Source organism: Tamandua tetradactyla, chromosome 2, assembly GCF_023851605.1.
Source record: "Tamandua tetradactyla isolate mTamTet1 chromosome 2, mTamTet1.pri, whole genome shotgun sequence".
In the NCBI taxonomy this organism is placed as follows: domain Eukaryota; kingdom Metazoa; phylum Chordata; class Mammalia; order Pilosa; family Myrmecophagidae; genus Tamandua; species Tamandua tetradactyla.
The window spans coordinates 222511867-222578619 of NC_135328.1; the positions used below are offsets into that span (position 1 = coordinate 222511867).

The 66753-nt window shown below is 65.7% G+C and overlaps 3 protein-coding genes across 5 annotated transcripts; 2 read left to right on the forward strand and 1 right to left on the reverse strand.

Annotated features, from left to right (window-relative positions):
- Positions 1-373: 373 nt before the first annotated feature.
- On the forward strand, positions 374-1099 carry HES5 (hes family bHLH transcription factor 5). The gene is made up of 3 exons (XM_077138265.1): positions 374-458; positions 564-729; positions 822-1099. The coding sequence occupies exons 1-3, from the start codon at positions 405-407 to the stop codon at positions 1097-1099; spliced, it is 498 nt and encodes a 165-aa protein (XP_076994380.1). The 5' UTR covers positions 374-404.
- A 2827-nt stretch (positions 1100-3926) lies between these two features.
- Positions 3927-24062, forward strand: PANK4 (pantothenate kinase 4 (inactive)). Of its 3 annotated transcripts, none has more exons than XM_077151542.1 (19): positions 3927-4071; positions 8614-8696; positions 9171-9385; positions 10179-10362; positions 10651-10743; positions 11179-11332; positions 11995-12176; positions 12839-12920; positions 13633-13733; positions 15735-15890; positions 16653-16765; positions 16880-16967; positions 17625-17776; positions 19047-19102; positions 19307-19356; positions 19691-19795; positions 20418-20518; positions 20747-20815; positions 21578-24037. In XM_077151542.1, exons 1-19 carry the CDS (start codon positions 3948-3950, stop codon positions 21789-21791), a joined length of 2322 nt encoding a protein of 773 aa, XP_077007657.1. In that variant the 5' UTR covers positions 3927-3947; the 3' UTR covers positions 21792-24037. The 3 variants fall into 3 exon arrangements, 2 of the variants coding, with proteins under 2 accessions (XP_077007657.1, XP_077007656.1); XM_077151541.1 differs by lacking the exon at positions 3927-4071 and adding an exon at positions 4611-5211 and having other exon boundaries at positions 21578-24062; XR_013171335.1 differs by lacking the exons at positions 3927-4071; positions 20747-20815; positions 21578-24037 and adding an exon at positions 4611-5211 and having other exon boundaries at positions 19725-19795.
- On the reverse strand, positions 23799-52390 carry PLCH2 (phospholipase C eta 2). Its single transcript, XM_077151540.1, has 22 exons — positions 52348-52390; positions 44336-44482; positions 42511-42754; positions 42269-42398; positions 39986-40156; positions 38278-38371; positions 37978-38181; positions 37786-37906; positions 36380-36551; positions 36026-36133; positions 34445-34603; positions 32866-32958; positions 32509-32591; positions 31987-32084; positions 31541-31723; positions 31309-31416; positions 30735-30859; positions 30558-30642; positions 30278-30424; positions 29911-29990; positions 26662-27343; positions 23799-25285 (listed from the first exon to the last, which is right to left on the reverse strand). The coding sequence occupies exons 1-22, from the start codon at positions 52388-52390 to the stop codon at positions 24024-24026; spliced, it is 4539 nt and encodes a 1512-aa protein (XP_077007655.1). The 3' UTR covers positions 23799-24023.
- Positions 52391-66753: the final 14363 nt, after the last annotated feature.

Below are 66753 nucleotides of genomic sequence, written 5' to 3' on the forward strand. Positions count from 1 at the left end.
AGAGGGAGGGGACGCTCCTTCCTGCCCCCGCCCCCACCCCGCGGCCCCGCGGCCTGGGAAAAGGCAGCATATTGAGCCGGGGGCTCTCAGCCTCAGGCCCGGGATGCTAATGGGGGCGAGCGCGTTCCCACAGCCCGGACATTGTGCCGCGCGGCCCACCTGCCCCTCGGGGGGCGCCCATTGTGCCCGCGCCAATTCACAGGCAATTTAGCGTGCGCTAATGGGCCGGCGCCTTTGTGCGGCCCGCGCCGCCATTGGCCGCCGAGTGTGGGAACGGCCGCGGCGCCCCGGCCCCAGGCGCCAGGCCGCCGCCGCGCCTATATCTAGGGCGCCCGCGCCGCCCCGGCGTCCGCCCAGCCCCGGGAAGCCACGGCCTCCGCGATCGCCTCGCGCCGCCGCCCGCCATGGCCCCCAGCACCGCGGCCGTGGAGCTGCTCAGCCCCAAAGAGAAAAACCGAGTAAGTGCGCCGCCCTGCCCGGCGCGCGGTCCCCGCGCCGCCCCCCGCGCCGCCCGGCCGGTCCCCGCGGCCCGCTGCGCTCCTGACGCCCCCGCCTCCCCGCAGCTGCGGAAGCCGGTGGTGGAGAAGATGCGCCGCGACCGCATCAACAGCAGCATCGAGCAGCTCAAGTTGCTGCTGGAGCAGGAGTTCGCGCGGCACCAGCCCAACTCCAAGCTGGAGAAGGCCGACATCCTGGAGATGGCCGTCAGCTACCTGAAGCACAGCAAAGGTGAGGCCGGCCGCGCGCTCACCCCCTCGCCCCGCGCGCTCCCCCCCCCCGCCCCGCGCGCTCCCGGCGCTCACCGCCCGGTCTCCCCGCAGCCTTCGCCGCCGCCGCCGCCGGCCCCAAGAGCCTGCACCAGGACTACAGCGAGGGCTACTCCTGGTGTCTGCAGGAGGCCGTGCAGTTCCTGACGCTGCACGCGGCCGGCGACACGCAGATGAAGCTGCTCTACCACTTCCAGCGGCCCGCGGCCGCGCCCGCCGCGCCCCACGAGCCCCAAGCGTCCGGCGCCGCGCCCGCATCCGCCCTCTCGTCGGCCAAGGCCGCCGCCGCCGCCGCGCGCCAGGCCCCCTGCGGCCTCTGGCGGCCCTGGTGACCCGGCGGGCGGCCGCACCTCTCCCGTGTCCCCTCCCCAAGGCTGGCGGGCCAGCAGGAGGGCCGTTCTCAGAGAACGCCTCGTCGTCGCTTTAGGACAATCAGGGCCCCTCTCCTGCCCAGAGAGCCGCCGCCGAGGGTCTGACCCCCTGGGGTCGTTCTGCGCCCGCGCTGCGGCCGGTGACTTCTGCGAAGTGCCGGGCCCGCCCGGGGTCCTGGGAGATTCGGAGGCGGCTGGGGGCCGGCGGGACCGCCCGCGCTGTCGAGGACTTTCTTCGGGGCCGCCGCGGCCGGGCAGCGCCCCTGGAGGGCGCGCGTGCAGCGGGCACATTTGCCTTTTGTGAAGGCCGAACTCGGTGCATCCTCATAGGAGCGGGAGCAGCGCCGGGGCGAGCGCGCGGCCTCGCGGAGCCTCCCCTGCCCGGCGCCGCGCGCTGCCCCCCGGCCGGGCTCATAGTGGGCTGTGGGCGGAGCGCAGGGTCTCCACTATAATCCTTACAGGATTCCTGGGGTGTGGGTGCGTGTGGGCACGACCTTTGTACTCAGTATTTGAACTCCGTCACGTGGGAGCCCACGGGACTGCTCTGCAGACTTTCAATAAAATCTGACTGTTCAGTCCTGGCGGTGTCTCCCTGTGCCTCCGACGCGTCCTTGGCCAGACACCCGGTGGGTGGTCTAAGGGGGGAGTGGGGGTGGGTGGGACACAGGGGTCCTTGCTGATAATCTGCAGGCTGCACCAGGGAGGGGAGTGAGAACACAGGGAGTTACAGGAACAGGACAAGGAGGGAGGGAGAGGAAAATGGGAAGAAGAGGAGAGGTAGGGGGTACTCAGGCCGGGAGGAGAGAGGCCTCCTAGCACACGCGGGCTCTTGTGACTGAAGGGGTGGCAGGTGGGACCTGCGTTCCTGCTCCAGCACTTCTCGAGCTCCCTGCAGGTGGGCTGGGGCAAGGTGGCAGCTACGGGACCTTGCAGTCAGGCTGAGCAGGACCCAAAGCCATAGCCTACAGTGGGCCCCTTGTGACACAAACCAACCGGAGAGAATGTTTGCCCCAGCCCCACCCTCCCCCCACAGCTTGCAGCCCCTGTCCCTGGAGGAGCTCCCCAAGGAATCTGTTTGGCAGAGCCACAGGTGGCTGCCCTGCCTCCGCCCTGCTGCAAGCTGGCCGGCCACCTGCCAGGGCTGAAATAGGCTGACCCCTTGCCTCCAAAAGGGCACCTATTTTTAGGTAGGTGTAGGATGTTGGTTGAGTGCAAGAACCTAGGTCCAGAGTTCGCAGTTTACCTCCATGGGGCAAACTTCACCCAGCAAGGAGGAGCTGGCCATGGGGCTGGATATAGAGGGCATACAAAGGTCTCTGGATGATGAGTGTTGGGGGCTGTAGATCCAGCTTTGCCCTCCTTCCTTCCCTCCCAGCTCCTTCCTTTCCCCCTCTGCCTTCAATCCCTCTCTGTCCATTTCATAGGGGATGTTTTAGGCCCCTTTTCCAGGCTGGCTCTGTGCCTGCCAGTAGCCCTCTAGGGGTCCCCAGTGTGGGGAGCAGGACACTGAGGTGGGAGCCTGGCTCCCATTCATTCCACCCTTGGTTGGTGCACAGCTCCCAGGCACCGCGGCAGCACGGGCGGCACATCAGTGAAAAACGGACCAGGCATTCACTGGTGTCCTCCCAGGCTGGCCCATGTATGACCCTGCCTGCTGCCTGGGGTCTCTGCCCCACTTGGGAGCAGCCCTGCTGTGCTCTTCCATCCAGGGTCTCCCTATAGCAGAGCCCCCCACCCCCACCCCAACCTGGACCAGTATATCCAGCCCCTCAGGAGAGACCATGCAATGCTGCCTCCAACTTGAAGGCACATGGGCTTGTCCTGAGTAGGGCTGGGTCTCTGAATTCCTGCTGTTTTAGCTCCTTCAACCCCCCTCAGGAGCCCTGACAGACAGCCGATGGCAGGCTCAGGTTACAGACGAGGCTGAGGTCCAGAGACAGGCGGTACCCTGGCCCATGGGCACCCAGGAGGCAGGTGTGGAGCGACCACAGGGGTTCAACTGCCTGCCTCCAAGGTGAGGGCTCTTTCCCACAACCTCTTGGAATGAGACCCGAATCCATCAAGGGTCTGCACGCCAGCAGTGCTGGAAGGGGGGTTTCCCGATCACTCATCCTGGAACCCTACCCTGCTGACTCCTGCATCTCTGCTCTGGCTTTCAGCTTCTTCCTCAGCTTGTACCCACAAGCTCCCCTAGGTTTCCCCTGTCTTCCTAGATGACACCTCCTCCAGGCAGGCTCCGGGGACTTTGAGTGCCCTTGCTTCCCGAGTGCACTGGGCCGGCTGCCATGCAAGCCTGCAAGTGGATGGCCCGAGTCTGCCTCCACCCTGGGCGGGGTCTGCATGGGACTTTCGGCACTGAAAGCCCCTCCCGGTGAACCAGGATGGGGAGTTCACGTAGCAGACCGCAGCGCATCCACCTTTGCGTGCTGGTGCCAAGCTGACAGCCGGTCCTCACTGAACAAAGCACAGAACCCCACTCCTCCACCCCGCCTCCTGTCGAAGTCAAGCATCTGGCCAGCTCAGTGGAAACAAACAAACAAGAAAACACAACCATGCCAGATGTCTAATGTTGATGCTCAGTCTTGGGAGAACAATCGGGGGCCCCTTGGCAGCCCCCCGCCTGCTCGGCCCCTGGCCCCTGCCACCCAGACCCGGCCCGAGCCGCCCCCCAGTGGCCGAGACGGCGGAGGCGGGCGGGTGGGCGGGGTCGAGAGCTTAATTAGCATAATCTATGCGCAGAAGGCGTTTAGTAGGCAAATATATGCGCATATATCTCCATGGCTGATGAGGCTGGCCAGGCACATTCAAAATGGCGGACTGTGGGGCGAGCGGCGGCGGGAGCAGCGGGGACAGCCTGGACAAGAGCATCACGCTCCCTCCCGACGAAATCTTCCGCAACCTGGAGAACGCCAAGCGCTTCGCCATAGACATAGGTAGCCGCGGGCCGGGCCCCGGGGGCAGGGCGGCTCCGAGCCGGCGATGGCGCCCGCGACCATACCGGCGAGCCGGGGGCGGCGGGAAGGACGAAGGGCGGGGGTGGACCGTGGGGGGGGGGCGCACGGCCTGACGGGCCCGGGGGGTCCTCCGGCCGCCTGCGCGCGCGGCCTTACGGGCCTTGGAGTCCGCGTGGCCCTGTCGCGCCGGCTCGGGGCGCCCGCCGCACTACAGCTCCCGGCAGGCGCCGCGCGGGCCGGAGCGGGGCATGCCGGGACTCGTAGTCCCTGCGCCCCCCCCACCCGGGCGGGTGCTCCGCTACCCTGAGGCCCCCAGAGGCCGCGGGCAGTCGGCCGCGCCGAGGGAGCTGCCCTGGGCGCTGACCCCGCCGAGCGCCCGAGTCTGGGCCGTCGAGCTCCTGCCCGCCAAGGCCCTGCCCTGGGGATCCCACCGACCGCGCGCCGCGGAGGAGGGGTCGGCAGCCTGGGCGGGGGCCTCGGACCGGGCCGTGGTTGAGCTCTCCTCCTGCACTGGTGGGTGAAGGCCGCGGCCTGGCCGCGCGGTCACGGCCGGCCTCGGATGTGGATGGAGACGAGAACGCGACCGGCAGCCTTAGTGCGAGCCCTGCAGAAAGGCCTTGGGAGAGTGGCCAGAAAAGGGGGCGCAGCCGCGGGCCGGGCGCCCTGCCTAGAGTCGGTGCCGTTGACACCTGAGCATGCTGCGCCGAGCCCCCCTTTGCGGTGGCCGAGCCGGAAGCCCGGGCTCCCCGGCGGGCTTTGCGTTTGGGGGCGTCGACCTGTGGCGTGACTGGGACTTGGTGTCATCCTCCAGCTTCACATCCTCTGGGAGCGGCCCAGCCATTGCCAGCCTCGCAGCTCCAGACCCTCGGACTCCTGTCCAGTTCCCTCCCAATCCCCGGCCTCTGGACGTGTGGCTGCGTCTCCGTGCCCCTCGTCCACCTGTTTGCCGGCACTCATTCCTCAGCTCCCATCAGGACAGCTTAGTTCTGATCAGGCACCAGCCCGGTCCTAGGTCCTTCAGCCGAATGGCTGAACCTCACAGAACCCCTGGGACAGGTACTCGTGTCTTTTCAACAAATGAGAGACTTAAAGTGCAGAAAATCACAGGGTCACCCACTAGTAAGTACAGAGCTGTGTTGGAACCGTCTGATTCTGCTGCTGCCCTGCCCCGCCCTGCCCAGGGTCCAGGGCTGTCGGCTTCCTGGAGGCACCCAGCTGCTGGGGAAGCCCCCCTTCGAGTAGGCCTTGTAGCTTAGCAGCCAGATGTTGGACAGATGTTGGCTGCAACCTGTGTGCTCAGTGCTGCTGGCTGCTGCCGGCGTGTGTAGACCGTGAAACAACTCGACAGGAGCGTCCGGTAGCCCCCTCACCCACACAAGCCTGGCCCATCCCCTCAGAGGTGTTTGCTGCTGCAGTATTTAAGGCCTTTGCAGCTCTTGCATCCTGGGAGTCACTTCGTTAGGTCCTTGGCCCTTCACTGTACGTCTGTGGTGCCCTTCAGGAGGGCCCCCAAGGGAGTGGGGAACAGTGAGACTGGACACGTGGCTTGGGTCTGAGCTGCCTGCTTGTAGCATGGCCGTTTCCTGCAGCAGCTGGTAAACTGGAGTGGGCAGAAAGGGTGCCAGGAGGTGCATGCTCTGAGTGATTGGCCTGGTGGCTGGTGTGAGGTGGCCACCACCAGGAGTGTGGGGGGAGGCCAGCGCAGAAGTGGGGCAGGGCCTGATGTGGGAGAGAGGAGAGGAGGTTGAGGCATCCTGAGGGACTCTGACGCTGTGGGGCTCCAGCCTGGGAACCTGGAGGCTGAACTGAGGGATCATCGGAGGCGCCCACTCAGGCTTGGCTCCAGAAGCTTGCCCGTTTGGTCTGAGACCCACTGCCTTACTGGACTGTGGGTCCTGAAAGCTTCCGAGTTTTGTTTAGCTGCAGTAGGCACTGTTGGGATTCTGTTTGGTGGGGGTAAATCCAGAGCGACTGAAGTGCTGTGAAATATTGTCATCATCCCTTGGCTGTTCTTTGTGGTCCCCCAGAGACCAACGGGTGTCCCCTGGCATGAGAGCTGGGAGTGGGGTAGTCCTGGAAGGGTCTGGGAGCCCAGCCTGCCTAGGTGGGCTTTCTTGGCAGAGGACCAAGCCTTAAAGGGCTATATTTAGTGCTGATGTTTATTTCTTCTCTTTGATAGGTGCTCCCCCCCACCCCGGGTCCCATATCTCTCTTTTTTAAAAGGATGTAGCCATTTATTATTGAGGACAAACCCTTTGTTTCTTATGGCTGGTGGGAGGAGCCAGTTCACCTGGGATCCACAACCTAGGGGTCCATAAAGCTGTGTGCTTGGGACAGTCAAGCCTAAAATCCAGCCTTTTCCCATCCCCTCCCTCGCCCCAGTCTCTCTGTGGGTCCAGGAAACCTCAGCGGCCCCAAGGTTCTTAAGGAACTTCTACCCCTCTCAGATGGGGCACTGTGCCAGCTGGTTGATTCACCTGTTTGAAAGCATCAGGGATATTTTGTTTTTCAATGTTCTTGAGGCTTTACTCTGACTGCATTGTCAGGCAAGAAGGCTGGGCTTCAGCCGACAGCAGGGAGGCTCTGCAGTAGAAGGGTGCCGCGTGGGCCAGGAAAGGGAGCAGCATCCTGAGAGGTGCTGGGTTCCTACCCCTCCTTGCCCAGTTGGTGCCCAGAGAAGAAAGTGAGGCAGGATCAGGGGCGGGCTCTGGCCAGGATGGGAGGACACCATGTGCTGGACCCCACGCTGTGTCTTGGGTGCTGATTCAGTTACAGACTGGGAGGCCCAGGTGCTGAAGGCCCCAGGTGGTTGCCCCCTCTTGGAGGGGTCTAGCTCTCCTCCTGCCAGTGGGAAGGTGCTGCCAGCCTCCGGGGGCTAGGGTGCAGCACCCACCAGCATGCCAGGCTGTGTGCAGGCCAGCCTCATTGCCATGGGCCAGGGCAGGCAACTGGGACACCTGGGTTGGCACAGCCCTGATTCCAAGGGGTCCCTGAGAATAGGCCACATGCTCCCGGTTTCTGCAGGCACCCGCTGTTCTGTTCTACTTCCAGTTCAGAGCGTGCACCCTCTGCCCCTGATGCCAGGCCCCTCTGGGCCCCTACTGGCTGGGGGAATGGGGAGACTCAGGGCAACAGTGGCAGAGCCCTGCCCTAGGGGCCAGCGCTCAGAAGGGCATGCTGCCCGCAGGCCTCACGTTTGGGTCGCGGCATAACGCTGAAGCAAAGGGGGCTCTCGTTCTGAAATTGGATTTCTGTTAACGGGGGGTGGGGGGGCGGGGGGGGCGGGGTTGTAGTGGCTTTTGACATACCTTTTGAAACATATCTCCATCTCTTTGCATTGACTGTGTTTTTAGAAAACGGTTTATTTGCATGGAGGTGAATCAGGCCGCAAGCATTTCAGTGAAAGACTCTGGGCCAGGTGGGGGTGGAGCAGGGAGGGAGACAAGGGACCTAGTCCTACCGCCCGAGCTCACTGTCCAGGGGAGGAGACGGAAGCCATGACAGCCATGTGGTCCAGGCGAGGCACGGAGCTCGGAGGAAAATGCTGCGCTTGATCCCGAGGGGATGGCCCTGGCCAGTGGGCCCCCAGTCCTTCCACTCCCGCCCCCCACGTGCTGTTTGTTCCGTGCACTCCTTTGGTGTTTGACAGAGAACAAGCATTGGGAAGCAGTTTTTGCCTTTCCATCTTCTAGAATCAACATTTGTGTTTGACTCAGACAAGCCTCATAGAAAAGGCAGTCTGTGTAGAGGGTGCTCGTTGAGCTGAGCATTTTGGGTCTCCTTCTCTGTCACATGTGGCTCTTTGTCCAGGAATGGAGCTCTCTAGTCTCAGACCCATCTTCTCTATGACTCAGGAAAGGAACACGCTGGGGTTTGTCCTTGACAGCGGCTCTGGGGGCTGTCCTGCTTCAGGGAGTGGCTGCTCCGGTTTCCTTGTCTCACGGTGACCCTTGGTCTGCATTGGGTGACTGGCTGCGTGCCAGGACAGTGGGACTTCTCTAAGACATTGGCCCACTGGGAGAAGAGACCTCAGCGTCTTCTCTAAGGTTAAATTTGGGGGCAGGGGTGCACTCTTGGGAGAGGCCTGTTTATTGCCTGCCTCTCTGGGTAAGGTGGAAACAGTGGACCTGTCAGCCTTGTTTCTTTGGAAAAGAACATTATCAAGACCAGAGCTTGAATCTGAATTTTCCTTAAACCAGTGACGGCGACGGAAGTGGCCCAGGAACAGGACAGTTTCCTTTCTTCTCAAGGACACTTGTGCCTGCAGGGGAAGCACACACGCTAAGCTCTGCTTGTCAGGGGTCCAAGGAGGGACTGAAATTTTGAAAGAAAAAGATGAATTCAGAAGTGATCGTCCATGGGTTCCCCGAGCCCTGCACAGAGGCTGTCTGGTGGCCGGCCTGGCCTGCTGGCCAGTGGCCTTCCATTTGCTGTGGGGCGTTTCTTGGAAGCATCCCTGAAGGCGGGGGGGGGCCGGTTCCCGCAGGGCCCCTGAACTCGCCCTGTGCATGTGCCCTGCAGGTGGCTCACTGACCAAGCTGGCCTACTACTCCACAGTGCAGCACAAAGTCGCCAGAGTGAGGTCTTTCGACCACTCGGGAGAGGTGAGAGACCCCCACCCCCACCCCGGCTCCTTTGCAGGTAGAGGGGCTAGCCCGGGGTGCCATTAAGCAGGGGGCCAGACCAGAGACCCATGTCACTGTCGTCCTTCTCAGTTTTGTCTGCTCCTTGCTCTGCTGCTGAGCGTCCACCTAGCTGTCTTGGGAGTTGCTGGCGTTTGTCCCCACCCTGTCCCCCAGCTCAGTTGCTTCCACCCGAGGCCCTTTGCCATAGGCACCTGCACCTGCCTGAGCTCCTTGGGGAGGTTTCCATTCCCAGCTGGGGCTGCCCCTAGAGCTCTGGGCCTGGGCCTCTGCTAACCTCCGAGGTGGAGTCCTCAGCCCTGCAGTTGGAGTCCAGCGTTGTGCCTCTCTTGAGGTTGATGTGGAAGTCAGCACTGCTGGGGGCCTGGCTGGGGTGGCTGCGTAGAGGCCATGCCAACACCCTCCTCTAGCAGGTTTCCCAATTTTATTTCCCAGGATGCCAAGCAGGACCACGAGCCCCCCTATGAGGTTTCAGTCCAGGAGGAGGTTACCGCCCGATTGCACTTCATCAAGTTTGAGAACACCTACATCGAGGCCTGCCTGGACTTCATCAAAGACCACCTCGTCAACACAGAGACCACCGTCATCCAGGCCACGGGCGGCGGGGCCTACAAGTTCAAGGACCTCATCGAGGAGAAGCTGCGGCTCAAGTGAGTGTGCCAGCGCAGGTGGAGGAGCCAGGCAAGAAGGAGCACATCCCGCCTGCTGGGAATCAGCGGGGGCCGGGGGGCTCGCAGGCTGAGGGGACCTGGGGACTTGAGGGGCTCTGGGGAGTCAGAGAGCTGGGAGGGTTCAGGGAACCAAGGGGTGGAGGCTCTGGAGCCCAGGGTGGCTCTGCAGGGTTTGGGGGTTGGGGGCTCTGAAGTTAGGGCAGTGCTTAGAATCTGCTCTTTTGGCCCTGTGGCTTGCTAAGACCCCAAGACCACAGTGTGGCTTTGGGTGGCAGTGGGGAGAGATCAGACGGGGTCTCAGGTTGCAGGCCAAGCTTGACGAGGCTTCTGGTGTCTGAGCTCCAGGAAGGCATGCAAGGAGCTGAGGACGGGTCGGTGGGTACATGGGTGGGTCAGAGCAGGAAGAAGGAGGCCTCCCTGGGGAGGCACCTGTGCCATGCTTGGCAGGCTGACCCTTCTCTGTGTGCCATGAGGCCCGTCTCTGGCTCGCCAGGACATCTGGCCACAGCCCACTGTGGAACCCACCAAAGCCCAGAATAGAAGTGAATGACCCATACTGAATCAGAGGGACTGGACCCAGCTCCATCGAGAGATGGGCAGCCCAGCTCATTATCTGAGCAGGAACCCTCCAGGTGGCCATGCCCAGGGACAATGTCTCCAAGAGCACCTTCCAGGGTGGACTCACCTCCTGTGTTGGCTTAGCTCTCAGCCAGCTGGCGGTTGTGGCATCTGTGGCTGTGATGTCTGAGGGGCTGGGCTGCCTCCTTTGCAGAGTGGACAAGGAGGATGTGATGACCTGTCTTATAAAGGGGTGCAACTTCGTCTTGAAGAACATCCCTCAGGAAGCTTTTGTCTACCAGAAGGATTCTGACCCTGAGTTCCGGTTCCAGACCAATCACCCTGACATCTTCCCATATCTTCTGGTCAACATCGGCTCTGGAGTCTCCATCGTGAAGGTGAGGCTTTATGTTGAAACGAACGAGGGAACAAGTGGCTCAGCAAGCAGTGGAGTGCCGGGTATGTCGGAGCCACGGTGGGTGCAAGGACCAGAGAATCCAGGGCTCACCATGGAGACCAGCCCTACCCTCGCAGAGCTGCAGCCCAGCACCCACACTCGCTGTCGAACAGCACTGGCGCCTTCTAAGCCTACCCTTTGAGGGTACCTCATGGAGGCCCTGCTCGTGGGGGTCACTGCTGAGTCACTCACTCCCTGGGTGGCAACCCCCCCATTCCCGACTTCCCAGGTGGAGACCGAGGACACGTTTGAGTGGGTCGGTGGCAGCTCCATTGGTGGCGGCACCTTCTGGGGACTCGGAGCCCTGCTGACCAAAACCAAGGTACCCGACGGCCCATGGGGGGCATGACAGCACCTTTCATGGGCTTGGTGCCCTGTTGACCAAAGCCAAGGTATCCCGCAGCCCGCTGGGTACTGGCTCTGTGCCGCCCTTCTCCCCAGTCCCTTTCGGAAAAGAGGGGCCCTGCCCTCTGAGACATGCCACTGGCTGGGGTTGATGTAAAGGCAGCTCCTTTGTAGGCCTTTCATCTGGCAATTTTCTCACCCCTGGACCCAGCAGATTCCAGGTTGTTTGTGTGAGGTTGGGGTGCGGTGGTCTGTCCAGACAGACAGACAACTGCTCCGCGTGCCTCTTCCTGCCTTCGGCCCCAGGTGACCGAGGCCCCAAGCACGGGGACTCTTCTCAAGTCCTCAAATGGATGGGCTTGGGCTCCAGGGCTCAGGGTCACCTCACCTACTCTCCCCTGCTCATCCTCAGAGGTTTGATGAGCTGCTGCAGCTGGCGTCCCGGGGCCAGCATGCCGCCGTGGACATGCTGGTGCAGGACATCTACGGTGGCGCCCACCACACCCTCGGGCTGGGCGGCAACCTCATCGCCAGCAGCTTCGGCAAGTCCGCCACGGCCGACAGAGGTGCCCCAACCTGTCCCCACCCCTGCGCTGCTTTCGGGAGGGTCACAGGGCTGGGCTCTGCCCTGAGGGCCCCCTGCCCCCTTGGCCCCTCTCTCTTGCAGGCCTCTGTGGGCGCTCTGCACCCTGCCTTCCCAGGAGGCAGGCTCACACAGCGTAAACCCCACCTTCACACGTGATATAAATCCAGTTAGCTTTTGTTTGGGTGGAAGTCTGTGCAAAAAGGGATTTTTTTTTAAATTTCTTTTTCCCCCAAAAAACAAAGTCTGCCCCATGCAGGAATGATACAAATTGCATGCTCACACGCGTAGTTCACACTCACATGCACACCTCACGCACACACATACATACGTCTCATACTTATACACCTCACACAGTCAAGCACACCTCACACACACATATGCTCACCTCATGCACTCACAGATGCACACATCACACACCTCACACAGAGAACTCTCCCATGCTCACACACATCTCATGCACACACACCGCATACCCACTCGCTCTGGGCCCTGCACTCTCTTGAGCACATGTCTTCTCACCTTCCTCAGTCTCGCCCTCCCTCGCTCCTCTGCCCTCTCCCCCTTGCCCTGCCCGCCCCCCACCCCCGTGCCTCCCGGCACCCACCTGCTCTGCGTACCAGGTGACCCTCCCCCATCTCTCAGAGTTCTCCAAGGAGGACATGGCCAAGAGCCTGCTGCACATGATCAGCAATGACATCGGGCAGCTCGCATGCCTCTACGCCAAGCTCCACCACCTGGACAGGGTCTACTTTGGGGGCTTCTTCATTCGGGGCCACCCTGTCACCATGCGCACCATCACCTACAGCATCAACTTCTTCTCCAAGGTACTGCCAGCCGCCTCTGCTCCCTCTGCCGCCACCCCGGGCTCGGTTTTCCCGGGCCCTCACGTGGGCCCTCAGCATCTGCAGAGACAGCCACGTGCCCACAGGATCAGACAAGGGGCCTGGCACATGTGGAGCCAGGCATGAGGGCCGCACGCAGTGCCCGGGCAGCCCCCAGCCAGCCTTCCCTTCCTCCTGCCCCTTCCTTCTGCCATTCCAACGTCCTGCATTTGGGGCACCCGGGCCTCCACCGGGTTTGAGCTTGTTCCTGGTGATTAGCGTTCTAGGGGCTCTTTCACCACCCACAAGCCTCAGACCAAGCTTGGAGTTGTCTGCACCAGTGCCGGTGCCCACTGATGGGGGTTAACAGCTGAGACGACGTGTGGACAGGCCAGCCTGATGGCAGGAAAGCTGGGTTTACAGACTGGATAAATTAGGCGGTTATTAATTTTTCAGAAGAAGTAATTTTCTCACGAAAACGTTCACCCTTGGGTTTCTTTGAACTGCAGGCCTTGTGTCTGCACTTAGTACAGTCCTGATGCCAAGTCTGTGTGGGCACCTTCTCCGGAAGTTCCCACCCTGGAGAGTGGTGTCCACCCGTGCTCCTTGATCTAAACCTACCCTGCGTTAGAGGCCAGCTACATGGGGGCTTTTGGCCATGGCAGGGAGAAGTCCAGGCGCTGTTCCTGAGACACGAAGGCTACCTGGGGGCCATCGGAGCATTTCTGAAAGGAGCTGAGCAAGACAGTGAGTGGAACGAGCCGTGGCTGCTGAGCACGCTACACCCTGGGTGTCAGGCGAGGGTGGGAGAGCAAGGCCACGGGACGCCTTCAGGGTGGTGTGTGGGCCCTTCCCACTTCCCCTCCCCCTTTGAGTCCTATGTGGGCTCTCCTGGGGCCCAGGCCCCTCCTGGCCAAGAAAGGGGACATACCAGCCCTTGACGTTGCTTCTCCTAAGGGGCTGGAGGGGAGCGGGGACCAGGGCTTTGCGCACAGCTGCAGTGTGATACTGCTGCCACCCCATTCACCTCAGCCACCTTAACCCCTCCCTTGTGGTCGTGCTTCCTGGGGTTTGTCTTGTGAGGGCCACTGGAGGGCATTGTAATGACACTGCCCCACGAGGCTCAGGGCAGTCTGCTGGGGCTCCACGACAACGTACTAAAAAATTAAGAAATGAAATGACAGGATAAAACAACCATGAAAAAACAGAATCCTAGCTCATGGCATTGCAGAGACCTGCAGGTGGCTTGTCCCCTTTTTCAAGTGTGGTCAGGCTGTCACCAGGCTGACCCTGGGGTGCCCTAGGGGTGTCCTGGGAATAGGGGTGCGCTGTTCCCAGGCTGACTGCCACGGGCCTCCTGGGGCATGGGGGCATGCTGTCCCCAGACTGAATGCTGAGGGGTATCTGGACATGCTGCAGTCCTTGGGCTGACCCAGGTGACCTGGTCCTGCTTTTCCAGATCCCAACCAGTATAGCTGGGGAGAAAACTACGCGGGCAGCTCTGGCCTGATGAGCCCAGCCCCTGAGCTGTACCCGGCGCAGAGGGCAAGGAGTGGCACCGTGAGTGTGGGCTTTGGCTTGCTCGGGGTCCTGTGGGGGCAGTGCTGAGCCTTCTCTGGGGCCTCTTTCCTGTGTTCTGAAGACAGCTGTGATGCTGTGGCCAGGTTTAAAGGCGCCTTCTGACGCTAGAGACTTAAAAAACCTAACCCCAGACTCGGCCTCACGTGAGAGCAGAGGAAAGCTCCTGTAGCCTACTTTCCTCCGCCCCTCATTTAGGGTTTTCTTAACGTTTCAAACTGCAAAGACCCTGCTGCCCAGCCCCCTCTTTGCAGGGAGGACGCTGAAGTTCAAGGAGACAGGGGCCTGGGGCAAGGTCACAGCAGCTGCCGGTCTAGAGCCTGGAGCCACTGGCCCCGACCTGGGTCCCACCCCCCGCCTCAGCTTCCCTGGCTGTGGGTTTCCTGGTGGCCACAAAACACGTGCAAAGTCTGCTCTCCAAAAGGTTCCGGCTCCTTCCTCAAATCTCTACCTGTGGTGGTGGGCCCACCTTCATGAGAGAGGCACCCTGCCCGAGGCATGGAGGGCGAGGGGTGCCATGTGCCCTCACACCTGTCTGGCACAGCCAGATGCTGTGGGTGACCTGTGTCTGCACAGGGGGCACTCCCAGCCGGGGCCTGTGTCCCTGGACACCCTCACAGCTATTGCCAGTAACATGTCCTACTGGCACGTTGCATTTGTGACTCAGTAAGAAAGTCCTAGAAGTTCTGCACATGTATCAGACAGATTGACTAGTTAAGGCAGCTGTTTCGGGGTAGAGAGTGGAAGACAGCGCTGGTGGGAGCAGGTAGTAGCCAGGGCCAGGACAGGCCACACCCTGTCGGGACAGGCCACACCCCTCAGGGCAGATCCCACTCACGGGATGGTCACACCCCTCGGGAGCCACCTGCTCCAGGCACCTGTGCGCCGAGCCAGGTGCTCCTGGCCACCTGGCTGAGAGGGCAGGGTCCAGGTCTGGTGGTGGTTCGTTCCCGCCAGGGCAGGGGACTAGGAAGGGGCTCCCTCTTGGGCTCCACTCTCTCCGCTTGGTATAGTTAACACTTTGTGCCCAGTACCAAGTGCTGGTTCATCCCTTTCCAACATGAAATAAAAACTTGCCATTGGGCTGAGTCCCCACCTACCTGAAAGACACTCCCACACCGTGCATCACTCGGTACTGCTGCCATCAGACACATATCCCTGTACAAGATGCAACTGCTACTACTGGCACATTCCCCTACCACTCCTCTCAGCTCCCTGCCCTTCCCCCTCCAGAGAACAAGCAACCATTTGTAATCAGACTGTTTCTAGAACCCCATCCTTCTCTACGGGGGGCTATGAGGGCTTTGCTGGGGAACTGATGCGGTCAGCTGGGCAGTTAGCAGGAGCTGCATGCGCCAATCCCTGAGCTGAGCTGGGGGCCAGGTCAGGTAGTCAAGTCCGCACTGGTGGGCACTGGGTAAGGGAGAGGCCAGCCCAAACATGGAGTGAAGCTGGCCAGTGTGGAAGACAGTGAGTTGTTAGGCTAGGGCAGAGGTGGGGCAAGCGTGTTTGAGAAGTTGTTCTGGCTTTGCAGACATAGGCTTGGCAGGGGCTGGCCAGGGAGGTCGCTGTGGGGTGGGCAGCAGGTCTTGGTAGTTTGGCCTAAGGTGATGGCAGGGCCACAGGGTGAGTGAGCAGACGTGATCTCTGCGGAGACACCAAACCCTAAGCTCAAGGTTTTTGACTTTAGCAGCTGGGCCAAAAAGAGAAGTTTAGAGAAGATAGTTGATTCAGCTTTTGGCATCTCAGCTTTAGGTGTGGGTGAGCCCTCTAAGCAAGGACCTTTAGGTGTGGTGGGGGTGTGGTGGGGGTGTGGTGGCCTGAGGTGCTGAGGGCAGAGGCTGTTGATCCGCTTGGCGTGGCATCAGCTCAAACCTTGCTGACGTCACGGAGAAGAGCTGTCCCTGAAACTTGCAGAAGGGTTTGGTCTTTCCAAAAATGAAGCAGTTGGCCCTTCTAGCGCTCTTTTTTTTGTGTGCCCAGTTTGACTTGCTGGAGATGGACAGGCTGGAGCGGCCACTGGTGAACCTGCCCCTCCTCCTGGACCCAATCTCCTATGTCCCTGACACTGTGGACCTGACAGATGACGCCATGGCCCGCAAGTACTGGCTGACCTGCTTCGAGGAGGCGCTCGATGGGGTGAGGGTCTGGGGGAGGGCCCGTGGGAAAGAACCCATCCAGGAGAAAAGAGTGCAGTGGAGCTGTCTAGGGGAGTTGCCTTTTTTGTTCCAGTTTGTGGCTTTGATTTCCCTGATGCGTTCCCAGGCTGCAGGCATTGCTTAGGGGTCCCGAGTGGTAGAGCCAAGGGGACGAGACCACCTGCTCTGAAAGCCAGCTGCTATGCCTTTGTGCATGAGAAGGGCAGTTTCTGTTTCTCGGGTGAAACCACAACTCCAAGTAGCTGTTGCATTAGTGGGAGGTGATGCTGTGTTAGGAAGGCACTCTTTTATGAGTACCCCAGATCACTTGGCTGGCTATCCTGTTTCTTCAGAACTGGGCAGCTCGCTAGGCTGTGTCATAGGCTGGTGGAGGTGTGTGTGACGGTGCGCTTGGCCTGTGGGAGCCCGGGCTCCTCGGAGGCCTTGGCTCCCTGCCTGGGGCTGGGCCTGGCAGGAAGGGCTGTCCTGCCTGCAGCCCCGGGGACCTGCCGCCGTGGGCTCTGCTTGTCCCACCTTTTCTGGGGTCTGGGCACAGCGTGTGCCCTTTGGCAGCACAAGTGCCAGGTCCTTGATGGCAGGTGCACTGTGAGAGGTGCTGGGGCCAGAGCTGCTGTGACATCCCTGTGAGCGCTGGCGCTTCTGGCTCCTCCGGATCGGAGCCGCTGGGCAGGGACCGCAGGTCCACCCACCACGTACCTGGGTGCTGGGTGCTCACTACCCCGCTGACTTCCCGCTGTTGTAGGTCGTGAAGCGCGCTGTGGCCAGCCAGCCAGATGCCATCGATGCAGCCGAGCGGGCGGAGAAATTCCGCCAGAAGTACTGGAGCAAGCTGCAGACGCTGAGGCAGCAGCCCTTGTGAGTGTCCCGCAGCCCCGGCCACCCCCAATTCGGGCCGCCATCTAGCTCTGCTCTGGGACGCGCCTGCCAGGGCCTCAGCTGGGGCGGCCTGACCCACACTTCTTCCCGCAGTGCCTATGGTGCCCTGACCGTGCGCAGCCTGCTGGACACCAGGGAGCACTGCCTGAACGAGTTCAGCTTCCCGGACCCCTACTCCAAAGTAAGTCCACTCAGCCAGGTGGGCGGGGCCTGTGTGCGAGTGACATGCTCGCTAGAGTAACGATGGGGCAACAACAGGCCAAGCCAGGAGGCAGCCAAGCAAGGGTCTGCACCCAGGAGCCACTGCACTGGCTTTCTTGAGTGGCAGCATCTCCACCAGGTCCCCTGGGGGTACTATGTAGGGTCCCCTTTCTGAAGATTGCCTTCAGAAAGATAGGTGGGGGTGTGGCAAGGGGTGCCAGGCAGAGATAGGGCCTTCTTGGGGCCTCAGGGACTCCAGTGGTCCTCCTGGGAGCAGGACAGGCTATCTGAGGGAATGCCATGGTCTCAGGTCATGGGGAGCAGGCAGGGAGGGGTGGGCTGGGGATGTTTGGGCAGGACATTTCTGGAGCCCACCTCCTTACCTGGCAACATCCTGGCCCCCTGAGTCACTTGAGGGCGGGAAGAGGGAGTGGCTTTGCGTACTGGCTTGCCATGGGGTGGGTCGTGGCCAAGGATGGGGTTTCAGGACTACTTGGGCTGTAGCAAGGGGTGTCAGAGCCACGGGGTCTGCCAGGGCTGTGGGGAACAGCTCGGGGCTGCAGGGGCAGGGGCAGGGATTGGGCCTCGGGTGAGGACACGTCTTCCCTCGTGATCGAGTTCCTGTCTCTTCCCACAGGTCAAGCAGAAGGAGAACGGCGTGGCGTTGAAGTGTTTCCTGAGCGTCGTCCGCTCCCTGGACTCGCTGTGCTGGGAGGACAGGCAACTGGCCCTGGTGAAAGGGCTCCTGGCCGGGAACGTCTTTGACTGGGGGGCGAAAGCCGTCTCTGAGTAGGTGCTGGCTGCGTCCCCAGCACTGTTTTGCTGACTCAGCCCTTTGCCCCGTAACTTCCGTTCTCGAGTTGTCTGACTCGGGTGTCTCTGCCCCTCGCCCCTCCCATCGCTTGGCCCAGGCCAGTTGCTGCTGAGTGGCCAGCCCTGCGCATCGTGCCCTGCTCCTCCACAGCCCCACTCCACAGCCCTGCTTTGCAGTGAGCAGGGGCAGGGGGCACCCAGGGCGAGGGCTCCTCAGCTCACCATGCCCCCCCAGCTGCTGTGGGCTCTACCTGGATGTCAGGGAGGTGTGAGCTTAGCAGGAGCCACCGGTGGTGGTGGTGGCCAACCCCTCGGGCCTCATGGAGCACCTGAGGAGCTGGGACCCAGCTCCTTCCGATTGTTCTCTGTGCAGGCGCGTGGCAGGGCTCTGGGTGCAGACTCGGAATTTAGGGCTGAAGTCTTTCTTCAGTGGCAAAAATCCAAATTCATGTTTACCCCATGTAGTAGAGACAAAATGTTACTTAATATTGTGGGGGACAAAAGGTCCTTTACCAAAAGTTCTCCAGACCTCATAGGGAAGCGGTGCATGTGTTTCTGAGGTCCAAGGAGTGGTGTTCCTGACTCGGTGTGAGGGTTGTGGAAGGAAGCTTGAGTGGTTGTTGGGGACCCCCTTGTCCTCTCAGTGGCCCCAGCCTCCTGCTGGCCAGCACTGGCACACTGTGGGCCCTTCTGGGTGGGGGAGCAGCCCATGCAGGCTTCCTGCTGCTTCCCCGAAACTGAGTCCCTCCTCAGGCTCGCCCAGGGTCGGCAGGTTTGCAGAACGAAGCATTGACTTCAGGGCCCTGGCCCCTCCACCCTAAATTGGCCTGACCTCCTGGGAAGAGGGCCCGTTGGGGCAGGTTCAAGTTGTGCTCTCCCACCCTGCCACGCCGTGCCGCGTCTCCCACATGTCCATCTGCCCGTCTGCTGTCCTGTGGCTGGCGGCACCTGGACCTCACTGGGCTGACCCAGGGCTACCATTGGCCACCTCCACGTCCAGGACTCCTAGTGGGCGGAGCTTCCTGGGGACCTTCTTGAGACGTGATAACCGAATTCGAGGAGCGCAGTGTAGTGTTTTTTCAAAACCCTCACTCAGTGCCCTGTGCTCTTTCCTGGAGTCACGGTATGAGCAGCGTGCCAAGGGCTTGCCGGTTCAACTTTGGAGAGTGCTTCACGTGGTGCTACCATGCTAAGCAGAGTGGTCGGAAGTCTTGTTTCTTTGACTCCTTTCTCCCCTTCCATGCAGTGTTCTAGAATCAGACCCCCAGTTTGGATTTGAGGAAGCAAAGAGGAAATTACAAGGTATGGGTCCCCACGGCCCTGAGCTGTCTCTGAGTGTCTGCTGGGTGGGGGCAGTGCCTTAGTGGCGTCCAGGGCCTGGGCTGCCTGGTCCTCTGAATATGGGGGCGGGGGTGGCTCCTTCACAAAATAGATGAGAACAACGCACTCTGCACCCGCCCCGGCTGGCACAGCCAGACTCACCGGGCCCATTTCTACCTCTCACAGAGCGCCCCTGGCTCGTGGACTCCTACAACGAGTGGCTCCAGAGGCTAAAGGTACGCGGGGGCCTCTCCCGCCTCTGCCCTTGGGGACCCCAACAAACCGGTAGCTGTAGGAATTGAGAGGTGTGGGGAGACGGGCAGCCGCCCGGGGGTGGCAAGAGGCAGGGCCTTCTCTGGGAGCCAGTCTGCTCCTTTCTCAGTCACAGAAGCTTAGCACGTCCCACTGGCCCTCTGGCGCACTCAGGTGTGGGGTCGGGGGCCCGGGATGAGGGTTGTCTGGGCCAGCAGCTCCCAGGCCTGGCGGGCCCGACTGAGTAGGGGAAGAGCGTGTGGCCGAGACGCTTGGACTCGCCTGTTCCCGACTGAACATCCTGGTTTTGTCTTTCAGGGGCCCCCTCATAAATGTGCCTTAATTTTCGCAGATAACAGTGGAATAGACGTCATTTTGGGAGTCTTCCCCTTTGTCAGGGAGCTACTCTTTAGAGGGACCGAGGTGAGTGATGAGGGTCGTGTGCGTGGGAGCCCCGGGTGTCCCCGGGTTCAGTGGGGTCTCCTGCTCCTGGCAGCGGAGAGTGGAGCCCCCGTCCCCCACAGGTAGGTGAGGTGAGCAAGAGGGAAGGGTCAAGGAGGGGCAAACTGCAGCCAAGGAGACACCCCTGGGCCCGCCATGGCCTGGAGTTGGCAGCCCCCAGCCTCCCTGAGCCTGGCACTGTCTCCCGACCCCCACCCAGCCTCCCTGAACCTGGCGCTGTCTCCCGACCCTAACCCAGCCTCCCTTGGCTTCCCCAGCCCTAATCCAGGTGCCCCCAGCTGTGCCGCCCTGCCCTTTGGGGGCTGTAGAATCTAATGCTTAGCACTTGACTCCATGTCAGGAAAAGGTTTACAGTCAGGGTGACGTCTTAGGGGGTGCCTTACCACATGGCAGGGGACCCCAAGGGCAGAGTGAGGCAGGTGGGTCCTGCGCCAGCCTAGGGTGGTCAGCACTGGCCCCAGCAACTGGGCCCTTGCGAGCATGGACTGGGCACGAGTCTGCCCATCTCTGTGGCTCAGGCCCAGGGCTTGGCCCCGCAGAGCCCCTGACGAGCGCCCCTCCTGCCGCTCTGCCCCTGCTGCAGGTGATCCTGGCATGCAACTCGGGCCCCGCCCTGAATGACGTGACCCACAGCGAGTCTCTCATCGTGGCAGAGCGGATTGCTGGCATGGACCCCCTCATCCAGTGAGCCTTGGGGGCATGGGGCGGGCAGACCCCATCATCCAGTGCACGCCCTCTGGCCTGGCAGGTGGGGGGCAGCAAGGGGAGGCGGGAGGGTTAGCGCCTGGCTGTTCTGGGAGAAGGCATGGGGTTAGCAGAGACGGGCAGAGATGGTATCCTGGCGTGGGATGGGCAGGATGGCAGAACCTGTGACCCTTGCCTTTGCGGGCACTGCCCACTTTGTCCCCCCAGCTCATCGCTCCGAGAAGGGAGGCTGCTGCTGGTGCAGACGGGCTCCAGCTCCCCGTGCCTGGACCTCAGGTAACTGTGCGTCCGGTGCTCTCTCGGCTGCACAGGCTGGCGGCTCCCTGCCCCATGCTGCCTTTTGAACCTGGAGCTCGCTGGCCTTGCCCGGGCCTTCCCCAGCTAAGCCCAGGGCCCGCCCATCCTCAGGGCCCTATGGCAGGTGGACTCAGGAGCCGGGTGGTTGGACCGGCCACAGACCCCCACGGGGCTCTGGTGGCAGGCCTACCTAGGGGTCTGGGTGCCACTGGCCACTGGCCACGGTGCCCCCTGAAGCCACAGCTGACACCCTGTCATGAGGGCTTGAGATGAGCACCCTGCCCTGTGGCATTGGTGGGTAGACGAGTGCCTCGTGCTCCTGATGGTTCTGGCACACAGAGAGCCCGGCAGCCTGGGAACAGCTTGTCTCCAAGTCTGTTCTGGGGACCATTAGTCTCTGAGCTGGCTTTGGAGGGTCCCCCAGTACTTCCCTGTCTCACTAGTAACCAACGAGGAGTGAAAGTGAGAAGGAAAGGGAAGGAGACCTTTAAAAAGGCAAGAGTATTGGTTAAGCATCTTTCAAAGGGGCTGCTTCCCACTCTCCTTCAAAGGAAGTGGCTGTTGCTGATTCTCCCGAGGCCCCCGTGTGGCCAGGAGAGGGGGCTCATTGCTGTGGGGCAAAGCGGGCTGGGTCCACCCGGGTCCACCCGTGCTGAGAGGGAGGCTCCCTGCCACGCGGTCACCTTGCCACCCCCTCCCCACTGCCCCCGCGTTCCCTCCTCATGGCCCCTTCCCCCAAAGCCGCCTGGACCAGGGGCTGGCCGTGCTGGTGCGGGAGCGTGGCGCCGACCTGGTGGTCATCGAGGGCATGGGCCGTGCTGTCCACACCAACTACCATGCCGCCCTGCGCTGCGAGAGCCTCAAGCTGGCCGTCGTCAAGAACCCCTGGCTGGCCGACCGGCTTGGCGGCCGCCTCTTCAGCGTCATCTTCAAGTACGAGGTCCCAGTCGAGTGACAGTGCTGGCCCCAGCATGCCGCCCGGGCAGAGCGTGTCCCCTGCAGGGACGACTCCATCACCCCGAGCCCAGCTCCCACCGTGCTTCCATGCTGCGGCCCCGGCCCGGGCACCCGCCCCGCTTGGTGCAGAGGCCCCGTTTGCCGAGGCGCCTGCCTGAGCACCGCCACCCGCGGCACTCGTGCTGGAATGTACCTGACTGCTAATAGTCTTTTATATATATATATATATATAAATACGTGCTTATCTATCTTGGACAGAGGACGCCAGCAGGCTTGGGGCTCACACCAAATAGAGTTTTTAAGGTGACACGAGTCGCCTTGGCGTTTGCTGCTTTGTCTGGGGGCAGGGCTACGCATGTTCAGGAGAGGTCTGCCAACCCCTGCCCTGGGGTAAGGTCCTTCTCTCCAGTCCCTTCTGGAACTTTCTTAGCTGCCAGGCGCTCAGCTTTCCCTCGCCCCCACCATCAGCTCCCAGCCCCTGGTGTGGTGGTCCCCAGGTGGGGGTCTTGGGGTATAGCCCCCATTCTTCTCCGTGGCTCAGCTCCCGCACCCCTGCCTGGCCGGCTGTCTGTGACCCCGCGCTGAAGCTGCACTCAGCGCCAGGTGTGGGGCCTGCAGTAGGAGCAGCCCCTTGGCTAAAGAGCTGCCAGGAGCAGGTGCCATTGATTGCTTGTCCAGGGTCCCTGTAGGCCTCGTGCTCCAGGGGCCTCTTGCTGTAGCCCCACGGCCTGCCCTGAGGCGGGCGGGGAGAGTCCTACCCGGGCCTGGGATCCCCACTCTTCCTCAGCCCAGGCAGGCTGTGGGGTCCTCCTGCTGCTGGACTGACATCCCCAGGCTACAGACACGAGACCAAAAAGGCCACGTCAGGTGGAGAGAGCTCAGCTGGGTGGGGTGGCAGGTGGGACCGGGCAGGCGCTCAAGCAGACAGGGTGGGGGCAGTGCCCCTGTGGGCTCTGGCCTGCCGCCTGGGAAAGGGGTTTGCAGGCTGCAGGAGCTGTGCCTGTCCCCAAGCTGCTCAATACGGTGGGCTCCCTGGGGAGGCTGTTCTTTCCCCCAGGGCAGAGGAACCTGGGAAAGGGTGAACCTGAGTCAGCCAGAGTTGCCACCCCCAGGGCCCAGCATCCCGCAGGGCGCCTGTGCCCCTCGTTGGAGACCCCTAGGTTGTCATCCTCTGGTCAGGCTGAGTTGGGCTGGGACTGGGTTCCCCAGGTGGCTTTGTTCGGTAGTCCAGGCCTCTACATTAGCCCTGCCCGTGGCACCATTGGGTGCCAGCCATGACTGATCCTCATGGTGCCCTGTGGAGGTGGCGCCTTCGTCCCACATCCTGGACAGTGTCACGGAGACACCCAGGGGCAGAGGCCGGGCTTGGCTGTGAAGTGTTGGTTGGCAGGGACCCCACTCTGTCTACAGCTCCAGCTGGAGGGCAGCCAATGCAGCAGGCCTGCCATGATGCCTGAGTGTGCTGGGAGAGTTGGCCCCCAGCACCCCCACTTGCAGGACTTGCCTAGGGCCCGGCTTCATGCCCCCACTGACCGCTGGGACCCCCTTGGCTGAGAAAGGCCCCTGCCTTGGCTCCAGCTTCCTCCTGCCGTGCTGCTCCAGGGGGTTTAGCCCCCTGCCCTGCCCTTGTCCACCTGCCCCTGGCCTGGCTCCTGGCCCCACTCCCTGCTCCTGGGGAGCCCATCCGGCCAAGCCCTTGGGGGACAGGGGTCATGCCCTCAGGCCTTGCCAAGGTTTCTGGCCCAGGGATGGTGGGTAAGTGGCGGAGGGGGAGGGGGAGCAGTGCGTGCCCCACCGGGCACCCCAAGAGGAGACTCCATGCGAGGGGAGGGCAGTTAGTGGGCTCAAGTCTGCAGGGGCTTTACAGTGCCCCAAGCATGGGAGGTGGTTTGCTCAGCCTGCACGGAGTGGGGGCACGCACCACCTGGGAACTCTTGTGCATGTCCACCCACAGGGCTAAAGGCCCAGGAAAAAAATGTTTTAACCTCACGTAAGTTTTGTCTGTCAAAATTTAAACATCTCCTTAGGTGTGATCTGAAAGTGCAGTTAAAACTTTAGGGGGTGCTGGCCTCAGGGACTGAGTCCAGGTCCCCAGACGGCCAGCAGCATTGACCCGTCTCCCCAGGAGGAGGGGGTGGGGCGTGGGACCCGTCCATGCAGCATGTAACAAGCTGCCCTCAGCAGAGCGGCCGTCCAGCATTGGGGGCCCAGGCCGCTGCTGTGTCCCATGTCAGATCCGGAGCAGGAGGAGGTCCTCAGTGCCGGCCGCCGCCTCACAGCTCTCACAGCCCACGAAGCAGGCGCCCTCGGGGGTGCCCCGCTCCTCCTCGGGGGGCCCCTGCATGCCCCGTCCCTGCTGCCGCTGCTGCTGCCGCTCCTGGGCCTGACGGGCGCGGCTGGCGATGGCACGCACTCGGCTCTGGCTGCGGGACGAGGAGCGCCGCAGGAAGCCGGGCGCCACCACTCCCTCCCCGGCCGGGCCCAGGCTGGTGGGTGATGTGATGTCCCCCGCCTGCTGGAAGCCCGTGAGCCAGCGCAGCTGCTCCGTCAGAGTGTCCTGCCGTGCTCTGGGCTCCACTGCCCGCTGAGTCCTCCCCGGGGGTCCCAGGCCATGGCTGAGGCTGTGTAACCTGCTCTCGAAGCTGGGCGCAAAGTCATCAGCTGTCAGGTCCCCCAGACTCTTGGACTTGGCAGCTGCAGGGCAGTCCAGGAGGCCCACCAGGGAGAGGCGGCCCCAGGGCTGCCGGGAGCAGAGGCCAGGTGGACACAGGGCCAGGGGCCGGGGCCGCAGCTCGTCAGGCGCCGAGGGCAGCCGCAGGTTGGGATTGGACTTGCTCTTGGCCGTGGGGGGTGGGTCCGGGCGGGCGGCCAAGCGGGGCCGTGGGGGCAGGCGTCCAGCCAGGGCCCCTGGGAGGCTCTCACGGCTGCGGCCCAGGCCCAGGCTGGACAGGGAGAGGTCGATGACGGTGTCGCTGGAGGACATGCTAGAGGATGAGGACACGCTGTCGCGGTGGCTGCCTGGTTCCAGTCGCTGCCATAGCCGGTCGCCGCCTGTGGCATCCGAGTACACGGTGGGGGTGGGGGAGGGCCTGGCTGCAGGGTGCCGCCCACCAGGGGGCTGCAAGGTCCCCTGGCCCTCACTCCTGACATTCTTGGCCCGCGGCGGGGGTGCCCTGCCATCCGTCTGGCTGCTGGTGGCTCCCTCGCAGGTCCCTCCAGGGTCCCCACCACCCCACGCCCGCTGCTGGCTGTGGGGGATTGCCCCGGGCTCCCCAAGGGCACAGGTCCTGTGCTGGGAGGGCGCAGAGGCTCCCAGAGCATTCCCTGGAGGGCTCGCTGGGAGGACACAGGCTCCTGCAGAGTGCTGGGGGTCCCCTAGGTCAGGGCTGGTGGGGACGGCCGGCGGCGGGGGGCCCAGGGCCGGCTCTTCGGCAATCGTCTCCAGGCTACACAGGGAGGAGCTGGGCCTTTGCATGGAGAAGGGACGGGCATCTGGGCGAGAGAGAGCGGAGCACATGTCAAAGTGGGCACCTGGGCCTCAGGGTTCCTCTGGGCCAGGGCCCCCCGCGGGCACCCACAACACGGGTTTGCTTGGGGCTTCCCGGCTGCCTGCCTCCAGGCCCCACCCTCTGCAGGTTTTCGGGGAGCCGAGGGCCACAGTGCCTCTGGCCGCCCGTCCACAGGCATGGTCTGCGGGTCCCTGGGGCGGGGGACAAGGTGCATGGTGGGCCACCCCGTTACCTGGCACTTGGCTGTCAGTTCCTAACTACAGAGGCAGCATGGGGGCACAGGACAGAAAGGAGAGGAGGGTCAGCGGTGGGGGGCTGGCGAGGGTCAGACTGACAGATGGACAGCAGGTGCAGGATGGGGTGCCGGGCGGGCTCAGCCTCCCCTCCCTCCCTGCCCCCGGGACCCCTGGGCACCCCTCTTCCTGTGGGCATGCACGCCTGCGCCCAGGAATGGGCCTCAGCAGGGCCCAGGCAGCCCCTGGCATCTGCTCCTCATAGCACCTCGTGAACCTGGAGGCCCCAACTTCAGCTCAGGGCTCTGTCACCCCCGGGTCTCGGGGGGAGAAGCAGGGAGGTGTGCCCCATCTCAGGCTCCCTGCAGGGGCTATGGCCAGGTGGTCAGAGAACCAGGGGCCCCAAGGAACAAGGGGGTTGGGGGCCGAAGCCAGGGGCCAGGGTGGGCAGGGCTGGGGGGCTGCAAGCTGCCTGCAGGGTGGGAAGGGGTCCCGAGGAAGGGAGCGTGGGCTAGCAGAGGGAGTGCTTCCTGTCAGGGCCCCGGGAGGGCCGGGACACCAGGCAGGGGCCAGCAGCCACATTCCAGCTCCGTCTCTTGCTAGGCCTATCCCCGCCGCTCAGGGTTGAGGCCCCAAGGTGAGGTCTGCTGGGTGACGCAGGCGGGGGGTCACTGGGGGCATAGTGGAGACCCACTTTCCCTTCCCAGTTCCCTTCTCGCCCCTTGGGTTACAAGGCCTCAGAGGCCAGACGCCCGGGCTCCAGCCCCCAGCACTGAGGGTTTAGCCCCAAACCACCCTCAAGTGGATCCAGGCCCCACGAGGGGCGGGAGCGCTGGGGCCAGATGGGGGCTGGGGGCGGGTGGGAACTGACAGGGCTGGGAGCTGACAGGTCAGTGGTAAGGGTGGGGGGCTGTCGGGGGGCTGGTGGGTGCTGGGTCCAAAGGCTGTCGGAGGGCCGGTAGGGGCTGGGTCCGAAGGGGGCCGGGGGCCGGGGTCTGTCAGGGGCAGCGGGACCAGCCAGCAGGGCAGACTCTGGCGCAGGCGTGACGAGACACACGGGGAGCGGCACCAAGCTCAGGCCATGCCGGGGCGGGGGCACGCGGACGAGAGGCCAGCCGGGCCTTACCCGCGGGGAGCAGGGAGGGTTTGCTCCTGGCCTCCTCCAGCTCGTGAACGAACAAGGCGTTCATCTCCCTCTGCAGGGCCCCCGGGGGCCTGTGGGCACCCTCGGGCCGGGCCAGGGCCTCCTCGGGGCTGCTGGAGTCGGGTGACCCGTGGCCCTGGGCGGCCTCGGAGCTGCTCGCCAGCACGGTGGCTGAGGCCCGGGGCTGCCAGCGGATGGCCGCGGGCTGGGCTGCCGGAGCCGGGCTGGGGGGCCGCGCCGCGAGCAGGCCCTCGGGGTCCGCGCCCGCACAGGCGCCCACCACGCACTTCATGCACGTGGCGGCCACCCCGGCGGGCCCAGGGCCCTCAGGGGCCCGTGGGGGAGCGCCGGGGCCCGAGCTGCTCACCAGCGCCTTACCTCGGGGGCTGCCGCTGCCGGGGCCCTCCCGGGGCGGGGGCGGGGGCGGGGTGGGGGCCGCCACGTCGTCAGCCGCCCCCGGGGAGCCCGCGTCCCGCACGCCAGCCAGCTCGGGGAAGCCGGGGCCGCTGGGCTTCAGGGTCTTGGTGGGGGCGCTGGCCGTGCGCCGCAGGAGCCGCTGGCTAACGGAGGGCCGGGTGGGGGGCCGCCCAGCAGCATGACTGTCCAGCGAGCCGGGCTTTGGGCCTCGGAGGAACAGGCCTTTTAGGCCCAGAGCCTGCTTGACCTGCAAAGAGAGAGCCCAGCGCGGCGGGCGGCAACGTCACGGGTCAGCCCCGTGGCATTGGCCAGCTGGGGAGGGGCAGACACTCGGCAGACCCTGCACTGGGACTCTGTCCCTGCCCTGTCCTGGCTGAGGCAGGGGTGGACGGCTTCTGCACACGTCTGCAGGGGCCGGGGCCGGCGGCCTGAACCCAGAGTTCCCCCAGGCAGCGCCCTCGTATCCTCCAGCCCACACCCACCTGCCCTGCACCACCTCTGAGGCTTGGAGGCTGACCCCTGGGGGCAGCAGATGCCAGCCTGGGTGCCACAGGCCATGGAGGCGAGCACTGCCTGAAGTCGCCCCACCCTGTGTCTCTCTTCCTGGGGAAACTCTTGCTCCCTGAGGAGCTGCCTCCTCCAGGAAGCCTTCCCGGACTCCTCTCAGCAACCTTTCACTGCCTCCCCTGGCTGTCCGCAGAGACCACCCCCCTCAGGCCAGTCCTAGCTGGACTGGACATGGCCCTGGGGTCTTGGGCTTCTGCCATCTCCAGCTGCCAGTGCCAGGCCACAGCAGTCTTCCTGGACACAGGCCCGGGAGGTGGGCCTCCAGCCAGAGGCAAGTCACTTGGGGCCGGGGGGGCGGCAAGGTCCCCCACTGCTGGAGAGGCCCAGCGCCGTATCTCATGTCCCATGCCAGGCACAGCCGCCCCCCAGCAGCTGCTGCCCTGAGACCCCAACCATCCCCACCCATGCTGGGCCGTGCAGGCAGCAGAGCTGCCCGGGCCCTGGTGGGCAGGCAGCTTCTCGGTGGAGATGCTAGAGTGACCAGCACTTGAATCCACTGTCCGATTCAAGATCCCAAATCCAGTGCAATTTGGTCCAAGTTTGCCTGGAAAGCCGTTTAGAAGAAGATCCAGAACTCACTGGGGGCTCCTGGTCTCTGGGACATGCCCACCAGATGGGGCGAGGTTGGGGGGGAGACAGAGCCAGAGAGGGAGGGGGATGCAAGGGGGGCACCAGAAAGGGGGCATGTAGGGGGAAGGGAGGAGGAGAGGAGGTTGGCAGACGGGTGACAAAAAGTGGGGGTACAGAGTGGGGGAAAGAGAGAGGGAGGAGGGGGAGAGCATGGGGGGCACAAACAGGGAAGTGGTAGGAAGAGGGGGGAGGCAGGAGGGAGGTGGTACAGAGAGGGAGTAGCACAGATTGGGAGGGGGGAGGGAGGGAAGGAGGGGGAGGCAGGGGGAGGGAGGGGGTGGAAGGAGAGAGGTCACAGAGAAGGAAGGGGAGGGTTACAGGAGCGGGGAGCATGGGGCGGGTGCAGCGAGGAAGTGGGTTCCGAGAGCTCACAGAGAAAAAAATGTGGGGGGCTGGGGTGCAAGGCAGGTCATAGCAGCTGGAGGGCCTGAGTGCTGATGGGTGGGGTGGGGGAAGGGACGGGCCTGGAGTCCTGGATCTGCTTCCTAAATGCTGCTCTGGCTGCGCATGGCCCCGCGGCACCCAGGACCCCAGAACGAGCCATGGCACATGAGCTGACAGTTTCCAAAATGCTACCAGGAGCCACAGATGCTAATGAGGGGCCGCCTCGGCATGCAGGTGGGGGCGGCCGCCTGCCCTGGGGTACCTGCGAGGGCTGCTAACAGGGCTCTGCTTCTAGGGGTGGAGTTGGGACCTAGAGAGGCCACTGCAAGACCAAAGAGACAGAGGGAGGTGGGTAAGACAGCGATGATGGCAGGGCGGGGCCGGGGTTAGGGGCCAGGTGGATGCACGGCCCACACATGGCACACACATGGCACGCACGGCCCACACATGGCACACACATGGCACGCACGGCACACACGTGGCACGCATGGCACACACGTGGAACACACACAGCACATGCACAGCGAGCTGGTCCAGCTGGCACCTCTGGCCCCATGGAGTGCGGCAGGAGAGGTGGTCAGTGCTGGCCCCTCGCGCACCCACACGCAGTACCTATCAGCCCCTGAGGGTCATCCTGACCTGGGCAGGGCCCACAGGAGCAGCAGAGGGGTTAGGGGGCAGGAGCAGGGGTGGCAGAGGGGCTCCTTGTTTTGGGAAGGTCAGACCCGAGGCCCCTTGGAGGCCAGCCTGTCCTGCCCGGGGCAGGGGCAAATGTGCCGGGAGGGGGTGGGGCAAGTCCAGGAAGACGCTGCCAAAGAGGGGACAGGGGACAGGGAACAGGGGACAAGGAACCAGGCCCACTGAGGAGCTGAGAGGTGGGGTGGGGAGAGGGGGCTGGGTGCCCAGGAAGGGCCAATGCACTCCATGTCCTGCCGGAGAAAGTGGGGAGGTGGGTGCTCTGACCTGGGGTAGGGGCTGCCACGGGAGGGCAGCACGAGAGCTGGTGACAAGGCCCTGAGCACAGGAGGCATGGGCAGGGCACTATGGGGGCACCTGGGGTCCACAGCCATGCCTGGGTCCGAGGTCAGGCTGGCAGGTGTGGGTTGCATCCCCCCACCCATCTCTGGGAGCCGGGGAGGTCACCACCAGGCCTCACCTCCTAGCAAACGGTGGCACTGGGGTGTGGTTGGGGGTGGGGCCAAGGCCGCAGGTGTTCCTGCAGGTGGCACTCACCTTACCACTGATGTCACTGACAGCCACGTGGACAAAGATGGAGGCTTCCTCCATGCCCTCCAGGTACACGTGCCGGTAGCCTGAAACAGCTGGGGTCATGGGGCCCCACCTGCCCCCAGCCCCCCACCTGCCTCCCACCCCAGCCAGCCCCTGAAGACAACCTGTGCGCCCGGCCCAGCTCCCCACCACCCCAGCAAGCCTGCAGGGGCCTCTTCCTAGGTGGGGGGCCTCTCCTGAGCTGCCTCCCCAGGCCCCACCCTCCCCCAGACCCCAGACACCCTCCAGCTGGCCTCCTGCTTCCCGCAGCTGGCCTCTTGCCCCACTCGCTGGCCTGCCCCGTGCACCCTGGCCCGGGCTGCCTGCCCACCTGGCATCAGGCTGCTGAAGGCCAGTGTCCTCTGGCCGATGAAGTCCCGCCCGATGGGGTCGTGGTCCCACACAAGGAAGCGGACGAGCGCCATCTCGGGCATGTGCACGACGAACACCAGCGTCTCCTCCCACATGGGGTTGAACCCTGGGGGCCCGGGGGCGGCGTCACCAAGGGGCGGCACTCAGCCCTCCATGGAGGAGCTTCTGGGCATGCAGGGGGCCCGGGCCATGGGACGGCTGCTCGGGAGCTGGGGGGAGCCGCAGGGGGCCACCCTCACCGTTGTCGTCCACCACCCCCGTCTGCTCCTTGCTGCAGTCCACGGGGAGCCCGATGACCTCCACCTCCACAAAGGGGTCGATGATCTGCAGATAAGCAGCACAGGTGGCCCTGGGAGCAGGACGAGCCCCACCCCTGGCTGCAGGTCCCACCCACTCGGCTGCCCGGGGCCTCCTACCTCGCCCCGGTCCCCCAGCACTGAGTCTGGTGGCTTGGGGAGCTGCTGGCCGCTGATGATCCGCAGGACCAGCTGCTTCCGGAGCTGCCCGGGCAGGGGGTCCGCGGAGTTGGGGTTGAAGACGCCTGGGGGGCGGGGGGCGCTGAGCGGGGCATGCTGGCAACAGGCTCCCGTCCAGTCCCCGGGCGGGCACCGTGTCACAATGGCTACCTCCTCCCAATGACCCATGGGGGGTCCAGGGCCAGGGTTTGGGGTCAGTGTGGAGGAAAGGGCCGCGGGGCGGGGGGCGTAACACTCAGCGAGGGGGGGGGCAAGTGGTGGAGCCTGTGGTTTGGCCAGGAAGCTTTGGCCCTCAAGTCTGCCCTGGGACATGGGGGACCCTAGCCCACCCCTCATACTGATGAGCCGTGGGGCTCAGCGATCTGTTTGCGGCCGGCCGCCTGGGGCAGGTGGGCTGGCGCCGGGACCTTCCCTGGGACGCCCCTGCCCACGCCAGACCCTGGGTCTCCAGCTCCCCATGTCCACCTCCAGTGCCTGGGGGACCCCCACGCCCCCAGCCCTTGCAGCCCCTCACCCTGGCACATGCATGGGGGCTTGAGCACGTAGCCGCAGTTGCCGTTGGCGCTGAACTTGGCCCGGTTCAGCTGCAGCATGCGCCCCTCCGACTGGTAGTTCAGGGCCACTGCAGGGAGGAGGTGGTGCTGCCCCTCTGCCCAGGACCCCCGCGCCCAGCCCGCCCCTGCGCCTGCCCCACCACGAGGGGCCCGCGGCGGCGCGGGGGTCTCGGCCCCGGCCCCGGCACCCACCCATCTGGCAGCCGGCGTTCCAGAAGGGCTGTGGGTTGTAGTTGCTGGAGTCGACGCGGTAGGATGAGGGGTAGATGCGGGACAGCTGGCGCTGGTTGAAGCGCAGGTACCGGGCCGCCTTCTGCTGTAGGATCTGCTGCGCCCGTGCCTCGCTGAACGACGACACCTGCCAGCTGGAGGCCGCTGCGCAACCCGCCGGGCCTCAGAGGCTGCCGCGCCGGTGGGACCCCCACGCCCTGCCCCTGCGACACAACCTCGGCCCCAAGCCCGCCCTCCGCTGGGGACCCCCGAAGCCCCGCCCCTGCCCCGCCCCCCGCCTGGGCCCCTGACGCCCCGCCCCTGCCCCGCCCCGCCCGGGACCCCCGAAGCCCCGCCCCTGCCCCGCCCCCCGCCTGGGACCCTGACGCCCCGCCCGGGACCCCCGGCACCACCCCCCTGCCCCTCACCCTCGGTCTCCACGTCGTGGGCGCCCACTGATTTGGTGTACTTCACCAGGTCCGACAGGGCCCGAGACAGCTGCATGGTCTTCTTCTGGCGCGTCACCCTGGTGGGGGGTGTGAGGAGCCCTGAGGTCAGCACCCCCTGCCCCAGAGCCAGCACGGACACCCGCGCCGCAGGATGGGCTCAGGGCTGGGGCCAGCAGATTTCCTGACTGGACCACGCAGCATGGCAGGTTCTAGAACATTCTGCCAGATCCAGGGCTGCAGGGCCGGGGAGCTGGGGGAGCTGGGGGCTCCTGCGGCCCCTACAACCCGCACTGTAGCCCCTCCTGCCTCTGTCGCTGCCGGGCAGCGGCTCCAGCAGCTCCTCAGAGGATCTGGATGGGGCTGGGCCCCAGGACACGGATGGCCGCTCCCACCACCCTGCACTCAGGGCCGCCTCCCTCGGATGCTGCCCCCTGGGAAGAGACGTCAAGGGCGGCCATGCCCTTGGGGTCCACCAACCTCCCTCCCGATCTGGGGACTGACCCTCGGCTCTGAGCTCCCTGGGGGCCTGGGTCTTCGGCCCCCTCCTCCACGCTGGCCGCCTTCTTTAACCTGCTGCCTTTCTTCTGTGCAGACGGAGAGAGGAGCCTGTGACTGTGGCAGCCCCAGCCGGTCACGGGAGGGCAGAGGGTGGAGGGAGGGGGTCTGTGCGGGGTGGCGGGGGTTCTCGGGGCAACAGTGGTGAGCATGGGCTGGGCTGGTGCTCCCCAAAGCAGGGAGCACCTGAGGGGCTTCTGGGAGCTGGGCCTGGTGGGGCAGGGGCCCTGGGGGCCAGAGACGCCCCCCTGTCCCCCTCTGGCCAGCCCCAGGCTGGACGGGGCACACGGGCAGGGACCCGACCTTGCGTTTGGAGAAGCTGCTCATGAGTAGCGGGCTGTCCCTTCGGCTGGCCCCGGCGTCCTCGCCCGAGTCGACATCCTCTTCAGCTTTGCTCTGCCCCTGGGAAAGGGCGAGACCACAGGCCTGTGAGCCCGGCCCAGGGCCAGCAGCAAGGGCAGGGGCAGCCCAGGCAGCCTTCCTGGAGGAGACAGGATTGCCTGTGCCTGGGAAGGATAGGGGAGGGGAGGAGGGAGGACGGGGGAGGGCGGAGGAGGGAGAAGAGGGGAGGAGGAGACAAGGGGCGGTGGACCCCACATGTATCCCGCACACCTAAAACCAGCATCCCCCCTGTGTCCAGGCCCCTGTGGGGAGTCCAGGGCAGGCAGCCCCTTCCAGCTCCTCTGTGGCCTCCTGATGGCTGGGGGAGAGGGGCCCAGAGTCCTCGGGCCCCTGGGAAGGTGGACCCTTACTGTCCACACCTCAGCAGCAACCTGGAGCACACTGGTACCAAGGGACCTCCAGGGGGTTGCCCCCAGGGTCAAAGGTTAGGGGAATAAGAGCCTTGCTCCTCGCCTCCCGGAACCCAACTGTTGAACTCCCACCCAGGTGAGCGAGGGCCCTCGCAGGGGGTTCACCCTATGGTTGCTGGACTGGGGGCAGGAGGGCAGCTGGCATGGGGTCCGCCTGCAGAGTGACCCCCAGAGTCCAGGCTCTCCAGCAGCTCCAAAGGCCACCATGTCCCCCACATCGCTGCTGAACAGTTCACAGGACTGACTCCATCCTGAGACCCTGCTGGCCTCCAGCCTGTCACTCCTGTGCCACCTTGGGCTGCCCACCCTCTCTGGTCCGCAGACGGGTGGAGGATGTGGTCTCAGGGAGCAGCCCCAAGGCCTCTGAGGTTGACATACTGCGGCTGTCCGAGGCAAGCCAGAAGGACATGACAGCAGACACTCAGAGTGCGGCCAGCCCAGGCCCGAGGCTCTGGGACAGGGTGACACACCCACTCTTCATCAAAATGGAAAATCAAAGCTGAGCCGACACTGAGCTCCAGAGAAAGAGGCCAGCAGGGCTAGCAGACCTTGGGCAGAGGTGGGAGTGTGTGCACATTTACAGGCGTGCACTCACATGCAAGCGTGCATGTCATGCAGTTGTAGGCCCACACATGTCTACAGGTACATGCATATGTGCAGGTGTATGCAGATGTGTGCAGATTTCGGGGTGCACAGGTGCGTGGACGCACACGTGCAGGTATGAATATATGGATGTTTGCAGTCGTGTTTGTGTGCAGCTATGGATGTTGATGTGTGTGGATGCAGGTGAGCATGTACATGTGCAGGTTTGTGTGCAGGTGTATGTGCAGGCGTGTATGTACAGGTATGTGTGCAGGTGTGTATGCACGTTTGTGCATGTAGGTGTACATGCAGGTATGTATGCGGGTTTGTGCATAGGAGCGTTGCGTGCAGGTGTGTGTGCAGGTATATGTGCATGCAGTTGCATCTGTGCACAGGTTGTGTGTGTGTGCACATGCATGGACCCCGACTGCATACTCCAGGGCCCCTGACGTCTGTGGGGGCGCAGGCTGCGGGTGCTGGACCCTCACCTTCCTGCCCTCTGCTCTGCGCCTGGGCCTACTGGGGGTGCGCAGCGTGGCGATGGCAAAACCGTTGGGGTCTTCGCAGTCCCGGATCTTGGATTCCTTGACGAGCGAGTCCAGCTTCCTCTTGGCCATGCTTTCCACGCGCTTCCGGTTGCTGGAGACCTGTGGGGGGCAGACGGCGACCCTCGGCACCGGCCCAGCCAGCAGCAGTGGTGGCCCTGGGCGCCCATCTCCTCCACGATGTTCTGCACATTGGGCCACTTGTCCTCGAACCCACGCCACCCACCCGGGCTCAGGGACAGCACCTGACACCAGGACGGGCGGGCAGTGGCCAGCAGGGCTGCACGGGCCTGCCCGCGAGAACCCAGCAGCCAGCTCCCAGGGGCCAACCTCTCGGGCCGCATGCCCGAGTCTGCTCCCAGCTCCCCGAGACGCTTGGCAGCACAGGAGCCGGCTTCCCACCCGTGGGCACCCATGTGCCCTGCAGCTGCCAGTGGAGAGATGCCTGGGCTGGGACAGCCCTGTGCACGTGGTCCTGCAGACCCCGGCGCCCCCAGGGCAGGACCTGGCCTTGGGCATCTGCATGACCCAGTGCCCGGTGTGAGCACGCAGTGACATCAGAAGAGTTTCTACCATCGCCTGGGGCTGGACAGAGGAGGGCGCAGCCACCTGCAGGCCAGAAGGACCTGCTGCCCCAGCGCTGCTGACAATTAGCCAGCTTGGCCTGATCGCTCCTGCAGCATTCCCATCCGATGGCCCGCAGGGAGAGAGAGCTGCCACCTCAGCCGAGCAGCTCAGCGCTGCGCCCAGAAGAGGGAGATGCTAATTACGGAGTCCCCAGCCCTGACACGCAGCCCCAGCCCCCTCAGCCGCCCCCAGACCCCCTTGGCAATCCCCAGCCCCCACTGAGCAGCCCCCTAGCCCCCTCAGCAGCCCCCCGCCCCCCTCTGCAGCCCTCAGTCCCCCCTCAGCAGCCCCCCGCCCCCCTCTGCAGCCCCCAGTCCCCCCTCAGTAGCCCCCTGCCCCCCTCAGCAGCCCCCAGTCCCCCTCAGCAGCCCTCCGCCCCCCTCTGCAGCCCTCAGGCCCCCTCGACAGTCTCCTACCCAGACCACACCTGGAGGAGGCAGACACCTGCTCCACGCCCCCCAGGGCCCAGGCAGTGCAGAGCCGGTTCTTCCTGGACCTTCTCCCTATCAGAGTGGGCAACCCCTCTGAGATGGGGCCAGCACTGGATGTGGGTGGCTGCAGGCCCTTCCCACGTCCAGCTGGGTTTCGCCAGAAAAAGCCCAGCCAGGTAGGGGCCAGGGCCCGGGAAAGTGGGGTTCTGAGTCAGAGCACATCAGACCAGGCCTTCAAAGTGGAGTGGACGGTGCCTGGGAGTCCACTCCAAGAGAGGAATGGAAAGTGGCCACTGACAGGCGTGTGGCCAGCCATCGGGAGGGTCAGCCCGCCGCTGAGAATGAGGGCGTCCGCTACGTGTCAGAGGCCCAGGGCAAGCACGTGCCTGGCAGCTGGGCAGCTCCGGAAGGCAGCCTTGGGGGTCCCCCTGACCCCCGGCCACCCAGACCCCCAGCTCCCGCTCACCTCCCCATTGAGGAACTTGCAGTCATCGTCGATCTCGTCGGCGCTGTCCTCATCAGACACCTCCCCCTCCTCGGCGTCCTCACTGAGGTTTGCGGGGAGCTTTTTCCCCTGGAGGAGGAGGCAGCTGGGGGGCCCCGTGGTCCCAGGGCCCCGGAGGCCGTCGGGGACGGGGTCCTTCTCACACCCATGGGGTCTCAGGCCAGGGGCCAGGGCAGAAGCAGCAGCACATGGAAGGGAAATGACTCGGGCTGCATGTGTGCAGTTTACCCATGGGGAAACTGAGGCAGGCCGGTGGGGGGCACCAGGAACAGCCCGGAGGCCCAGCTGGATGCTGGCCCTGGAGACGCGTCTCACCTTCACCAGGACCTTGCCCACAAGCATCTGAGGAGAGGGCAGCATGGTGGCATCCTCGCTGCTCACCGCCGACAGGTCCAGCTTGTCCCCGAGGATGTCAGTCAGGTACTGAGCCATCTTCTTCTGCTGGGCAACGCTGCAGTGGTTCTCGATGGACAGGATCACGGGGTACCTGCGGCCCCGAGGCGGGAGCTGCTGGGCAAGCCTAGGGCCCCGCACCCCTGAGCCAGACGGGTCTGCCGGCCACTCCCGGGCCCCCGGGGCTCTCCAGGGCAGCTGAGCGGCAGGAAGGGGCTGGGAGGATGGCTGGGGACTGGTGAGAGGGCATGTGCTGCCACATAAGTGGGAAAGAAAGGCGACTAGAGACTCCAGGAAAACCGAAGGGCACACTCGCGAGTGCCGTGGGTCAAAGCTGGGGCCCCGTGGGGAAAGCAGACAGGGAAAGATCATCCTGTTGACCTAGGCGCAGGGCTGCCCCTGTGCACAGCCCTGGGGCCCCAGCACCCACCCCCAGAAAAGGGACGGAGCCTGGCACATGCCGTCTGGCGGACATGGCTGTGGCCTGCAGGCGCAGAACAGGTGGAGCGTGGGATTTTCCGCCACAACACTCGGCTGTTTGTTTTGTTTCCACAGCTTCTGCATAGTTTACTTGGGTTTTTACCAAAAGCCAAGTGTGGATCCTTTAGAGCCTGGAGGTGACCCAGATGGAGGTGCCCTGGGCCAGAGTGGGAGACGGGCAAGGCCTGTGGCGCGGAGAGGGCAAGTGGAGCTCAGGGCAGAGGGCTCTGCGCGTGCAAGACACGGAGGCCCGACCCAGCGGGGGGTTCCCTGTGCATGGCCCGGGAGGGCGGGACCTCTGCAGTGGCAGGTGACCTGTGTATCCCAGACCGTTGCCCAGGGACATGCTCCCTGCCGGCGACCCCAGGGATCCCTCCCCCCACTCTCCTGGCAGCCCGTGCCGGGGCGGGGGTCAGCACTCCCAGGAGGCCCCCCTTTTCTTATAGCTCCATCGGCCTCTGCCCAGCCAGGAGCCTCACTGAGCCCGGCCTGGTGACCATCCTCACGGTGAGAGGGGTGGCCTCATGGCCCAAAAGGAAATTGGATTCTCTTCCACTGAGTGACAGACAGCAAACTGAGTGCGGACCCAGTGGCTCACTAGGGGCAGGTAGCGCCACTGCTGCCGGGAGAGGGGTGTCACTGGGCGTCCAGTGTGTGCTGGGAGGGAGCTGATGCCCACCCACTACCCGCCCGGCACCGCCTTGGCCAGCCATGCCCACAGAGCTGGGCGTCACTCCCTCCACATGGGACCCCAGAACCAGCCCCTCGCCCAGAAAGGACACATGGGAGGGGTGGGAAGAGCGAGAGCCTGGGAAGCCCCTCCCCGCCGTGCCCCCACGGCCCCTCACTCGTTCTTGACGAAGGCGTATCTGTTGATGGTTTCAATGACATCTTTGAAGAGGATCTTGGAGGTCAGAGTGTAGCCATGGTGCACGATGGGCTCCCCATCAGGCCCGTCCCAGCAGTCCACTGCGGACAGAGGGCCCCGGTCAGCCGCGGCCCGGCGTCCTGGTGCGGCGCCAGCCCCCGCACCCGCTCACCTTCCACACAGCGGCAGCCGGCCTGCAGCACCCGGGCGTACATGTCCACCCGCGACTGGGACATGAGCTGGTCGCCCACGAGGTAGGTGTTGTGGGAGGAGGCCACAAAGTAGTGGCTGAGCGGGCGCGTCATGTCCTGGTGGACGCTGCGGTGCTCGGGGTTGAAGATGTCGCCCGCCGGGCTCCGCGTGTAGTTGGTGAAGCCTGGGGGGTGCACGGGGCGGGTGGGGGGCTCACCTCACACCTCCACCCCACCCCCGCCTCCTGGGACAACCGGGCAGAGGGCGGCACCCAACTCACCGTCGATGCCCAGCACGCCCCTCCTCCTGTTCTCTGGGCAGGGCTCAAACTGCTCAACGATATCCCGGCAGCTCTCGAGCGTCACGCCCGTCATCTAGGCCGCAGCAGGTGCAGGAGCCCAGGCTAGTCCACGGCGCCCCCAGCCAGCCTCGGGCAGCCCCCACCCTGCCCCCTCTGCCTCTGAGTACCACGTCGGGCCGGCCACAGCGAGAGGCGGGCCCTGTGGTCAGTGCCCCGCCCTGGGGGGCTTGCTGGCCACCCAACCCCACCCAGAGTCATGTGGCTTGCAACTCAGTGGTCAGCGGGCCTGCAGGTGGCCCCAGGGCTTTAGAACGGCTGGTGGCAGGTCCTAGTGGGGACGCTGGAGGTGGGAGGGTACCAGGGTCCTCAGCTGCTGCCTTAGGACTCCTAAAGCTGTGCCCCAGGGCGGGAAGGGGCAGGTTCTGGCAGGTTCCAGAGAGCCAGGCCTGTGTCCCAAGCCCGGGCTGGGGATGGGGGGGGCCCGGGAGCTCCCTCCTGCCATCAGCCCCAAGCCCTGCATGTTCCCTGCACCCCACTGCTCACCAGGGCCACGCATGGCCAGTTCCCAGGGGAGGCCAGGATTGCCCAGGTGTCCCTGGGAACATGTGCATGGGGTGGGGGTGCTGGCAAAGACGGGTCGGAACTTGGAGCCAGCCACGGCCCTCGGTGACGCCCACAGCCAGGAGGCCCCGCAAGGTCTCAAGCCACCTGCCCGAGGTAACCAGTTAGGGGGAGGTGCTGCTAGAGGCAAAGATCAAGGAAGAAGGGCCAGTTCTGCTCATCCTGGACTGGGAAGCCCCATCTGTCCCTCCCTCGCCCAAGCCTCTCTGCTGCCCTCCATGCGGGCTGGAGCCTGGGCATAGGACGCCCGGTCGGGGGCTGGGCCACCTGCAAGCTCGTGTCCATGCTACCATGCGGCCCGGGCTGGGGTGTCACCCAGGGCAGCGGGGAGCCAGCTGGGCCGGACAGGAGGTGGGTGTGGTCGCCACAAGGATCAGTGCCCGACACAGGTGTGGTGGTGGCAGGGAGCTCCCAGAGTGTGGTGATGGGTTTGGGGCAGCTCGAGGGTGGCAAGTGGGATGCCAGCCATGGTGCCCATGGTGGGTGTCCACGGTGGGTGCCCCTGGGCAAGACCACACGGAGTCCCCCGGGAACCCCCGCAGCTGCTGTTCCCACTGCTCCTTCTGCAGGGACGTCCAGGGGATGGCCAGGGATGGCCAGCACCCCCGCATCCAGGGTGGGCAGGTGGGCACCAGGAGACCCAGAACATTTGCTGGGTGGATTGGGCTGGCAGGGAACCCCAAGCTTTGGGGGCCGGTGGGCCACTTAAAGGGTTATTCTCAAAACCGGCACTGTGGAATCCTATCCCCACAGGGCGTTTGGATGGCTGGGGCCACGCAGGGGGCCCCTCTGGAGATGGGGTGTCCATGGCAGGCCAGGCGCTGCCTCGAAGGCCCGCAGGGCAGAAGCCGCACACCCTCCAGCCCCCTGGGCTGAGCACTGGCTGCTGCGCCGCAGAACATCCTGGAATACCTCGCCATATGGACTGATGCTCATGGTGCCCAAGGCAGACATGGGGACCCCAAGTGCCAGGTACAGCCTGCCCGTGCGCAGGTCCCAGCCACCCTGTGAAAGGCCCCTGGGAAAGGGGCGGGGTCCTGAAGGGGAGCCCCCGCGGCGCCCCCACCTTCTGCTCCACCTGCAGGAAGCGCTGCAGGTCGGCCGCGTTCAGGTGCTCCTTGCGGCCGCTGTAGGCGAGCAGGAGCAGGTACAGGTCCCGGCGCGTGGACATCGCCTTGTAGAAGGCGCAGAACTCCTCGAAGCCCAGTGCGCCCTGGCGGTCATCGGTGTCGGCCTCCTGCAACCCAAGGCCTCCAGGTCCCTCCGTGTCCAGCCCGTGGTGCAGTCCCAAGGGTGCTTGGGCCATGCCCCTCTTCTCAGCCACCCCAGAAGCACCAACCCATCCCTGCCTCGCCGCTCCCCCCCGCCCCCCGGATGTGCGTCACGGGTCCCCACCAAGAGGCCACTGGAGTGAGCCCTTGAAAGCACACACGGACCCCCCACCTGCCCCAGCCTTCCAAGGTCAGTCTGCCCTCGGAGCTGGACTGGTGACCCCACGCCAGGTGCCTCCACCCGTCCGGGGACCTGGGCCCCTAACAAGTTGGCTGCTTGCCAGCGAGAGACACACACAGCCCCAGGGGCTCGGGAGTGCAGGGGCCAGACGCCGAGGGAGGGGGCCGAGCTGGTAGGAGACGGGCACACAGTGTGGGGGAGGGGTGGGGCCGGAGGAAGCTGGAGGTGCCAAAGGGCCATGGGTACCTGGGAACGGGCAAGGACTGGAAGGCACCTGGGACGTGCGGCCCTTAAGGCCAGGCTCAGCAGAAGTGGGGGCACCCCGGCCCGGCAAGGGGAGCTGAGGGCACTACCTGCCTGCAGGGGATGAGGCTCCAGGGGGAGCTCAGCCACCTCCACGGCACAGGGCACCAGTGCCCCCCAGCATGGGGTGCCAGCCTCCACCCGGCACAGGCCTCACCAGCCTCCACTGGCACGGGGCAGCAGCCTCCACCCAGCACTGAATGCCAGCAGCCCCTGCCCAGCACGGAGCATTCCTAGTGGCCCACCCAGTCTCCAGCAGGGCTGGAGGACGAGGGCAGAGACCCCCAGGGCCGTCGTTGAGCCAGCCACACCTCTCAGCCCAGCCCAGCATCTGCCACTGCTTTGGGCTCCACGGAGCAGGACAAACCCTCCTGTCAGCACCTCGGACAGCGGCACATGCCCCGCACACCGGCCCCGCCCCAGCCCCTGTCCCCGGCCCTTCCTTGGACACCATCCATCCTGGCTCCTACAGAGGGCAGTGACCCGATGGGCAGGGACGCCCGGGCTGCTCTGGACACCAGCACCATGTCCGGCTGGCCTGACCATGTGGGTGAGGCTGCTTGGGTCAGAGCTGTGCAGGGTCTGGAATCTGGGGCCCCAGGACAACAAAACTGCAGAGCCAGCCCCCAAACTTGACCCCTGGTCTCTGGCTGCAGAGCAGGGTCTCCCAGCTGTCCCCCGCTGCCTGGGGCTTTCCTCATTGATCTGGGGGAGCACCCAGCCGGGCCTGGGCTTGAGAGGACCCCATTCCTGGATCCCTGCTCCTCCCCAGCCTTGGGGAAGATGCCATGGGGCCAGCAGGCAGAGTGTGGGCTTTCCAGGGCCCCCCATTTGTGGAGACCTTCAGACCCGGAGCCACGCCTGCTCACAGTCAAGCTGGCAGGCAGTTTTCGGGAGGATGCGCCTGCACCTGCCTTCCAGAGCCCGCCTTGGGGAGGGCCTGACCCTGAGTGGCCCTGGGGGTCAGCCAGGGCCACCTTTGGCTGCCGATCTGGGGAGTGGGGCCCCGGGGTGCGGGGCCTAGGTCGCAGAGCCCTCCTTCCAGGCTGTCCCAGGTCAGGAGCCCCTGACTAGGCTTGACCCTCTGCCCATCCCCACACCCCCAGCCCCGGACCTGCCCAGGGGCTGCTCTCCCCCAGCGGGAAGAGAAGTTCATTAGACAATAAAGGCCGCTGCTCTGGCTTAACTGCATTTCATAACATCTCACAGCAGGAGGCCGGGAGGCGGCAGGAAGCAGGTAATGAGCTCTGCGGCCAGCGGGCTTGCCTGGGGGTCTCCCGGGACCCCATCGAGGCTGGAGCAGGGGCAGCCTCCCCCCGCTTCCCCAGGAAGTGGCAGAGCAGCTGTGCCGGCACCTCCGGAAGCCCAGCCACCTGCCACGGGCTCCAGGCTGGCCAAGCCGCCCCGTCCAGCCCTACGCCAGCCCCTCGGGGCCACCTCACTTTGACCGTCCTCCCCGCCCTCCGCCAGGCAGACTCACCTTGACCATCCGCCCCGCCCTCCGCCTGGCAGGCTTACCTTGACCGTCTGCCCCGCCCTCCGCCGGGCAGCCTCACCTTGACTGTCCACCCCGCCTTCCGCCGGGCAGCCTCACCTTGAACATCTGCTCCACCCTCCGCCGGGGTAGGCTCACGTTCAGCTTGTGCAGCAGCCGCGCCACCTCGCCGAGACTCAGGCTGCCGTCCCCGTTCTTGTCGGCCTCGTCGAACGTCTGCTTCAGCCACGTTGGGGCCGAGTTAGGGCCAAGGTGGGTCCAGCGTGCCGGCCGCGGGCCCCGGCAGGAGGGGGCCAGCCCCTCCCTCCCCCGACCGGCCGCCCCGCCCCCGCCAAGGATATTGGTCCCGGGTGCGCTGGCGGCGGGCCAGGCTGTCCTCGTCGCGGATGCCGGCCAGCAGGTAGCGCAGGCCTGTGACCCAGGTACGCGCCTCGGCGCTGCTGGCTGACACCAGGTCCAGGCACACGCGATGCTCGCCGTGGTAGATGCTGAAGCAGCAGTTGGGGTCGAAGCTGCTGCCCGGGTAGCGCTGGAAGATCTCCGATTGCCGGCCCTCGCTCACCTCCTGGATGGAGTCGATGGAGACTGGGGGGCACAGAGGAAGGGTCACAGAGGGAGGGTCACGGAGGGAGGGTCACAGAGGGAGGGTCACAGAGGGAGGGTCAAGGAGGGAGGGTCACAGAGGGAGGATCACCGAGGGAGGGTCACGGAGGGAGGGGCACTGAGGGAGGGTCATGGAGGGAGGGGCAAAGAGGGAGGGTCACGGAGGGAGGGTCCCGGTGGGAGGGGCACCGAGGGAGGGGCACAGCCATGCCTAGCCGCAGGCTGCAGGAAGGGGTCCTGCCTGCAGGCAACACCCAGCGCAGGGTCCTGGAGCTGCGGCCACGAGCCAGCCCGATGTGCCTGCCCTGGGCCCTCAGCCCCCCATACCGGGGGTCCTGCCCAGGGCCTTTGGGGTTTCCCGCCAGGGGCTGGGCAGTGGGGGGCCACCCAGGGGCTCCCCGCGGGCCCCCATGGCCCCGTTGGCTCCCAGGGCCTCTGCCCCATACATGGTGGAGAAAGGGTGTGCTGGGGAGGGAAGGACAGGTGCCACTGCTGCGCTCTGCCCAGCTGTCCCTTCCCTTTGGGTGTGAACAGACATGCACCCTGGAAAAGGGAAAGGGGCTCCCCTTCTCACGTAGTGCTCCAGAGTGAGGTGGTGTCTGCCCCTCCCCAGGCCTCAGTTTCCCCATATGCAGCAATGGGCACCCTCGCTGTTCTCTCGGCCACCCCACTCCTCCCTGAAGCCCCTACTTGGTCAGGCCCCCAACACAGGGCCCAGTCTGCCCGCTCCCGCCATCCTCCCCTGGCGCCATGGGTGGGGGTGGGGAGGGACACCTCCAAGGCCAGGGTGGGCTCCCTGCACCAAGCTCCGCTCCCCAAGGGCTGGGTGGGGGTGGGAGGGGCTGGAACGGCCCCCACCCCGTGTCCCGAGTCCCAGCCTCAGGCCCCTCCCTCCTGCCTCGCTGTGCTTCCTGCGACCTCAGCAGACATGCAGCGTTGCTGTCACCATGTAGTGGTGCGGTCCGTCTTGCCACTAGGACATCAGCTCCACCTACGCTGTGTTCCCCAGCCTCAGCGCCCTGCGCGGGGCCACCTCCCCATACAGCTCACCTGCGCTCAGCCCCCAGGCGCTCCCCAGCTGTCTCCCGGGATCCTGCCCTCGTGGCGGTGGTGGCGCTGCCCTTGGCAACGCTGGGCCAAGGCCCTGCCCTGGAGACGCCTGGGTCCCACCCAGGTTGGCAGTGCTGGAGGTTCTAGAAGGTGAACTCTTCCAGACCCTGGGACCCCACCCTGGCCCACGCCTCCTCTGCTGCACAGATCGCCCCCCCACCTTCTCACGCTGGTGGCCCCTGCAGCCTCCATGGCCCCCCCAGATCAACACTTGGCACAGAGCCCTGCCTTCAGTGTCCTGGGTGGGGTCCCTTCTGTTTTCCCTGCCCCAGGGCTGGACACAGGGGCTGCTCTGTGTCCTCGAGGTCAGAAGTCACTGCCAAAGGCCAGGGCCCGTGGAGCCTGTGTCCAAGCCCAGAGCGGTCAGGGACCCACCCCCCTCGGCCCCTTAGCTGTCCAGCGGCTGCACTGGGAGGGGCTCCATCCCTGCCCGCCCCCTGGGGCCCCGCTCACTCTTGGCCTTGTCGCTCTTACGGGACGGCCTCCAGCGGACGCAGGAGCGGTGCTCGTCGAGGTAGTAGAAGCGGGCCAGCCCCTTGGCTGTGCCGCGCAGCTTCACCATCTGCGTCCCGGCCTGCATGGCGGCCATGCACTGTTCCACTGGATGCCGCAGAGCCCGGGCAGATACACAGACAGACAAACAGACAGGCCACAGGAGAGAGGGCAGTGAGGGCTGTGACACGGCTGCCCACGCTGCAGCCGCAGCCACCCCGCCACCCGTGTGACCTGCCGACCCACCCAGCACCACTCCCCACCCCCCCAGGGGGTCCCGGCCCAGCCCCAGGCCAGCCTGTCACCCCAAGGAGCTGTCCAGGCCGTGCTGCGGCCACCACCCGAGGACCCTGCCCCAAAGTCGGGGCCACCCAGAGACACCTGGCCAGAGCCCACCCAGCTCGCCCGTGCCCATCTCCCCTAGTGACCCAGGGGACTGAGGGCCAGGCTGGGTCTCAGAGAGGACCCTGCCCCTCCCCCACCCCACCACCCCACCCTCTGTTTCCTGCCCGGACCAACCTCAGCGCCCCCTGCCCCCGCCCCAGCCGAGAGGGGCGGCCCAGTGTGAACGGCAATGTCCACAGCACGACGGCCACAAAAGGTGGCAGGGGTGGTGGGGTCTCTCTGCCTGGGCCCCCCCCCATGCCAGCCCCCTGCCCACCCACAGACCCACAGGCCATACAGAGGGAAGGCGGTCTCGGCCCTCTATGCCCAATGTCCCTGCCCGGTGGCATCTTCAGAAAGCTCCTCCCCTGCCTCTCCGTCCTCTGACCCCTTGTCCTCACCCAGGGACAGGCCAGGCCCAGCCTGCACGCCCACAGAGAGCCCAGCACATGGCAGGCTCATCTCGCTGAAGCCTGGATGGCACAGCCACGAGCCACGAGACCAGGCCATGGGCGCCCCAGGCGGGCACTGCCAAAGGTGTGGGCATTCCCCACCTGGGGGATGGGTGGTGCCGGGTCCTGGGGCTCTGCTGGGGTGGGGGAGCGGGCAGGGGCAGAGCTCCAGCAGTGAGGCCGTGTCCTCCCCAGGTCACAGCCGCAGGGTGACCAGAGCCCCACCGTCTGGCCCTGTACGGGGGAGGGGGAGGCCAGGGCCTCCTGCCCTCACGGCGCCCGGCAAGGACCCCCAGCCCCTGCGTTGAGCCCAGGCCGTGGCCAGCAGCCATGGGCACCTGCCGGCCAGGTGCTGCTGCCTGGTGGCCCGAGAGTGGCCAGGCCTGTCCCTGCTTACCTAGCGGGCCAAGCTGCCACCGTGGACACAGGACTACACTCCCGCCCTCATGCAGCAGTGTCTCTGCCAGGTGGGCCACCGTGCCCTCGGCCCGGCCACCAGCAGCCCTGGCCAAAGCCATACTGGACGCTGCCGCAGGGACACGCACCCCTCCCCCACCCGGTCCTGGGCGGCAGGCCAGCAGAGCTGGGCCTGGGGTCCCACCCAGCCCCGCTTCTCTCTGCTTTCTCCTCCTCCGCTGTCCCGTCCTGTGCCCCCGAGCCCCTCAGGGCTGCGCCAGGCCTCTCTGGCAGTTGGCCCCGCTTATAACCCCGGGCCCGTCCCCGCCAGGCCTGAGGTGGCCCCGAAGGAGCCATGTCCATGCCAGGGCCCTGCCCCCGCCTGCCCGCAGCCAATCCGGTGCTAAGCCAAGCTTGGAGCCATCCCAGCTGGCCAGGGGATTTAGGCCAAGGGACTCCCGGCTGGGGACCCAGGAGGGACCGGGAGGCAGCCACGCCGCTGGAGCTGCGCTCAGGCCAGGCGAGGGGCCATTCTCAGCCCACCCTGTCCCCCAGCCCTGCCCACCCCCCTCCCATCCCCCACACCTACAGGACCCCCAGTGGATTCCCACAGTCTGGCGATGGGCGGGCCCCAAGGTGGGACAGAGGCGGCACAGCACGTCCCCCAGCCATCTGTGGCCGGGGAGTGGACTGAGCTGGGGAACGGGTGGCGCCCAGCCCAGCCAACGGCCGGCCCCCTGCACTGCCCGGGGCCTGGGGCCTGCTCTCACCTCCCTCAGCCCCTGGGACTAGGCTGAGCGCCTGCCGTCCCCACAGTCTCCCAGCACCGCCTCTCCCCACAACGCCTGAGGCAGAGGCGCCCTGGGGCCCCCAGCACATTCTACATCCTGCTCCTGGGGTGCCCGGCTCCCTTAGCAGGGCCCCCCGGGCCTCAGGGAGGGGCCCGGCCCAAGGAGAGCCACCCACCTGCCAGCCAGAACCCCGGCTGTGGACGAGGTCCCTAAAGCCGGGCAGCCCTTGGAGCACATGGGCCCAGGAGGCAGAGGCCCCTGGGCGTGAGGAGGAGGCAGGGGGCTCACACCATGGCTCATGAGGCCACTCCTACCCCCAGCACCCACCCTCACCCCTGTCACTGCGGGACCCCAGCTCACACCAGTACGCTGCCCGGCCAGCAGGGGCAGTGCTGAGGCCCGGGGCAGAAGGGCTCTGGGACCCTCTGCAGCTGACCCCACCCACACACGGTCACAGCAGCCAGGTCAGAGGACTCAGCCAGGGCCCAAGGACCCCTGGGGTCCCCCCTGTACTGGGACTCCTCTGGGCACCAGGCTGGGGCCCCAGTGGCAGCCTGAGGCAGTGTGGTACAGCGGGCAGCAGCACTGCCCTGGAGGGAGGCAGACCTTGGCTTGAACACAGCACCCACTTCCCAGCTGTGCCCAGGGCGAGTGACCCCCGCCTGCCCCAAGCTCGGTGCCCAGTGAGAGACTCCCACCAGCGCTGGGCCGCCCTGGGCTCCCAGTACCTTACCCCCCCCCCCCAGGCCCGACCACCCATTCAGCCACGAGTTGGGGGACCAAGGTCACTGGGAAGGTGGGTGCAGCATGTGGTGGGGCAGGACAGGGGGCGAGCTGACCAGGAGAACCCAGAGCCACCCCCGGCCAGACCCCAGGCACTGCCCCCAGCTCCAGGAGACACCTGGGGGGAAACCCCTCCCCTGCCGTCACTGGGCCTCAAGCTCGGGCCCCCTCACCCCCAGGCGTGCCCCCGTCCTGCAGGCTGAGCGCTTACCCTGCTCGGCCTGGGCCCCTGCCATGGCCACACGGCCCTTCCCAGCTCCTTCCGCAAGGTCCACGGCCTGGAACCTGGACACCTGAGGCCCACTGAGTTCAGGTGGGATGGAGCAGCCGCACCTGCTCACCTGGCCACGTGAGAGGCTGCCTCACACCTGGCAGGTGGAGGCCCTGAGTGGGGAAGGCTGTGCCCTGGCACCCCAGAGACGGACTGGCGGCCACCCCAGGAGGACAGCGCACCGTCAGAAGCCGCGGCAGCGTGGGTTTAATTTTGTTTTCATGCCCGAGACGGATCTTGTCCTAACACCGTCAGCAACACGGGCCCTCGCCGCTGTCCCCAGCGAGAGGCCGGTAATAGCTCAGCACTCGCGCCTGCCCCAGGAAGGCCAGAAAATCAATTTAATCTCCCAGCTAAACCCACAGACGACACCCCAGGGCTTCCCGGCACGGGTACAATGACCGGGCAGAGCCCTGGGCCCAGACCCCCAGCAGGTACCCAGGTGTGTGCCCCCCTTGCTCACGTGCCTGTCCTTTAGCGAACGTGGGGGGACGGGGCATGGGGGGCATGCAGGTCCCTCCTCCTTGCCGGGACCCCCAACCCGGGCCAGCTGCTCGCCCCCTGCAGCTGCTTCCCTCTCCTGGTTCTTGTGTCTCCGAAGGAGCCCAGGGAGCGGTCAGCAGCAGCCCTGCCGGCCCTCCCCCGCCACCCTCCCCTGGGGTGTCACCAGCTGGCCTCCTGCCCGGCACCCCGGGACGCCCCGCAGGGCCCAGCACAGCCAGTAGCGGACGCACATAGGGTAGGAGGAGAAAGGGGTTGCGGCCCCTGCCCCCCACCCCAGTGGAGCCATCACCGCGCCCCTCAGCCCCCCAGCACCCCAGGCCACTGCTCCTTGTGTGCAGAGGGAGGGAGGGGCCCACCCGCATACTGCGGCAGGGAGGGGCCCATTCGCATACTGCGGCAGTGCTCCACCGTCTGGGGGAAGCAGCTTGCTCCCCGCACGTCTGGGCACCTGCTCCCCGACTATTTTTGTTCCCTCAGGCAGTGGGCATCGGCTCCCACAGACCTCCCCAGGCCGGACCCCAGGCCGCCTGTGGCCCAGGGCAGGGGGCTGGTCCGCAGGCCTGTGCGAGGCGCTGGCAGCCGAGGGAGGGCACCGCCAGGGTGTCTGTTCCTCGCCCTGCCCCCCACGGGGCTGACATGGTGCGATTTCGGCAGGATGGGTCAGCACTCGGTGGCCAGGAGAACCTGTCCCCCAGCACCCCCCGCTCGGCAGCCACTCAGGGAAGTGGGGCGGCTGTGTGTCCTGGAACAGGGCGGGGCTCCCCGTGGCAGCCAGGCTCGGCCTCACTCCGAGCAGGCAGACCTGTCCCCGTGTCCGAGCTGCCACTTTCCCCAAGTCCAGCTCTGCCCAGCCCCTGGGGGCTCATGCCACCCGGCCCCATCACCAGCCAGTGGCACCACCTCCTGCCAGGAGCCGGCCCACCAGGCGGCCAGCGAGGACCTTCTTTCTTTCCATCCTTCGAGAGGGGCTCAGGGGGGCACTGCTGTTAGTAGCTGCACAGAGGGGGTGGCCATCAGGAGGCCTGGCCACTGGACATTCCAGGCAGTGGGAGCAGGTGGACATGGCAGAAGGGGTCGGTGCCCAGCCCCAGTCCCTCCAATGCCTGCCACACGGTGCCTGCTGCCCAGTGCCCCCAACACCAGGCCTTCCTGTCCCGGGTTACCCCCAGGCTGGCCGACCTTCCTGCCCCCACCATCCTCAGCCACCCCCAGCTGGGTGGGGGGAGCTCAGATACACGCACGTGCCTGGCCTTCGGTGGCCCATCCAGGAGGGCTCTGAGCAACCCACTTCACAGCGTCCTGCTCTCGCCAGCCCCTCCTCCTGGTCCCTGGGGGCTCCTGTCCCAGCACCAGCCACAGGCGCATCCCCGAGGCCTCACTCCCTCCGTGCCAAGCCCAGGTGAGGGCGGGTGACTGACACGTCTGGCCCCCGCAGCCAGGGGGTAGCCAGGCTCGGAGCGGGTGGGGGTGGGGCACTTTCTGAAAAGCCCCCCGTGGAGCCCGGCCTGCCTGTCGGGGGAAGGGAAACTCACTGAGTGAGGGAGAATGGGAGCCGCCACTAGGACGGCCATCCTTGGAGCCCGGCCAGGCGGGGAGGCAGGCGGCAGCTGGCAGGGCCCGGCCAGCGGGCACAGAGCCATGGGCAGGGGAGGACATGCAAGAGGGCCATGCCGTGCGGTCAGCCCTGGACACTGGGCCGCTCCTGCTCGCAGGCTGCCCAGGAGGGCAGCAAGGCGGGAAGGCAGTGTCCTGGCTACCCCAGAGCGCCCGGCTGGGAGCCCCACATCCAGGCTGGAATTCCTGAAAGCAGGGCATTTGCCGGACCCTCCCAGGAAGCAGAGTCCTGGGGTCTGGGATGGCTGCCTGGGGTACCACATGCTCCCTCCACTCAGCTCTGCCCCCTCCCCAGGTCTCCCCCTCTAGCTGCCTCCCTACACTCTGGGGAGGGACTCCGGGGAGGGGCACAGGGCTGCCTCACCAAGAACCAGGCGGCCGGTGACCAGTCCTCGGCCCAGCCACACACACAGGCCTGAAAGCGGAAGCAGTGGAAAGTTCCAGAGGAAAGAGAGGAGCTGATGTGGGGCCTGGCTGAGGCGGCCCAGCTCCCAGTCGCCTGAAACCGAGCCCAGCCCATGTCAGTGGGTGGCACACTGTGAGTCGCTTGGCCTGAGCAGGCTGAGGGGGCCTGCCCCCGCATACGCAGCCCGGCTCCTGGGACCTCTACCTCTGGGTCACTAGCTCACAAGGGGCTCCACGGCCACTGCCCTGAGCACTGCTCGAGCTGAGTAGGCCAGACTCTCCAAGTGGCTGATTTCTCTCTCCTGCCAGCCGTCCAGCTCACAAGGCCCCAGGGGAGCAGCCTCCCTGGTGTCCAGTCCCTGGCAGGTAGGGGGACAGTGGCAGCTTCCCAGGTAGGTGACGGCCTCACCCACAGCTTCCTGCGAGCCTCGGCAAAATGCCCATCCTGTCCCGGGGACGCGAGTCCATCTCCCCCACACTGTCCCCCACCTGGACGCCCACTGGCCTTCCCCACGCAGGAAGTCCGTCCAGCCAGCTGGAGCCCACGTAAGCTGTGCTAAAAGCAAACTCCTAGGAAGCAGCACAGCACGTCTGATTACTCACCCCCTCCCCAGCTGCCCCGCCCATGACTATGGAAGTGTCAGCCTCAGGCATCAGAGAGAGCCCCTGCATCCCCCCCTCACACACCTGCCCGAGGAGAGGGGCACTTGCAGCAGGGCGGTCCCCACGCTTTCCAGGAGGAAGGTGCCAGGCGTGAGGACACCATGGCCGTCAGCTCATTAGCTGCGCAGATGGTGGGCCAGGACCCAGGATCCCGGCCCATCTGCTCCCTCCTCAGCTGCACATGAAACTGTCCCCCTTCGAGGGGGGGTGCACCCGGCATGTGCATCCCAGCAGATCCGGCTATGCAGCCAGCTCTGGCCCTGAGGACCCGCTTCCCCCCAAGACCAGGATGGGGACGCTCACTGGGGCGCCCCGCGGCTGGTCTCCCCTGCAGCTGGGTGAACCCCTGAAGCCTGGGGCTATGGGGCCCCATGGCAGCCCCGACCCTGTGTGGTCCCAGCACAGGCATCCTATGGTTCTGACCGAGGGTCAGCCCCTGGGGCCCTAGACCCCACGGAGCTGCAGACCAAATAGCCAGGAGCAGGCTCTGTCCAGGGACCACCCACGCACAGGAGCCCCGTGAGGGCTGCACCTGGGAGCCGGGGAACCTGCACCACGTGCCACATCATGTGAGCTCCCGTCCTTCATTCATAAAGGGCGTCTCGGCCCGGGGAGGGGGCCAGGGCACGGGCAGCACTTGCTCTGACTCCTCGCTGTCCGAAGACGGCCCTCTGACGTTCCTGTCTGTCGTGTGTGGCTCAGAGAGGCCCAGCGCCTTGTGTGAGGTCACCCAGCTTGCTGGAGGATGGCCAGACCCCTTCCCGGGCAGGCTGCTGGGCAGCCCCCTCCCCCTGCTCACCTGGCCCCTCCCCTCCCAATCAGAAGGCAGGACGCCTGGGATACAAATATATCTCCAGAAGGCAGGTCCCTGCTCTTTCTCTCAGAACCAGTCCTTAATCAGAAAGTTCTTCTTGCTGTCTTGCCCAAGTCACTCCTGCTGCAGGTCGACCCTGGCCGCTGACCCCCTTCCTTCTCTGCCTCTCCCCACCCCTGGCCTCAGGAACAAGCACTGCGGTGGGGGGAGGCAGGCTCTGTTACACCAACTCCAAAGACACCCCCTCAGGAAGCCCTAGGATGGAGCCCGGAGGCCCCTTGTCACCCCCAAGCCCCCCGTGCCAGCAGCCCGTTCCCCCCACCTCCCCCCGCCCGGTTCGTCACCGTCTGCCCAGGGCTGTGCCTCGGGCGGGCGCGGAGAGCAGGAAACAAACGACAGAGCCCTGCAGGAAATCGCCCGGGCTCTAGGGCGGGGAGCTGCGCCTCTGTCCGTGGTGCTGACGGGGCTGCGGCCGCCCCGCCGTCTTCAAAGCCCTGGTGAGGGCCTGGGGTGATGGGGGCCAGCAGTCCCCAGGGTCGCACAGGCCAGAGCCCAACAACCCTCGACACCCCTAGACCCTGTGCCCCCTCCAGGGGAGCTGTGTCCGCAGGGCTGGGGGGCACCTCCTCCGCGCCGCCCTCGGGATTGCCTGAATCCTGCCGCCACCGAGTGGGGGGCTACCTCTCTCGCGGCGGGATCACGGCGTCGGGGATGTGCGGGTGTTGGCGGACAGTGGGGTTCATCCGGCCGCGCTCCCGGACTCCCCGCGGTGGAGGGGGTCAGCAAGTTGCCCAAGGACGGCGGGGCGCGAGGCTCTGGGCTCCCCGCAGGGACGGGACAGCCCCTCCCTGCGGTCCTCGCGCTCCTCCCGACCCCGCCCAGCCCCGCCTCCTTACCTCGGTCCGGGCTGAACCCGCCGGGGGCCCCGGGCTCTTCCATGGCGAGTGGCACGGCCCGAGGGGGCCCGGAGCCCGCGGCAGCCCCGCGCGTCCCCGGAGCCCGAGCCCGAGGCGGGGCGCCCCGAGCTCAGCGCCCATGCCCGGCCCCGCGCGCGGAGAGGGGGCGGTGCCGGCGCCGGGAACGCCCCTCAGCGAAGCCCCGCCCGCCCTTAACTCTGCGCTGCCCGGTCCGGAGCCCACCTCCGGGGCCGACACGGGCAGGGCTTGGCTCGGAGGCGGGAAGGTAGGGGTGGAGGGTGGCTAGGGGTGGAGGGTGCCAGATGTGCCCCTGCCCCAGGCGCTCCAGGGACCTCCCGTCCATCCCCGCCCTCCAGGTGGGCCTGCAGACCCCCAGGGAGGGTCCCTCTCACCAAACGTCCAGGGCTGGGGACCCCCACGGACCTCAGGCCCCTCTGATCACTTCACACCATCCCCTCCCAAGTTCCCCCACCCCGGAAGGGGCTCCCAAGCCCTGACGGGGGGCTAAGGTGGCATTGGCTAGTGTCCCCAGGTGGGAAGCAGGTGCCCCATGGGGAGGTCCAGGCCCAGAGGCGGAGTCCCTGAACTGCCCCTGTCCGTGCCTCCCACCCCTCCCCACCCCTTGCCTCCTTAGGATTTGCAACCGGGCTGCACAGGTGACTGCAGGGGCTGCAGAACCCAAGCCTGTGAATTCTGGGCACAGGGGTGCTGCTGGGGGGTTGGCGTGCAGCCCCACCCCGGACCCTGGCCTGCCCCAGGAGGGGCCCACCGCCTGGCAGGAGCGGCATCCGTGGGAGGGGCGGCCCTGCCACCCCGGGAGCAATTTCCTCCCTGGCCACAGCAGCATTTCTGTCTTCTCTTGGGGGTGTTTGGATTTAACTTGCTGCATCCAGCATCTAAGGGAAATAATTTCCCAGCTCATCAAAAGATACTTCCCATCACTGCGCGAAGGCTTGAAAGGGGCCATGTCTTCCCGCAGCGCCATCTGGTTGGGGGCTTGGCAGCTGCCTCCCAAGGGTGGGCTGCGGGGTAGAGGGGGCCAGAGGGGCCCTGACTTCTGAGGGCGGGGGCAGCGGGTGAAGCAGCCAGAGTAGGAGGGCAGGCGGTGCCCCCTCGAAGCTGCCTCCTGCCAGGCAAGGCCCCAGGTGTGTAAGGGGAGGGGTGTGTGTGGACACCTGGGTTCTGCACCAAGGAAGGGCCCGCTGCCTGGCACCCTTAAAGGGCAGCCCTCTCCCCTTCACTGCCACTCACAGAGCCCCTGGCCCATCAGTGGGAGGGGCACAAGGTGGGTCCCACCTGCATGAGCTGGCCCTGAGTCTCTCCTGCTCCCATGCATCATGTGGTCAGGGTGCCGGGCTGGCGTCCACCCTCTGGGCTGACATCACCAAACCAACACTGCAGCCAGCCACGGTGGGAGGGGGCTCCTGGAGGAGGAGGGGCTGAGCTGAGCCAGGGAGGGGTGGGGGGGCAGACTGAGGAGAGGGGTCAGCTCAAGCCCTGGCACCAGAGTGTGAGTGTGCAAGGGGTGGCTGGAGGCCAGGGAGGGGGGATGGGGGTGCGTGTGGCAGAGTGGTCTAGCGCTCCCCCCAGATCTTACTTGTCCCCTGGGACAGTCCCCTCCAGGATGGGCCAGCAGCAGAGAGTGAGAAACTGGAAGAAGGAAGAGGAGACAGGAGGCAAAACCCGAGAGAGAGAAGGGGTGGGTGTGGGAGGTGCCAGCCGGCCGCAGGGTCCAGGGAGAGGGGGCGTCGCGTGGCGGGGTCCGGGCACCCCCTCCCGAGCAGCAGGGCTGCCGAGGCCCCTCCCGAGCAGCCAGATGAAACCCGAGTCCAGGCTCTAATGAATAATCCATGGGAGCCACGGCCCACCCCCAGCGCCTGCTGCGATGAAAGCGGCGATTAGACCTGCCCGACGCACGTGGTGATTTGCTTAAGATTCTGACCTCGTAAATCTCCCTTCTGGACATCTGAGCAGAATTCCGTCTTTGAGGTGGTTTGGCCTGGTTGCTGGCAGGGTGGGGAGGCTCCTCGTGGACCAGGGGCCTGCGGGGCCCCGAGGAGTTTAATTTTCTCCTGTTTGAAGAGCGTGGCAGGAGCGGACGAGTCCTAAATCGGGGCCTGCCGGAGCCCTCCTCCTCCTCCCTGGCCAGCCCCCCAGTTCTGAGGGGGAGACCGAGGCAAGAAGTATGACGTGCCATCAAGCCCCGATGCTGACCGCCCACGTCCTGCTCCCACCCCTGTGGGCAGGGACAGACTGTGGCCCCCTGGACGGCGGCAGTGGACGGGCCCAGAGCTGCGTCCGCCTTCCCTTGCCCCCTCCCTGCAGCCTGGCCCTCGTGTCCCGGACCTCCACCCACCTTCCCCGGGCCCCACAGTGCCTCTGCCTACTTCTGTCCCAGCTGGAGTGGGCGTCCGGACTGGCCGAGGCCTCACGGTGGGCGCGAGGCCCCCGACTTCTGTTCTGAGCCCACCCCGACAGCACCCATGGCGCCCTGAGGCTTGCCTGCCCTCCTGGTTTCAAGACGTGTCTGGCAGGTCTGCAGGGGACGCCTGCACACCCCCGGTCTGCAGAAGCACTGGCCTCTGGGCCAGCTGGGGATGCTGGAAAGTGGGGCGGGCTGGCGGCTTCAGCCACTGAGGCCGAGGGCCCTCCTGTCTCGGGCAGCCCCAGGGCTCACGGGCATTGGATGAACAAGGCCGGGCCGGCCCCAGGCCTGTGCCTGAGCCCCTGAGAGACCCAGCGGTAGGACAGAGACCCAGGAACCATGTTGGGGTGGGGGGGGGGGACACGAGCCTTAGCACGAGAAGGCCGGGCAGAGTGGGGAGGGGGGCTGGGTGGGGGAACAGGCCTTTGCCCATCCTGCAGCCCCACAGCCCCTGCTGGCCAGGTGCAGTGCTGCATGCCGCCAGGGTGGGCAGCGAGGTGCGGCCAGCACCTCCCACGCCTCAGCTGCAGACCCCTACCGCCAAGGGGCCTGAGCCGCTCCCCTGTTCTCAGGCTCAAGGGGCCTGACTGCACACAGGTGCCGGCCACTGCGCCCAAGACCCTCAGGGAATGGGGGGCCGGGAGAATTGCCTCCCCCAGCAGCCGAGGAAAGCAGATCTACGCCCTCGAAAGCCTTTGTGGGGCAGCACAGATTCCAGCTACACAATCTCCAAGGAAACGCTCCCTGGCCTGCTGCAGTAAACTCACAGACGCAGCCCGAACACAGGCCGCCCGGGCGGGGGCTCGAGGCTGGGCACCGGGAGACCCCCAGCATGTCCCTCCCAGGCCACCTCTGGGTGGCAGAGGCAGAAAGCCTGCAGGGGCCACCAGGCCTAACCCCTTTGCTTCTCAGATAGGGAAACTGAGGCAGAAGGCTGCTCCCAGGCAGGTGGAGGCAGAGCTGGGACTGGGACCCAAGCCGACCCCAGTGCAAAGCCCCCCAACGGCGATGCTGTTCCCATGCCCCCCCATCCCAAGTGCCCCCCCTTGTCCACCTCGGTTGCCACTTGGCCTTTACTTCTCGGAAGTGTGGCGGGGTCTGAGTGGCACCGCGGCTCCGGTGACGTGCGGCCCTAATGGCTGGGCTGCTGGGTGGCAGGTGGCCAAAGCAAACGCCAGAACTGGACAGGGACATGGGGTGCAGCTGAGTGGCCAAGGAAACCCCAATATGCGGGCTGTGATGAGGGGGCTGTTTGGGGCCCGAGGGGTCAGCAGGTAACCCTGAAAGGAGCACTGTGCAGTGTCCAGGGAGAAGACTGGAGTCCACAAAGCAGACTCCAACAGCAGGACACAGTGGACGGAGGGCCTGGAGTGGGGAGCATCAGGAAACGTGGACACCAGCTGGCCGGGCTGTCGTTCCACCCTGCAGTGTCCCTAAGGGGCCCCAGGACGGGGGTTCCAACCCCAGAGCAGGGCTGGGTGCAGGCAGAGTCCTGGGGCTGCGGGTCAGCAGGAGGCATCTGTGGGAGCCCAGAGGGCAGGTGACCAGGTGACACGGAAAGGCACAGACATGCGATGACGGGACGAGGGCCAGAGACAGAGCTGGGGGACGGGGGCTTCGGAGGGGGGTCTGCAATTCCTCAGTCATCCCCCACCCCCTGCAGAGACCAAGGGCCCGGTTCCCACAGACAGCCACACCAACCCTCACCACGGCCATTCACAGCCGGTTCCCACACGAGGGACCAGGCGAGGTCAGCGGACGGGCCCTGCCCTGGGCGGCTGTGCCCGAGCACGTGGGAGCGGTGCCTGCCCTGCCTGCCCTGACCTAGATCCGTGGCCCACTTGCTGGCTGCCAGGCAGAACCGCTGCCAGCCTGGCACTGAGGCACGTGGGAGCCCAGGCAGAGGGTCACTGGTGGCCCCAGGGCCACTCCTCCTCCTCGCTGACCCCCACCCAGTATTCTCTGCCCGAGACGGGCCCTTCGGTCCCTCCCAGAGCCCCTACCCCAGGGCTAGCCCCCAGTCCCACTAGGCCTGCAGAAAGAAGGGGTCCCCAGGGCCGAGAGAAGGATGGGGCAGGCCCACCTCCACCCGTGGGCCCCCTGCTGCCTTTGCAACAGCCCGATGTGTATGGGGGGGGATTAAGCCCCAGGCACAAAAGGGCCCAAGGCTCTGAGAGGCCCCCTAAGGGCACACAGCCCCTGGGCCACACCTCGGTCCCATCCTGCTCTGAGACCGCCTATGGCTCTGGCCTGCACAGCCGGGAGCCAGGAGCCCATGGGTAGGAAGCCACGTTCCAAATGCAGCAGTCCTGGGGACAAGAAGCCCGTGCAGTCACACGCACGTCGGTGCAAATCAGCCGCTGCCCCCGGACAGGACCCCTGGCAAGACCCCCGGGACCCACCCCAGCCCAGGGAGTCTGCCCCAAAGCCACTGCCTCCCTCACCCTGCTCCCTCCTGCCTCTGCGACACCCCCCGGTGGTCTACCACCATTTATTAAGCACCTACTGTGTGCGGGACATTGTACCTGCGACTGGGGAAGGAGCAGTGGGTAGATCAGAAGAGCCTCACTGTGGGGCTCCTGGCTGGGGGACAGAGCAGTGGCCAGTGGTCACAGCCCCAGGGGGGCCACACCCAGCAGGGGGCAGGGGGAGAGCCCCGGCGGCATAGCCCCTGGAAAGCACCCAGGCCTTCGCTGGAGAGCACGGGCCCCTCCGGTCCCGAGCCAGAGGTGAGGAGGGCGGCGCGGGGGCAGCCGGTGTGGCCAGACCTGGCTTGGAGCCCGCGCTGGGGCCACAGATGTGCAGGCAGCACTCGCTCGGGGTGGGGGGCAGCAAGGACCCCTGGACTGGCCGCTGGCACCGCCAGGAAGGGCCCGCCACCCTCCCTGCACCAGGACCGCCCACCATGGGGCTCGCCCTCCTCCATGCCCAGGGGTGCCAGCCCCGGGACCTGCCGGGCCGTGCGAGTTCGTGTGTGAATTGTCCCAAAGGGCTTCCTCCAGGAAGGTGCACTGGCCGCTCGCTTCGTGGTGGTGTCGGGGAGGGGTCCTGGGCCAGGAGCCCCGAGCGCAGGGGGCGCCGCGCAGCCCCTCTTCCGGCACAGGGCGAGGACACAGGCTCCCTGCTCACAGAGAGAGAATAACCTTTCGTGCACGGAGGAGACGAGGGTTGCGTCAGCACCAAATGAGACGCCGAGGCTCTGGAGAAGTTCACGCCTCGAGATGGGCCGTGGGGACCCGTCGGGGCTGGGGGTGTCTAGTGGGGGCTTCCCGGGGGCACAGCATTGCCCACCCCCCGCAGCCCCCGCTGAAATGAGGTGGGGGGGCACCTTCCTGGAGACCCCCTACCCCAGAGCCCAGCAGAAAGCACAGGGGAGCCCCCAGGGCCCTCCGATTCATGCCGCAGGCTGGCTGGGCCGGGGTGAGGCGGCCGGCACTGTCCACGGGGCTCCCAGGAGGGGCCATGCCACGAGCTCCACCCCAGTGACCCCTCCCCAGCAGCTGCAGGAGGCTCCCCGCTGGCCAGGCCCAGGAAGGAAGCAGCGGTCACCCAACCTCGCCGGCCCTGGGGTCCGGCCCCTCACCACCCTGGCCCCAGGGAAAGCGGGTCACTACCCAGGACGTCTGGTCAGGCCAGAGCCGAAGAGGGACTTCCAACCCGGCCACGCTGGCTCTCACCCTGAGTTCCCCCCCAGGTCCTCGGGGCCCTGCCTACTGGCAGCCACTGGCCGCGTCCTCCCAGGCCCAGCCTGGGTCTCGTTGGTTAGGGCAGCATGTGAGCTGCTTCTCCAATGACTGTGGTGGCCAGACACCTCGACAGGGGTCCCATGCCACTCAGCCGGCATCAGCAAGGTCTCTGGCAGCCAGCAGGACACACGGACACGCCCCTTTGTCTATGCCCTCAGCATCACCCTGAACCAGGTACCTGCAAGTGACCAACAGGGGCCCCTCTGACTCCCAAGGCCCCCCTGTCCCTGCCACTCCTGCCCTCAGATGCCCTCCCCCGAAGCCCCCACCGGCCATCCTTCCCTTTGCCATCAGGGCTCTGAAGACAGACACTGGGTGGGGACAGGTCACTGTCCTACCACAAACCGCTGTGATAACACACCCCCCCCCACGCATTCCCGCAGCCTGGGGCAAGGGGCAGCATGGGGGAGCCAAGCAGATAGTCCTGCCAGGAAGCCCCGGCCCAGGCCCCCTGCCCTCCTGCCGAGCCCTCTGTGCCCTCTGCACCTCCCCCCAGCCACGTGCCACCCCACCCCAGCTGCGTGGGCCCCAGCAATCATGCATGCTACGCAGGCAAATGTTTATTTTTTCTTTCGGGCAAAACAAAGAAAAGAAAAGAGAAGAAGGAAGAGGGGCGGCCTACGGGCGATGAGTCACTGGGGTGTTCAGGCGAAGGGCACAGGGGGTGCCCTGCCTGGCCCCTCCCTCTGGGGCAACCGGAACTGCCCCACCCCCACCCGGCTGTGGTCAGATGCCCTGAGGGCAGCTGCCTCGTTTGGGAAGCCTTCCCTCACCACCTAAGGTCCCACGGTGCCCCTCAGGAGAGGTGGGGGTGGGCAGACTCTCCCTACAGCCCTGGGGGAACACCTGGGCAGGGGGCCAGGAGATGCCCATGCATTGGCACATGGCAGGTGGCTCAGGGACCCCAGAGGAGGCCATTTGTGGCAGGGGGCTGTCTGAGGCAGAGACAGCACTAGCTCCCCATTACAGGGCCCACGTGGCTGCTGAGGAGAGCAGGGTGACGCATCCCCTGGCCAGTCAGCCCTGAGGCCCAGCGAGTGGGGGTGCCCGGGCCTCACAGCCGTCCCTGAGGCTAGTCCCAGCCAGGACGGCAAGGCTCCCTGCAGGCAGCACCCACCTCAGCTCACCCCGACAGGGCACTGAGTCCTCCAAACCCAAGGCCACCCTGGAAAAGGGCTGGCCAGAGGGAGGTGACCGTCGGAGCCTGACCCAAGGCCACTAGTCTGGGAGACAGGCAGGCGAAGACCGGCCTGGGGCTTGATGCCAGCTTCTGCTCATGCTCTGCAGGAGAGGGGTGACGGGCCGACACCCAGGGATGCTGCAGTCGCCCTCGAGGGAGCCTGGTGTCCCTTCCTACCACGAGTCCAGGGTCTGGGGTCCTCCCAGAGAGAGCAGGCCCTTCCCCACTTCCCACCAAGACCCCTGGACAAAGTCAGAGGAAGGCACAGCTCTCCACTCACAGATGGGGAAACTGAGCCCCAGAGAGGGGAAGGTCCAACAGCAGTGGGAAGGGGTGACAGCCAGGGGAGTGGGTGGCTAAGGACAGAGGCGAGCCCCAGGGGCGGCCCTCCGCCGGAGTGCTGCCCGTGTCCCTGGCTGGGCTGGGCCCAGAGGCGGGCACCTCTGCCCCGGACGAGTGACCCAGGAACCCCGCTGCTGCCCCTGTGACGGCTGAGTCACCACCCGGGCTTTTTCAGGCTCAGCGGTGGGCAGAGGGGCAACTGAGGCCTCCCTGGCGAGACACAGGTGGCAGAGGCGTCCTGCCGGAGCCCATTGGGAGCTGTGTGCCCACGGACACGCACTCACCCGCCCCCGAAGCCTGGGGGGACCCAGACCCCACAACCCGCGGGTGGAGGTTACAGCACAGCGAGAGGCCCCAGGCCGGTCCCCTCCCCCAGGTGGCCGGCTCTGGCTAGCCTGGTGGGCCTGTGGTGGGGGTCCCTGCCTGGCTCCATGAAGGGGGCGCCTGGGACAAGCCTGGGGCCCTTTAAAGGGTACCCTGGGCAAGGAGGCCCAGCTCACCTCCTGTCCCCACGGCCCCAGCTGGGGGACCTCAGGTGTACAAAACCGTGTGGGTTCCTTACACCACACGCTCAACTTCAGGGAGAGCTGGGTTGGTGCTGGAAACCTGGGGTGCAGGCAGCCACGGGGCCCATGGGAGAGCCAGGCCCCTCAGGCACTGGAGCAGCTGGAGCTCGCCCTCTCCCCCTCTGCCTCGGCCTCCCTGCGCAGATGCTGGCTCTCCCCGGGCCTCTCGCATCACTGTCCTTCTGTCTGTCTGGCACCCAGAGCCCGCCCTGCCGCCCAGCTCCTCTGCACGTGGGGTGACATCACGCAGCTGCCCCCGGCTCTGTGGAGAGCCCGGTGGTGGCCGTGAGCAGGCAGGACCCCAGCCAGGCCTGGGGCGTCCGCAGGCGGACAAAGGCCATGTTGGGCAGGCTGACCGGGAGTGGACAGGAGAGCAGGAGGCACCTACCAGAAGCTTCCCCGTAAGTCCAGCCTGCCTGGGGGGTGGGTGGAGGGGCTGGCATGGAGATGGGTGGGGGCTAGGCGGGTGCACGGCGGGAGTGGGGCAGGGGCTTGGGGGGACCCTCCCGTCCCAGCCTCAAGGAGCGGCCTGGCAGTGGCCGTGAACTCCCCGAGTGCAGCAGCCACGGGTCCCGGCACCCGTTTCCCCCTTGCCTGGCTCCCCAAACCGCAGAGCCCTGCCACCCTCGTGGCCTGATCAACCCCTGGCGACGCGGTTTCCTTACAAATACAGAATATAATAATTCTCAATAATGACAAGCCCAAAATAACCCCCTAATGTGCTGCTCGCAGAGCTGCCGCCAAAGAACCCAACTGAGTCAAGCACAGCTGCAGCGTCGCTTTAAAAATACACTTAAACACGCACACAAACAGGAGCGCCCGCGAGGACGCGGCCTTCTCCCACGCGCTCCGTCAACAGGTTCCAGGCGGAAGGGGCGCAGCTGGCGCGGGCCTGCCCCCCCGGCCTGGGCCCCTCCACCCCAAAGCACCCCCTGGTCTGCGGGCACTGCAGGAAGGTGGGGCCCCGGGCCTGCCCCTGCCCCCACACCCATGCCCTCCATGCCCACCTGCTCTCTCCCCCGTGCCCCCAGCACCCAGGCACTGCAGCTCCTGGGGTCGGCTGTGCACCCACTGTGGGCACCATTTCCCCCAGTCCAGGCAGAGCGGCCTCTCCTCTCCAGCCGTCCACTCCCGCTGGGCATGTGGTCCCCAACACTGAGTCAGGCCACAACACGCCTCGCCCCGTCACAGCCCTTCACACCACCTCATTCCACATCACGCCACATCACGTCACGTCACACATGTCATGCCACACCAAGCCACACATCACGCCACATCATACCACATCACGCCACACCACATCGTGCCACGTCACACCTCATCGCACCACGTCACACCTCATCACGCCACGTCACACATGTCATGCCACACCAAGCCACACATCACGCCACATCATACCACATCACGCCACACCTCATCACGCCACGTCACACCTCATCACGCCATGTCACACCTCATCACGCCACGTCACGCCTCATCACGCCACGTCACACCTCATCACGCCACGTCACACCTCATCACGCCACGTCACACCTCATCACGCCACGTCACACATGTCATGCCACACCAAGCCACACATCACGCCACATCATACCACATCACGCCACACCTCATCACGCCACGTCACACCTCATCACGCCACGTCACGCCTCATCACGCCACGTCACACCTCATCACGCCACGTCACACCTCATCACGCCACGTCACACCTCATCGCACCACGTCACACCACATCACGCCACGTCACAGCACATCACATCATGTCATTCCCATCACATCACTTCACACCATGTCACAGCACATCAGAGACAGACATAGTACATCACACCACGTCACTCCTCACCCCATTAACATCCTTCACACCACATCACGGCACACATGCCACGTCATGGCACATCGCACCACAGCACATGACGGTGATCACGTCATGTCACTGCACACGCCATCACGACAGATCAGAGCACATCAGGCCCCATCACACTGAAGCACAAGCAGCAGTGGCCGTTTGAGCCTCCTTGGGGCAGCAGATGGGGTGGCACCCTCGGGACACAGGAGAGCCGGGGACGGCGGGCACCCACCTGGGGGACGGCCCAGCACGTTTGCCGTGAGAGAGCTGCCTGGGGGCGCGGGCCAGGCCCTGGGGCACTGCCGCCCACCGGGTCTGTGTGCACGGCGGGCCCTCTGGGTCTCAGGGCCGGCTCTGGTCACTCACCAGGCCCGAGTGGACACTGGCTGAACGGACGAGTGGAGGGATGGGTGAGGTTGAGGGTGGGCAGTAGGGTGGCACGCTTAGATCCTCTGCCTGGCCCCATGTGAGCCAACAGGACCCCAGCTGCCGACTGGGTGAGGCTGCCTCCAAGCTGCGGCCACGGCTCCCGGGGGCTCCTAAGAGCTGTCCTCCCCCTGGGCTGGCTGTCCCCCGCTGTCTCCTCCCGCCTGGAAGGATGTTGCCAGCTCCTGCCCTGATGATCATGAACCAGGGGGCACCTGGAGCCCCAGCAATCCCTCCCCTCTCAGGGGCCGTGGGGTTCACAGGCCCAGTCAGGGCTCTCTGCTGAGGCCCACTGGACCAAGGCAAAGGCGTCTTGGGGGGCCGCTGGGATAGCATGTCCAGCGGGGCCTCCCAAAGGGCCCCGTGCTGGGGCAGCGCTCGGGGTGGACCCTGGGCAGGAGGGAGGCCGCTCAGCGGGGGCCAGGGGTCGTGGGGGGTCACCCCGAAGAGCAGGCGATGGGTGGGCTGGGCCCCCAGGCCCTGTCCTGAGGACTGAGTGGTCTGACACCATGGGGCACCACCACCCCGCATGGCCCTTGAGAAATCAGGGAGAACTGGGGGGGGGGACAGCTGCCATCATGGGGGGCGGGGTGGGGTAGGGTAGGGCAGTCCAGACCAGGGTGGGGTGGAAAGAAGGGGGCAGGTGAGGCCACCTGCTGGGAACTGGACCGATGGTGAGGCAGGGGCTGGGGTATGGCCTGGGGTCGGTGGGACAAAGTGCCCAACGGGAGTCTCCTCCTCCAGGCAGCCCCCCAGGGCAGGTCCTTCTCTGGGCCTGAGCGGGCTCTGGGTGAGCCGAGGCGCTGCAGCTCTTGGTGCCTACTGTACACGAGGTCGCAGAGAGAAGCCGAGGGCGCCGGCGGGCTGGGTGAGGGGACTGCCGGGCAGCGGCTCCCCCAGGACCAAGGCTGAGAGGGCAGGACGGGGGCGTGTGCCCAGCCTCGGGCTGGGGGGCCTCACAAGACCTTGCCGGTCCCCACTGCCCATGAATTATTCAGGCATCTCCCCAGGCACATCTGCTGCTCTCCTGGGCTGCCCAGGGTGGGTGAACCGTGCCCACGAGGGTGATGGTACAGGCAGGAAACTCCTGCTGCCCTCCAGAAGGGGCTCAGCCCACGCCCCACCCCGAGCCCTCGCTACCCCCCAGCCCCTGCCTTCTACCTGCACAGGGCAAGGTGGCGTCCCGGGCGCCACTTCCACAGCCCAGCCGCTGTGAACCGGGGGAGAAGGAGCCGGTCAGGCCCTGCCTCCGGCAGCCCCTCTCCACGGCGCTCAGGGGCAGCGGTGGCCCCTCTGGGCTGCGAGGAAACAGGTGTGCCCACTGCTCCCCTGCTGGGCAGGACCCGGGCAGGTGGGGTGAGGCTGGGACCCCACACAGCGCCCGTGGAAGCTGCACGTGGTGCCAGCTGGCTGTGGTCCAGCACCGAGGCCCGGCTGCCCTCCGGACCCTGCCCATGGGGCAGACTCGGCACTTGCCAGGCCTCCCGCGGGGGAGGGGCAAAGGGTGACCACGGCCGGCTCGCAGGCAGGGGCTGACCCGGGGAGAGCAGGTCTGGCCCGGCTGCGCAGCCACGCAGCCTCACCTCTCAGGTTTGGCATTTCTGGAGGTTGAGAACAATTTGGGGCTCAGGCTGTTTCTTTGTCTACAGAACCCCACTGCCCGTGGAGGACAGTGCCTCCTCTAAGGTCTAGGCCTGAGTCACTGGCTCCAGCGGCTCAGAGTAGCACAGGCCCGTGGGATTTGGGAGGCCCTGGCCAAAGTCCCCGCAGGGCCAGCCTATCCCTGCCTCCGACACTTGCCCAGCTGCCCAGGACAGTGTCCCTGCGCCTGTTCAGTTCCCGGGTCTCAGGGAAACGCTCTCTGCTCCAGCTGCAGCTGATCCTCCCCCAGCCAGATCCCAGGCTGCTGCAGGTGCCCGCTGGCCGGGTCAAGGGGCCCGCACACTGTGGCACCAAGGGGCAGGGCTGAGCTGGCCCACTGCCCAGCAGTGCTGCCCCCTCCACTGGCCCAGATGTAGGGCCAGAGGTGCCTATGGAAGGGTGGGAGGGGGGCTGGGTGCAGGAAGGGGGTGCCAGGGTGGGCACCCTCCAGTGAGCTGCCCGAGGCCACCAGCTTCCTGAGGGGCCTGGTCTGACCAGCCCAGCTCCCCAAGCTGAGCCCCCAAGACCTGCCTCGCTAGCTGCATCCCCTGGGACCCCGGGTGCAGCCACTGCCTGAGAGACCCCCTGGGGAGGACATGGGGCAGGCCCTGCCCTGGCGGCCCTCAGTTTGGAGGTGGACTCCAAGAGCAGCACCCCCTGCAGCCTTTCCCACGGGGCTCTCTTCTAACCCGTGCCCCACTCCTGGCTGCATGGGCGCCCAACAGTGTGGGCTGATCACCCCATCAGGGACCCAGGGGGGCCCATGGACTGAGAGCACCAAGGCCTTTCTCCTACACTGCGTCGGCAGGGTCGCCACCTTCCGGCATGTTCCTCGCCTCCTGCATAGGTTCACTCATTCCCTCTCACAACCTCCTCCTCCAACCCTGGCGGCAAGGTCCACTGATACCCACTTTTTACAGAGGAGGAAACCGAGGGTCAGAGAGGCTGAGTAGCATTTCCAAGTGCCCACAGCCAGGAGGTGGCTGAATGGGGAGAGACCCCGAGCTGTAGCTCTGAGGCCGGGCACCGAGCTCCTGATAACCTTGCCCAAGGATCCCCGGGGGAGCTGAGCACACAGTGGGTCCACAGAGCACTGGGCCAGTCAAGCGAGGGGCCAGGGCACCAGAGAGGCCCAGGCTCGTGATCCGTGAGCTTCTTTCCTGTTTCTGGAGGTTGTGCAACAGCCCAGGCATCTGAGGCTCTTGGAAAGTGGGGCATGTCATGATTAGATAGCGTGGCACCGGCGGGGGTGTGGGCACCATGTGGGCAGCAGACCGGCGAGCCCCCAGAATGCCCCCCGAGGGCTCGCAGGTGGACAGGGCAGCGGGAAGCCGAGGGTGCAGGAAGGCACCTTTGATCGATGGTTAGCAAATCAAGACCAAAGCCCTGTCCCCTGGAGTATGGGACTCTGATCCCTGAAAGGCACCGCCTGCCACTGCCCCTGACCACTTAGGGACAACCACAGCACAGCCCCGCTTCTTGGGGGGGCGAGCCTCGGGGTGGGCCCGTGGGGTGGCTCCAGGACAGACCCAGAAGATCCGGCAGAGTGGCTTAGGCACTGGGGGCAGAGAGGGCCGCCAGGAGGCTGAGTGGGGACCAGGCCCACTCCCATCTCTGCATCTAAGGTAGGCAGTCGGGGCCACAGGAGGGGGAGGGGCGGGCAGTCGGGTCCACAGAGGGGGAGGGGCGGGCAGTCGGGTCCACAGAGGGGGAGGGGTGGGCAGCCGGTCCACAGAGGGGGAGGGGCGGGCAGTCGGGTCAGTGGAGGGAGGGGCGAGCAGCAGGGCCCGCTGGGGCCCCCAGGTAGAGCTCTGCGCCAGGCTGGCATTCAAGCCATGCCCAGGACCACCTCCAGCCCACCGTTCAGGTGAACACGAGGAGGCCAAGGCCCTGCCCAGGCCACAGCTGGTCGGTGGCAGAACTGGGGCCACCAATACCTGCTCACCTGCTCAGCTCTGTCCTGCAACCTGCTGGCCCTCCTCAGCTCCAATCCCCAGGAGACCCGCCCCCCGGCTGGCACACAGGCCCCTCCGCAGAAATGGCAGCAGCCCCACGGAGACCCGCCGTGCCCCTTCCCCACGACACAGGTGCTCCCAGCAGGTTCCTCAGGGCTCCTCAGTGGCACCCCCGGGAGCCCAACCAAGATGCACAACAACCCAGCAAGGCCTCACCTCTGGGGGGTCCGGGAGGCTGCATTTTCCACACTCCCAGGG

Coding starts and splice junctions, on each gene's coding strand:
- PLCH2 (XM_077151540.1), bottom strand. CDS start 52,390: ATGGAAGAGCCCGGGGCCCCCGGCGGGTTCAGCCCGGACCGAG. Junction 38,372..39,985: donor TCCTGCAGGTGGAGCAGAAG/GTGGGGGCGCCG, acceptor GCTGCGGCCTAG/ATGACGGGCGTGACGCTCGA. Junction 36,134..36,379: donor TGGGCAAGGTCCTGGTGAAG/GTGAGACGCGTC, acceptor CTCCTCCTCCAG/GGGAAAAAGCTCCCCGCAAA.
- PANK4 (XM_077151541.1), top strand. CDS start 4,788: ATGCTGCGCCGAGCCCCCCTTTGCGGTGGCCGAGCCGGAAGCCCGGGC. Junction 10,744..11,178: donor CCCTGCTGACCAAAACCAAG/GTACCCGACGGC, acceptor GCTCATCCTCAG/AGGTTTGATGAGCTGCTGCA. Junction 16,766..16,879: donor ACGCTGAGGCAGCAGCCCTT/GTGAGTGTCCCG, acceptor TTCTTCCCGCAG/TGCCTATGGTGCCCTGACCG.
- HES5 (XM_077138265.1), top strand. CDS start 405: ATGGCCCCCAGCACCGCGGCCGTGGAGCTGCTCAGCCCCAAAGAGAAA. Junction 459..563: donor GCCCCAAAGAGAAAAACCGA/GTAAGTGCGCCG, acceptor GCCTCCCCGCAG/CTGCGGAAGCCGGTGGTGGA. Junction 730..821: donor CTACCTGAAGCACAGCAAAG/GTGAGGCCGGCC, acceptor GTCTCCCCGCAG/CCTTCGCCGCCGCCGCCGCC.